The following is a 72,089-nucleotide window of genomic DNA, read 5'->3' on the forward strand; positions in this document are numbered from 1 at the left end:
TTGTCTTTCTCACCGCGCGTCGCGGCGCAACGTTACACGCATCCTTCAGCCGACGTTTTTATTCTCCTTTTTTTATTCAAGAATATTTTATTCTACATCGAGGGAAAATTACACGACACTTCGATTCGGGTATTTCCACGTCAACACGAATCGTGTAACATTATAAGTATTTTTAATAAATAATAATAATAAGGCTTGAAAACAGGCACTCCGGGAGAAACGGTTATACATTCAAAGGACAGGATATAAAGATGTGACGGAAAGTTACATCGGTCTTTTCGAGATTAGCGCCGGCGGATCGTAAATAACGATATTCTATCCGTCGTTATTAATCGGTCGAATTGCGAATATCGACTTCGTGTTCCATAAATCTTCCATGCTGACTTTGACAGGAAAGTTTTTCCGCTCGCGAACTCGGGGGAGTTCACGGTGAACGATGCCGATACAACACGTTCAGCGTTACGTATCGGCCGAGACACGCGCGTCTCATTGGCGTTCACGGTAATAGCGCGGTGTAATACGGAATATAATGTGTTGCAACGCATAAATGTCACAAGCGGCTTACTTTACACGGCGTTTCCTGCATTTAGAACGCGCCTTGGAAAGTACGTGGCCGCGTCGCGCACACAGCAGTTTCAATAGACCGGCGAAAGGGATCGGGCACCGTGTAGATTGATAAAGCGCAAATGTGTAAATATAGGACGTATGTAATTTCCAATCGCGATAACATCACCAGTAATATCGCTCGAGACGCGGAAATTCTCGCGTATAACGGCACGCATCTCGTCAGAAATTCACAGTATGCGCGCGCGCGTGTGTGTGTGTGTGTGTGTGATATGTGTCATGTGCGAGCGTGGGTATGCGCGCTCGTGTGCGATTTAAATATACGTATCGTCGAAAAACAAAAACGATACGAAAAAAAAGACTTAACAATTTATTCGCGAAATATAAGGTTTATTTAAATGCGGTAAAATAAAATCTTATTACTAGGAAATAAATTAATTAATAAGAAAACTTGGATGTATTTCACAAAAATATATATTCCGTCGTCACAGTGAAACTTTTGTCTAACCAATCAATATTGAAGAAGTGTCACGAAAAGCATCGACCTTGCAAGATTTAAATTTCTTTTTCTTAGCGCACTGAGAGAGGAAAAAATGTCTGAAAAATAAAAAAAAATATTCGGTGGATATCTATAATATTCTTGCTTACATCGATATTCATGGTGAAAAATAATTTGCCGGCACAGCAGATTTTATGCTGTCGCGACAAAATCTCAGTCAGTTACTATAGGGACTCTGGATTATTTCGCTGAGTCGAACACGTTATTTTGCTGTAAGAAGATATTCGTAAATGTAGGAAAACACTATTCTGTTCTAATAGCGAATTATCCTGAGGACAGATTCACTCGGTAGAATATTTCCTATCCTGGCAACAAAAGCCGTTTTCGCTCCGATTACGAATAATCCGCTAATTTTGTCACGCTGACTAAATTTTATTGCTGTCGCAATGGATATGCAGCAGCAACGACGGTTCCGCAGCAGCGGTAAAAGTTAGTTTTCTCCGTGCATATTTTTTATACTGAGAAATATTTTCTTCTCATATGAAAAGAATACACATTTTCTTAAATTTGTAGCTTTCTATGGCGGCAATTCTGTTTAAATAAAATTCCATTATATTCGGATGAAAGAATTCAGATGAACGTGTTATTAGCACCTATCGAGAAAATATGTTCTATTTTTGGGCAATATTTATCAGTGTGCACTCTTATAAAATATGTCTTAACGAAGGATATATCGTTTCAAAGAGAGTATCGTTGAATGGAACTTCAGAGGGAGTTGTCTCACTCGAAATCGCGCGGATCCGCGCGGAAAGTCCTCGCGTTCTACGAGATCCCAAGCGATTCGCGCGACGACACCGCGACTCGTCCCGCTATTTTTCATTCCGAGAAACCCGACAACGAAGTATCCCGCGATTTCTTGCGGCTCGCTCGTTAGGTACAGAGCAATTAACAAACACTATGTCTCCTCGGTGAACGTAATCGTGTTTATTTTCGATCGTTCGAGCGAGACACTCGAGACTGGTTTGTGTTCCCTCCTATCGTTGCGCCGTTTAGATCTCAACTCGAGAGGAACGGGAGCGACTTCTTGCGCCGCGCCGTCATGAAATCGGTCTATGATGAGGAAATCTCTGTTCGCGCTCCGATGGAAAACAACCCGAAGCGGAAGGAACGCCCGGAACTTCCTTCCGTCATGTCCCGTTCTTTCTTTACATTAAACAGCCCATTAATTCCCGGCGGGGGAAATTCTTCGAATTAAATCAAAACGCGACGTAAATAAAAGTATCTAAACGAAATCCATGCAGGATGAAGCAATGTTTGAAATATGAAGGTGAAGGAAAAATGCATCCGACAGAAAAATTGCATCGATATCGATGATCGTCGCTTGAAAAACTTCCTGCGAATTTAAACTTTTTTCCAGACACGTGAAATCTGGGAAGAATTAGCCACGCGTGAAGTAACGTGTGAGCGAGGGAAATTGTGCGGCGATACCGTTTGGAACGATTGTTCGCGACCGAAAGCGAAACAGTCGTGCGTATTTTTCGCTGGTGCGCGCAAACAAGTGGTGGAAAAAGAAATGCCGGTGTAAAGGTCCGAGATGGGAACATGGGATTTTATGAGCGAACAAGGAGGGAATAAGCGGGAAGAAGAAGAGAGGCGCGAGGTCGAGGACTACAATTCTACAAACGTAATACACGCCACAACGGTGCAGGCCGATCTTCTTTTTTTTTTCTTCTCTCTCCCTCCTCCCCCCCCCTGCCTTTCCATCATCTTTTTCTACTCCCTCGCCGACCGCAGACTCCGCACAGTTCTGCACAGAGCGAGGTCTGCGGCTTTGTTATGAAATAGGCTTGAAAGCGAAATGCTCTTTCTCTCCCCGTTTCTGTCCCTCGCTCGCGGCTCTCTCTTTCTCTCTCTCTCTCTCTCTTGCGAACGCCTTCTTTTTACCTTTCAACTCGTCAACTCGCGCGTACCGTTCAGCGCTCCGTTCAGCTTAGCCTTGCCCGGCCTCGCTTTGCTTTCGAGAGTCAGCCGATCGCGTGTCACCCCAGACGGTCGTTACAGGCGGACGTGTCGGCGCGAGCCTTGTGCTGTCTGATATTTCTGCTTGAAAGAGAAATTATACGATTGTTCCTTCGTCGTACACCGTCGCGTACGTAGTGACTTTGCGCGCGCCGAGCTTAACCCGCAGACATCTATAATAGACTAGACCGCGAACCTCGTCATTTATTCCCTAGATAAAATGTAGCCAAAAACGATTCGCTTAAAGGAAGGCGGAGGGACTTGGTAATCGATTCAGGTTGTTGCACTCCTACGCCTATGAGACACTAAGAGAAACACAGACGTGTTGCCAGTGTGTAAAAGTAACGTGAAGTGTCAGCTAAATGTAAGTTGTATAACTTTTTTTTTTATGACGTGACAACCTTTTCGCACAAAGTGGCTTTGACTGCGTTCACTTGGTATTGCAAAATTATAATTTGTCCTGTGAATAAAATGAATTGTGCGTGCTAACAGCAGTTATCTGAACACGACTTTGAATTTATTACCTGTTTAACTAAGATACTCGAGAGAGATCTGTAGAATAATTGTAATAAGTCTCCGCCGGAAACATTAAATAACAGTAATATTACGTAAATATTATGATTTCCCATTTAATTCTGTAACTCTCATTAGTGACTTCTACGTATTGCATTGTGTTACGTTGTAAACTGGCATGTAAAAATTATAACGTTGGTATGTTACTGTTATTTAATATTTATTTGGAGAATAATACTTTCACTTCATTCGATTTTGATTCGTGTGTAACAATATAACCTCGTAACATTGAGCGGACGACAAATTCCAACCGGTTATTATGTCATGTGTAAGTGTACATTACATACCGGTACGTTTAGAGAGCCCAGGTTCACAATCTAGTATATTATAGATGTCTGTAGCTTGACCTTTGAGTTAAGCCATGATGAACTCTCTCTCTCTCTCTCTCTCTGTCTCGTGTGACCACGAAGGGCGTGTCAGGGTTGACGTCGAAGTCGAATCCCGGGGAGAAGGGAATAATTATGAAACAATCGGGAGAAAATGTACAATCTTGTCGGCAAATACATTCCATTCCATCTCCAAGGTAGAATCGGGCGATACGGTAGAATCGGGCGATACAATATCGATACTGTATCGTCCAGCTCTACGATAAAGTAACGATACACGTGGAAACAAGAATTCCTCCCGGAGAAACAGGGTTTCCCCCCGCAACGAGTGGAGGAGAACCTTACTTTTCCGGGGGGGAAACCCTATGTATCGATACTATATCGATACTGTATCTCCAAGTTCTATTTCAAAGATGACGAAACACGCAAAGTCTGCTGGAAACTATTTCCTCTCCCCGCGTTCTCCGACGGGATCGAAACTCTCACTTCCACACGCGGCCTCGTTCTTCTTCTTCACACGCAAATAGTGCCGCTAATTTACATATGGAAGTGCCCGAGAGAAAGAGAGAGAGAGAGAGAGAGAGAGAGAGGCACGGGAGGAGTTGAGGCGCGACAACGAATCGGCAAGATCGCGCGATAGATTTCCGCGCGCGCGATGATTCGCGAGAGTCAATCGTTAATCGCGCGCGTGCGCGAGCGCGAAACGTAAATCGTCGTTCGAGATCGCGGCCCGATATCGAGGATTCGCGATTAAAACAACGATAGTTCCACGCTGGTGCCCTACAAATACCAACGAGAAGGAACTCGCTATCCTCCGCATTCCGGACACACCGCGGGAGCAGCGACTAATACAGCGGCCGATAACACACGCGTATTACACTGTATTCCGCGGCTGCTTTCAGAATCGTTCCTGGACAATTACGATAATGAATTAATACGTGTCCTTAAGGAGGAGCCCCGCTTGCACACACACACACACACACGCATGGATCGGCGGTCGGGGTGATTAAATCCTCCGTGTTCCCGCCGGCGGGTACCCACCCTTGGCTTTCGCGATGCCATAACTCAATGAACCGTACGCGATATCTTTCCCCGTGAGCAAGTGTTCTCTCTCTCTCTCCCTCTCTCGTCGTCGTGCTCTCCCGTTGGTGCACGCACAATGCGCCCATACCATTAATAAATTTCAGGATCAAGGTGAACCGGTGTTCTCGTTTAAGCCGCGCGCGCGATTAATCCCGGGAAACGCGCGCGTAATTATTTACGGTGGCGCGCTCGCGGGAAAAAGATGGCCCGTGGGCGATTTACGCACTTGCGTGCCATCGCACGCTCGTTGTGTAATAAGCACCACGGCGATACACCATAAATCTCGCGCGCGCCGCGAATGAATACGCGCGCGCGCGATTCTGCTACATAATTACGGTAGCCGGTATTCCTGTATCGCCTCTCTCGTATTAGGCGATAGCGTAATGAGCTTATTAAGCGCTAATTAATCAGTCGATCCGGGGAGCGTTGTCAGCGAGCTCGCCGGCTGCGTAATCGCGGCGGATCTCGAGCGGAGACGCGCGCTTGCCGTCCGATGGTGGCGCGAAGCGGGACGGACGGGAATGGAAAATGTTGGAAACGATGTGAATTTTAACAGCGCGAAAAACAAGTTGCTGCGAGTGGATTCTTTCTTACCCGGGAGACGGACGAAAATCCCGGTTGGAGAAGCGGAATGATTCCTGCTGGAGGTTCCTCCGCTCGGTTTCAGCTGCGAGTGCACATGATGAATCCGCGTGTACTTCGACGATATTGATACTTTGTAACTTCTCCATCGAACCTTTCATTCTACCGACTGAATTCCGATGCTACCCTTCATCGTCCTATTTTCAACGCTAAAACAGCGAAGACGGAAACTTCAGACATCATCGGGGTCAAAGCAGGAGTTATATTATATTATTAGAATTGAAATGGAATCTATTTTACTATCTTCACTCCTACTGTGTTGTAGAATTAAAGGTCTAACACAGGGTGAAAATTTGGACGTTTCCTCTGCGCGATGCCGTCGGCTGATAATCGCGTTCTTCCGCGTGTGACCGCCCGGCAACCACGAGACGGGAGAGACACACACGGCCGATGCGTTCTCTCTTAACGTTCCAGCTTAACGCGTAAACGTGCCTAACGAACGCACGGCATGGCAGTGTTAATGTATATTGCATAAAATATGACGAGACGAGCGGTTGCAGCGGGTTCATCTATCGCGAATAGCGGCTGCAGCGCGCGCGAGCGAGCGAGGCTGTGCGTTGCCCCTCAGTAAACACTGTCATTATAATTCAATTTAATATTAATTTGTACTCGTCCCTGCAAGCGGTGCTCATTCGGCGAAAGCGGCCCGGGAGGAGACAGACGTGAAAAGATTGCACGATCATCGCCGCCCCGATGAAGACGTCGCAACGCAGCAAAGGGCAAGGCGGCGAGAGAGACGCGAAATGTATACGGGTTCAACGGGTAATACGGGAGATACGGATGTGATCCGGTCATGAATGTGGTTTAATGTCGGTTCCGAGCGGCAGATTTTCATTCGTGCAAGCGAGGGAGAGAGAGGGGGGAAGTCTTGTTTTTGTGAGTCCGGGAGATTTATTTTTTTTGTTTCAGTATTTATTTACTATTATTTTTATTGTTTTTTTTTTTATTTGTTGTTTATTCATTTATTTATCATTTATTATTTTTATTATTTTATCATTTTTATTAGTTTGTTTATTTATTTATTTATTTTTTTTATTATTTATTTTTCTCCATTTTAGAAATCGACTACGGGAGAGTTTTTACTGAGCAAATAAGTGAGGTCGCGCATTGTCGCGTCAGTTAGTCGTCCAATTAGAAGGAACGATAATGCCATGAGTTTTTCATTTTTTTTTTTTTTCATGAAAATTATCGTCTAAGTAAACGCTCTTGTCGTTTTCAGTGCTCGAAATGACTGAGAAAGGAAGAAGTACACGCATTTAAAAGAGATTCGTAGGCAAGTCGTTCGCGGGGAGGGAAGAAATAAGGAGAGAAAGAGGGAAGTTCGAGGTCCCGTGTTACAACCCGCCGGCTGACAAGTTGATCCGAGATGGACGACGTGCGACCAGTTTTTAAAGACGGTTCACCCTCCAATTAGCAATTATTGAGACGTTGAGAGCGATCGCGGCGGAATTTTAAGGAAGTTACTTCGAATGGCGAGAGGCGAGAGAGACGGTCCCTCGCACGAAAGTATTTGGACGGTGATTCATTCAAGATCCCGTCATCTTCATCTTGATATTCTTATGTCGCGGGCATAGTCCGATAAGAGAAGTCGATACTCGATGATTTCACGAGACTGAATCTTACGCGTTCACATGTTATCGTAGAGAAATTGCACGCCCTATATTTCGTCGTTAAATCGCGAAAATTGGAAAGTGAGTTTGGTCGGATCTTTATCTGACAATTCGCTCGAAGGAAGCGGGAATTTCTGATTATCGAAACCAGGAATTCGAACCGAACGAAAAGATCAGTTCGATTTCGGTTTTCTGGACAATGAAAGTGCCGGTAAACCGTGAAATTACGGTTTCCTTCGACTGCAGTCCGGGTCTCTGATCGAAATCAAATTTGGTTGTTAAAAACCAGAAAATTCGTTTCCTTCCGTCGAAGCGTGTCGGGTCGTCCATTGTCGGGCAGATTCTTCGACTGGATTCATTTTTTGCCGTATCTACGGACGATGAGCCCTCGTTGATAGGATTTCGAAGCAAGAAGCGCAAGAATCTCCCGCAAGAAACTCTTTATTAGGTCAGGAAATCAAAGATGTTATCGAAGGTTGAGAACCGTGGGATGATGGATGGTGGCGTTCTTGCTCGTTCATGAGGAAGTTATTATGGTTTGCAGAAGGTGGCTGCCGCCGAGAGGGCGAGTCAAGGGTCGAGCGAGGAAAAAGAGCGAAGAATGTCGCGCGGGCTCGATGGCACGCGGTCCTCGCAAGCCCTCGAAAAGCGCCCTTCGATCAAGTGGATCGGAGTAATTGGTTAATGACCGGCCAGCAATCTTCGATAGCCGGTCTTCGCGCCAGAACTTCTTTCTTCTGCCCGAATCGTTCGAGCTGTACATCTTTATCGCTCTCTTCCTCTCTCTCTCTCTCTCTCTCTTTCATCCGCGATTGCTTTCGAACAATTTTATATCAGACACAATTGGATGTATAGATGAGAAAAACTGGTTCCTGTAATTGGAGAAGGACTAGATGGAAAGTCGGTCGAGACGACTGAGAACAATTAACTAAGAGCAATTGAACGAGAGGAACCTCTTACAGAAATCTTTCTGTTCTTACAACTGAGTGTCTGTTTGATATCTAGTTACATGTGTCTAATTAGAGTATCTAGATACTTTCGTAGATTCACTTGGTGCGAGGGAAATTTCACGCGAGTTCGACCGGCATGAAATCGAAAAGGAACGAGCCGAGAAGGAGGAGGGGGAAGTCTGTCGAAAATAGGGGGAAAATCGCGATACCGGATGCGCGGATTGAGCCACTTATCGGCGATCTTAATGACGATGTGTCGCCCACCGACAGATAGGCGAACCGTGTCGCAACGTTCCCTCTCGCTCTCTTTCGCTGATTTATCGGCGTGCCCTCGAATTATATGCTGCTGCTCGCGCGGCTTTCACCGACGACGAGGACGTCGTGCTCCTTTTGTCTCCTCAAAGGGAGGTTTCGACACCGGCCGATTGTCTTCGCTTCTAATCGCGAGTATCGCGTGTACATATCGATATGCGTAACGACGGCGTGCCTGCGCGCGCGCGCTCCCTCGTGTCCGTTTTATCGCGGTCGTAACTACTTCGCCGGGGAATGCGTGCCGTCTATAAAAATCGTCCCGCAATCCGATCGGCGACACGACGACGTCGACCAACGCGATCGGCTTCTCGTTGAGATTCGTTTGAGATCCGTCGGCCCGTCCGATCGGCCTGTTTTAACACTCGTTACACGTGAAACATATCTCACGTGCCATACTCGGGTCTGAATTTCACATTAGAATTCTTGAATTTCTTAGTTGAAAGAGAGAGAGAGAGAGAGTCGTTTGATATACTTGATTTATTTGTAATCGCAGTTCAATTATAATAAAAGTAACAATATAATAAAAATAATTCTAATGAAGAAATAATGAAAATAGTTTCACGTCCAACTTAAAATTCAAATCTAAATATTTGATTTGGGACAGGTTGAAATAAGTAACGGCTACTTTCAAGTAAATTTCACGTAACACCTTGAATGCCTTGACAGTCACCAGTTATATAGACAAAGGAACAGAAATGAAACTCGCTTCTTATTGCAATAGAATTTAAATAAATAATATTTTTTTAATATACTTTTATATAGTCTATGCAGATGCACAATTTCAATTCAGTATTCGGTTATTACATCAGAAGTAACGGGTAAAATATTATCGACTTTTCACGAATTCATCAATCTTTTAAAATAATAAAAAGAGGGAGAAAGAAAAGTTGGTGAAGATTAATAAAATAGCAACAGGTAAACAAAAACACCACGGAAGTGTTTTTTATCGCAACAGAATTCGATATATTTACCTTCCCCTCTCTTTAATAAAACGACGTGAAAACTATTTAATACGGACCCTACGAATATAGATATTTTACATAAAAGATACAAGACACGTACATGTTTTGGGAATTATATTTATTCCCCATATATTTGACAATTCAATCATCGGTTGAGTCAGTGGAAATGAACGTGGCGACATGCCGATGCGGAGATCGAAATTTCGATTTGTCAGGGATCGAGAAGGAATCACGATGAAGAGTGGAGGAAGCTGGACAATGAATTCCCAGGATCCACGGTTAAGCACCGCTTCGGACAGCTTCGCGCGTTGTCGCCGTAAATTCTCGATTTCGCGCCGAGTTCCCAGGCGTTCCGTTTTCTCCACAGTTTCCGTCCACCGCTCGGCGGTTTCTCTCCTCCTCGAAACCGGCCGGTCGCGATTAGCGCTCGCAATTTACGCGCGGAAGCCGCGCGACGCGCGCTCCAAATGATTTATACGCGCTCCGTCTCGGCGTACGTGACGCGTCGTTTACCACCCGCTCCGCGGCGAAGATTAATTAACCCCGTGGCGTTTCGGGGAGAAACGCGCTCCGCCTCGGGCGCCTCGGCGGGGGCGGTTTCTTAATCCAATTTCGTGCTGCATTAATCTAATTACGCTTAGGCATATGCACGTGACGTGCAAGTATGCCGGCCGGACCGCTTTCGCAATGCCGCTCGGCGCCGGGACGTCGCGGAGGAGCCGGCGAGAAACTCGTCTACAGGGTGTCCCGGAAATCACCGGCCGATACACCGGGAATCTTTCAGCCGGAGCTCTTCTTGTACGTTTCTTACGCGTTTGAAATGAAACGAAAACCGGCGAAAAGCGCGTGAAAATAGCGAAATGTGTCATTTTTCAACGTTTACGCGTGTATAAATACCGCGCTTGGTCCGCAAGTAAATCGAACGAAAGCTCAATGGCGAGGAACGTTTCGGAACTTTCGCTCTGGCTCGGTAGCGCAGCGCCAAGTTTCACATTAATTACATCATCGATTCGCGCGCAGTCTCATAATAGGGACCGTGCTCGCGTCCAGATGTAACCGCGGAAGTTCACGCGCGCGCTCGCTCGCCCGCGCGAAGAAAGTAGTATCGGAGGGACCGGGGCTAGAGAGGGAGGAGGAGAGAGCGAGTGAGGAAGAAAGAAAGAGAGAGAAGTGAGGGTTGAACGAAGGAGTATGTCGAATAACTTCCTAGAGGCGCGCCTGTCACGAAGCCCCGGGTCATTGGTCACCTCGTTCTTATCTCCCTGTGTCTGCGGCCCATCTTGAAGGAAGCTTATGCGCAGAGAGCCGTAGCACGGCTTCACCGTAAGCGGAATTAATCCATCCTACCACCTTCGGGACTCTAGAAGCCGGTTTCTTCGGGAAAATTCCGGGATTTTCGGCCGACGGGAAAGGACGATCGCGAAGACTCGCGTGCGAGAAAAAAGAAAGAACGGTTGAATCGGAAGAGCGCGCTTGGTAAACCCGATTGAGCCGGCGTGCATCGGGTCAGCTGACTTCAGCATAACGCGGTAATCGGAGTTTACGGCAGGCGGGTAAATTTAACGGCGAGATGAGTTTACGCCTCGGGGGAAGCACGGAGCCTCGAGGTGTTCTCCTCATCCTCCGGCTGCTTCCAGACGGCACGTTGAAATTTCCGCGTCGATGTCGGCGTGTACGGCTGTGTATGGAAGCGATTGGCCCGTGGAATCGTTTAATCCGGGCCGAGAGGAGCAACGCTCGCCGGCCACGAGTCACGATCGTTTACTTTCCTCCGGGACGAGAGAGATTCCCTTTGGAGAGAAATCCGAAACAATCGTCCGGGCACGCCCATCCACGTACACCTCTACGTACGCTTTGTTGCGCGCGCTTCTCGTTAGGTAACCGGTAACAATGTTTCGTCGGGCGCATATAGATAGATATCGTCTTAATGCAACGTAATAACCGCGAGGTATCTCAGTTATACGCGAGAGTTACCCCGAGAGCCTCGTCAAAGTCCCGGCCGGTGTTCGCCGGTATCTAGATAAAATTATCTCAATCATTATCCAGATGAATATATGGACCATCTCAATCTAGATGGGAGAAATGCAAAATACATTCGTCTTCGTCTTAGGAGAAAAGGAAACATTTTATTACGAAAAGTTACGTCACATCATTATTCTTCCTTTTTTCCGCTCGTTTCCGCGCGTGTACTTCATTCCGTTTCCCTTCTCGATTTCCCAGCAGCTCCCGGTCGCGAGTAACGATCTGGAAAGCAACGACGACGCACACCGGTACCCACCGGTACTGATTACCTGCCATTCGTAGTTTCGAGTGGTGACTACCCTCGCCGCGGAAATTATGAAACCGGTCCGTAATTGGAACTTGACTAATGACGAGTCGGGTCATTGCGTATATTATAGCCACGGATCGACATTAGATCTCTCTCTCTCTTGCGGACGCATCACGGAATCGCTTCTCTCGTCTTCTGCTCTCCACGTGGGAACGGATGCATTCAAAGTGCATCAAACGGAAGCGGCGGTGCCGAAAGGCGCAAGTACGTTCGTCTGTCGAAATTAACACGGTAAAGGCGGACACTTGCGGTGCGTTTTCGCAACGGAGATTAGTCGCAGCTGCCAGCGGCGGAGCCCCGAGTGCAAAATTATTATTATCGTATGTCGCTATATACGAGGAGGTGCGAGAGCGGGGCGTGCGAATAGATACTTTACAGCTTATAGAATAATCCGCAGTGCGAGATGATTAGAACCGATGTCTTTGGGTGTCGCTGAAATTCATTCGATACCTCACAGACTTTTTGCGTTACGTCGTACAAGCGATTTCGGCGTTTTTCCGGATCGCAAAATGAATCCATCGAGGTTTATAGTTATTTAACAAACACTTTTAGTCGAAGCTCTCTGTTTATTTCCTAAATATTTATTAGTGATTTATTATTTATCAGTGATTTGATTCAATAAGGAAGAAGCCCTCCACCAAATTGGACGCTGATAGGTTAATGAAGAAACGCCGGCGTTTGGAATAGATAATGATCGGATTACAACACACACGGAGAAAAATTTCAATTCCTACATTAAGAGGAGAAATATGAAAAAAAAAATAAAAAAAAACTTTCTTCGGTGGATACCTAATAACATATTTTTATTCATACTAATATACATGTTATTCTACTGAGAAAAAAATGTTTAATAAAAAAAATATAATTTTTTAAACTTGTAGCACGAAATCGATAGTTTATCCTATTTAAATAAAAGAATATATTTATTGCACGATGAAGTAAGTTAGCAGCCCGCCTTATTTTAGTTAGCTTTTAAGAAATTCGTTGGGTTAAAGGAAGAGGACGAAAGAGAATCAAGATAAGAATATCAGCGAAATTTGCATAATTAGTAAAAAATTGAGTCAACGAAAAATTGTGTGAAAAATATCGTCCTCGAGAAAGGAAGCGAATCCTTCTGACGAAGCGTTCTTCTCCGCAGATGGGGCATAGAGGAGCGACGCGCGGCCAGCAGCAGTAGCGCCGATCCATCGTCGGTGGGCTCGTCGGGCCGCGCGGGGGGACGCGGCGGCGATGGCCGCGACGGACGGGCAGATCGTCGTTGCGGCGGCGCGCTGGGCCGAGGAGGCGAGCTACCTGCGCGAGTTCGTCTCCAAGTACCGTCTGCCGGCGGTCATCAAGATCACCAAGGGCCAATATGGCGGGCTGGGCGTGCCGACGCTGCCGGCCCCGAGTCTGCAGAGCACGGCGCTCCTGGTGTCCGCCGGCCGTCGGCGGAAGATCGTCGCCCAGGCGGTGAAGATCAAGGAGGGCCGGAGGGTCGTCGGCGTCGGGCCGAGGCTCGCGATACCGGACTCCTACACCGGCTACTTCGAGATCCTCAGCGAGGAGGGGAGGGCGGTGCGCGGCATCGAGTCGGTGAGCGAGCTGTCGCGACGCTGCCCGGAGGAGGGCGCGCTGGTGCGCGAGACGCTGCGCGGGATCGGGTGTCGGGTGGACGACGGGATCGTCGTGCCGGAGGGCACGAGGACCCTGCCGGCCGGCGAGACGATCGTCACCGCCGGTGAGGTCGCCCTGCCCGGCCGGGGCCGTTTCCTCCGGTGCGTCGACTGCCGGGGCGACAGCGTGCTCCTGGGGATGGAGCAGCGCGGCCGGTTCAGCGCGTTGGCGCGCGAGGACAACATCAGCGGCGTGCACACCGCCCGGGCGCTCCTCAGCAAACGTCTGCCGCTGACGGTGCGGCTGGTGCACGGCCAGCCGCCGCGGGGTCTCAAGTCCTCCTCCCAGTTCGTCCCCGAGCTCAGGCTGCTCTCCACCTTCGAGGAGGAGCACGTGTTCGCGCTGCCGTTACAGCGCGAGGGCGCGGCGGTCGCGCTGCCGCTCGCGGCCCCCCTCAAGCTGGTGAAGGCGCGCAACGAGGAGGTCCTGCGGGCCATGCAGGAGTTCACCAGGCTGGTGGAGCGCGCCTCCCGGCTGGTCGCCGACGTCGCGGATCGCGCCCACGTGCTGGACGGCCGTCTGGGCGAGAGCAAACCCCCCCGACGGAGCGGCTCCGGCGGCTTCCTCAGGCGGCCCTCGACCAACTCGGAGCACGCGCCGCCGGCCGTCGCTCATCACAGGAACGCCGCCGGGCATCATCATCATCATCATCACTATCACAGCAACGGCCACCAGAGCGGCCACATAGCGGGTTACCGGGACGAGAACCGGGTGCCGCCGTCCGCCTGCACCGAGGACTACGACGAGATCGATCAGATCTACGACTACGTGCGCGGCTTCGCGCCGCTGCCGAAGAGCGTGAGGTCGCCGTACGAGAGCCCGTTGCCCGGCGGACAGACGCCGCCGCCGCTCACGCCGGTCACGGTGACGATCGCGCCGCTCCTGGACGACCGGCCGGAGCCGCCGCCGATCGAGACGATACCGACGAAGAAGATCCAGGCGGAGAAGCGGACGAGGCGCGCGGTCAAGGAGGCGCCCCAGCAGCCGGCCTCGAGGGTCGAGAAGCCGCCGTTGGCGAAGCTCTACGTGAAGAACAGCGGCACGCAGCGCGGACGGCCGCTAATGAGGCAGAAGAGCGCGTCGCCGCTGAAGGAGACGCCGCCGGGTTACAAGGGCGGCTCGCCGCTCTTCAACATCAGATACAAGAGCCTCACGAATCTCCAGCAGGCGATGGAGCTCGACGGCACGCTCGACTCCAGCCACTCCGGCGGCAGGACGTCCGGGGACTCCGGCGCGGGCGCTAAGCTGCCGGAAAAGAGGTCAGTTTCCTTCTCTCGAAATACCTTCGGTGATAACGGTTTCTCCATTCAAACTGATAGACGAATTCCGGACATTCAGCCAGTTTCTGACCAACCACTGATCATCATTTCTGCTAACCAGCTGCTTTTTAGCTAGTTTTCTTGCCTGGAAACTTACGGGTTTCGGGTATGACTTCGTCAGAAACTGGACAGGTTCTGAACTGAAACTATCGAGAAACTAGCCGAATTAAATAGTACACGTAATAATATATATTTATTCATTTAAAATTTATTATATTTGCTCGTAATCATATTTATTCGTTAATTTGAAATACATTAACGTGAACTTTATTAATTTCTTTCATACAAGTTGAGATAATTCATCAATTTCACAAAATTATCTTACGGGCCGCTTGTGTCGAATTACCCCGGAGGAGTGATTTCAATCTCCGAAGAAAGACACGCGCGGGAACGGCGAAGAAACACTCATACTCTCAGATGTTCCGCAATATATCCGAAACTCCTCGGAATCGGTTGCGTTTTCCCTATCAGTCGCAAAAATCAAAGAAATCGCACCATTCTCGCGTATCCGTTGCCAACGATCGCACGGAGATGGAACGATGATTGATCGTCTCTTACCGATGTCGTTTGCGGATATCTAGATCGAGACGTTTAAGCAGGCCGCGATCGCTGACGAATTTAGTCTGGGAGCTTCGAGGTGGAAGCGGCCTCGGCTGCACGAGACCGGAAACTCCGCCGCCCGCCACGACAGCACCACTGCCACCGACTAAATGCGGGCCACGTCTGGCTGTCACTGTCGTGGCACCCCGACGTGTCGGCACGCTCTACCTCTAACTCGTGAGTACCATATTTTCTGTCTCCTCTTTCCGGCAGTTCTACAGGTAAACGCGCCGTTCGACGTTTTTTTTTACATTAACCTTCCCAACGAAATTACGTCAAGATTTTTCACATTTTATACTTTCAAATAAAAAGATACATCTGCAAAACGACATTTGATCAGCACACTTGTATAATCGAACGAGCACCACTCCCCTTTTACTCGAATCGATCAATCAGCGGTCGGAAAATTCACTCGACGCGGACACTTTCTTTCCCAGCTTCTTTTCTCGTAATTTTGTCAATGTCAATCCTACGACTGCTTATTGATCGTTCGAGTGAGAGAAAAGTGCTCGTCCAATTTTCCATCGCAAATCTCGCGGATGCGTTTTTTTTTTCTTTGAAAGTATCGCGCAAAGAAGTTTCGCGTAAACAAGTCACAGCGACCGCTCCATAATGCGGAATGGAAATTTCGACTTGGTCGCGCGAGAACGAAACACGCCGGTTGTTTCCCGAGCGCATCCTTCGCCGGTCCTCTTCTTCGTTTCCCCTATTTCACAGCCGCCACAGGATGATACTTGCCGTCGAGCGAGTGGCAGGACTATTTGTCGAACGGGCGGACACGCACGTCGCAATTAACTATGTTGAGGAAATACCGGTTACGACGTAGTTACGGCGTACTTTGTCCGGGAAGGAGGACGGAATCGTTAAATTCGCCGGATCGGCCCACAGGATAGGCGGGATGATCTTTTAACGGAGCACTTTACTGGCGCGTTATAAAAGACGCGTCAGCTGTGTATGCGTGTGCGCTCCTTCCCTATTGCCATAAGTCCTTATTCATTTAATCGTCCTGTTCCCTCTCTCCATAATCCTCCTCCTCCCCTCCGCCCGATGCTCGTAATGATGTCGAGGAAATGCACCTGTCTCGGATTCACGATTCAGGAAGTCCCGCGATTACCGCCAATTACGATCCGTGAAGAAATCCATTCTTATACGGCGTAATCGATTCGCATGCCGGACCCATGTAAGGTGCATTCGAGTTGCGCACGGAGGAAACAATGTATTTTCGCCGGAACAGCAAATGTTTGTCGATATAGTGACGGCGAAAAAAACATTTTTTGCTGTCTAAACAAATTGTTTTTTACTCTCACCATATTGACGAGCATTTGCTGTTTTAGCAAGATCTGTTTTCTCCGTGCGAAAAGACACGTTACGAGCTGCGGGACAATCTCGAGTCGAAATTCGGATGCTACTTTGACGCTTTCAGGAACAGTTTGCGTCTATTCAGACGATAGTCCAGTGGAAAGCAACATTTGTTGATTTACTTTCTAAATCTTTAATTCCGCACGGAGAACAAAAGTAATTTAGGGGGACCGCAAATAATACGCCGTCGTAGCGCTAAAAAATAAATGAATATACAGGGTTTCTTAAACACTATCCGACGTTTTGAGAATTAATTTCTGAGGTCTTTTTATGAAGAAAAATTCGCACGAACATACGACTGGTTTCATCATAAAACGAGCTCCAATAACAACTTCTGAGATATTGGACAGTACTTAAGGAACATCCTGTATTTATTACTTTTCTCCGTGTATACAGATTTAACTTTAACGCTATTTAGAGGCTGTAAATACCGTCGACATTTCGATTATGAAATTCATCTGAGTGTTCAAGATTGCCTCGCCGAAAAACTTGAATACTTCGTCGAAATACGAGTCAGAATGGGAGTAAGTAATTAAGTGATTCGAATTAAATCCATTTCGCCGTCTCAGCTACCACTGTGTCGTGGAATCAAAGATTTAACGTAGAGTCAAATCTTCTGTCTCGAACGAGAATCGTCGTCATCGACCTCCCTCCCTCTCGGGGGATGAGAAATCCGCGAAACCTGCCGCGTCGTCCTCGAGGTCACGACGACATCCTCGCGACACTTCGACGACGTCCGGCTCGCCGATATCGGGCCGTCGGAGACGAGGAACGCGGCGATCTCCCGCGGATCGTCCCGCTCTCCGTCCGCCGATGAAAATCGACAGCGACGAGAGATTGAAAGCGTTCCCTCGTCACGGGGGCTCTGCGGGCGACGAGGCGTTTACCGGAGGAAGTCGGGAATCACAAAGCTTCCTGCTGCGTACATCCGCAATCCAGCTGAGATACCGGTTGCTATTCCCAAGCCGTGGAAATTAGCGAGGTCCGCGTAGGTTAATCTGCCGTGGCCTAACTCTTCTCCCTCCCCTCCCCCCCCTCTTTCTCTCTTTCCCTCTCTTTCTCTCTCTCTCTCGCTCTCTTTCTGCGGGTGCTGTTTAGCGGGAGACTCAGCGGTTCGCCTCGCGAGAGGAGGACGGCTTGGAAGTTGAAGGCGAAGGAGAGAGAGAGAGAGTGAGAGAGAGAGAGAAGGAGAGAACGAGGAGATAGTTGAACGGCGGTGGACAGCCTCGGGGTATATAACGTCATCCTCGCTCGCTCGCGGTGCAACGCTATAATAGCCCTGGTTCGCCGCGGAGCGTCGCTCGTCGTGAGCGGAATTAAACGAGACCAGGTTCAACGGCTGGACAAACCGTGGCTTCCGGTCGTCGATGCCTTCCCTCCTCTCACCTCCTCACCGTTCCGCTCTCATCCTCCGCGTCCACCTACTCGATCGCGCATCACGGAGATTACGATTGTGCGTGCCGCGATTTCATCGTCGCCCGGCGCGAAGAAAGCGAACGGCTTCCGATTACGCGAATCGGACGACGATCGAACGTCCGCGCCGGTGCGAACCTGCAGGCAGGCCACGAAGATCGGCGTAATCTCCGCTGACATTTCCGAGCCGAAATTTCGACGCCAATTTCGGAAGATACTTCGCGCCTGCTTCGGACGGTCTGTTGATTAGTTGGAATCTACGCGGACGGCGCTACGCACGGCCAACTTCTCTCTTGAACTCCTGTAATATTTCGATGGATTCTACGAAATCTACGAATTTAATTTCAATGCTAAAATCCTACGGTAAACAAGCTGTCTCGACGCTGAAACCAAAATACGAGAACGGAAATTTCAGACACCATTCTAATCAAATTGGGAGCAAGTTGAAATTGAACCCATTTTGTTACTTTAGTTTCTAACGCGTCATGTGATTAAAGATTTAACAAAGGGTGAGGTTTAAGGTGGAACTTTGGACCCGGGTCGATCCCCGCGCGAAGCATCCGCGCGATTAGTTTTCCATTAGTCATCCGTGATTAACGTGAGAAACGAGTCGGCCGAGTGATCGATCGATCGATCGGAGAAACCGGACCGCGAAGGGACGGAGAGTCGCACGAGTGGGAAACGCGACAGTTTCGCGACGCGGGAAGCTCAAACCGGTCGCGACGACATATCTTAAGCGGGATCTACAATGAAAATTTCAGCTCTGAGCCTGAAAAAATTGACCGATCGGTTATTCTCCTCGTATTCGACTGACGTGATCGGTCAATTTCTTAAGGCTCGGAGCTCAAAGCACCTCGCGCGAATCCCCGCGGCTTCCGCTAATTTCGACCTCGTCATCTTCGCCGAAACGGAACTTGCCGTCGCTTCGGCCTCTTCTAAATCACTCCGCCGTCCGCTTGTCACTTGCGGCTACCCGCAGCTCGCGCCCATTTCCACGTACATTTTAATGCCGAAGCGCTCTAAACGCCGCGCGCTGAAAATTACCGGCTGTCTCCCCGAGAAACGAGGGTGCGCTCCGTCGTCGTAACCGTCTCCCTCGGCTGCGTTAATTAATTAACGCGGATCGAAAACACGGTCTTCTCCCTTCTCCCCCCTCCTCCCATCCCGTCCTTCTCAACCCTCTAGGAGGCGTCGGGATTCCAGGGGAATAAATGGCGCACGTTTACGTACGCTGCGTTAACCTTCCGTAGCCGGTTTTTGGGGTCGCCGATTACGAATCCAAGGTCCAAGATTGAAAATTTTTCTTAATTTGAGTTGGCGGAGGACCGAAATTGCAGCCGAATCACTTGGAATTTGGTCTAAATATGATTTTGTCTCATGCAGATTGTATCATTTCAATCCCTCTAATTCGTTTTCGCGATATCGCGTTTCATAATTTGCACTCGGGAGCTTTGGAAGCTACAAACACTGAGTTCGATCCACTATTGTGTACTCGACATTTCGAATTTGATCATTTTTCCATCTCGAGCCCAGATTCGTAATCAGCGACTCGAAAATCCCCCTGGGGTGTGATTTGAAGAGAATCGCTTCATTTGTTGCTATTTCGATCCGCCATATTGAACTGCCATCTTCGATTCTGCTAATCGTCTAATTCCGACATCAGACGTTGAAAGACCTCGTTAAACAAGTTTCAACACCGAAATTTTGGAAAAATCGCCGGGAAGTGTATTTTCTCCGGTAAGAAGACAGGCAATTTTCTTAATTTCGTTATTTACAACGCTTTTGCATCCAAGAAAATGTATATTTCCACGATCTTTAGCATTCACCCATCCGCGAGATACTAGAAAAATGAAAGAAGAACGGTCGGAGTGCGATGAAAATTTCATCGAGGAAAATCTGCGAGTAAAAAGGTGAGAAGCAAACATCCCAGCGTGCGTCTAAGGGTTAAGTCGCGGCCGATAATTAGAAACTAATCGGCGCCAAGTGGCGTTTTCACGTGGGGCTCGTCGGCAGTCCCGCCGGATAGAGAGAGCTAGCGAAGCGGCGGAGGGGGGGGGAGACTATTATCTCGAAAATTGCTGGGTGCGCGTCGCCCGCGGTACCCCCCTGGGTGCGCGTCCCTCGCGACGACGACGTTGATTAATATCAACAAATTCCTCCGCGCATTCGTGTATGATTACGCTCGTGGCGATACGCCGCGCGGCGATGTTGGTTAACGCTCGCGATCGGCCGGTGACGCGGCGAACCTGGTATTTACGGGGCGAGGATCCGCGCGCGGCGTCGTCGATATCACAAGCGGGCGTTTCATAATATTAAGGCCGATCCACATTCGAGGCGCGCTCCCGCTTCCGTCTCGGCTGCCTTCCTCGTTGCTGCCGGTGACTTTTTCGCGGGAATCCGCGACTCGAGCGCGATCATCTTCAAAATTGCTAGGCGGCGTTGTTCGCTTGTTAGGCCGCCGCGAGAGCGCACGATCTCGCGGATCTCTCGCCCTTTCAACGAGGGCGTTGTAATAAGAGCTTTCGACGCTGCCGGCTTGATTTATCGCTGCGCGCCGATACGCTACGACGCCGGCCGCGTAATTTAATTCCGCGCGGCACTGCGGAGGAGGAAAAGAAATTGTTCCGCGTGTCGGATTAACGCAGATCCGCGAGGTTCCGCGATTTCATTCAACTTCCCTTCGCGACGCTATTGACTCCTTCGCCGCGTCGAATTCCCACGCGAATAGGAGGGAAGTTCGAGGGGAGAAATGCAGGGGGGAATCCCTCGGGATTTGCGTTGGAAACTTGAGATTTTCCGGATCACCAGTTTCGGGGAACAATCATTTCGGAAGCGACATCATTCATACGCGTAGCCCGCCGATGAATTCGCTGAACGAACGTTGCAGAGTTCCGTTTTTCACTGCGTTTTCTCGCTCTCCTCTAACCGAAATCATGCATATTTATCGTAGCCCGCTGACCCACCGGTTTCACATTGCATGCAAATTGCGGACGACGTTCGGCCCCGACGAGGCTCCTTGTTACTCCGTCCCATTGTCTGCCTACATCCTCTCTTCCCGGTGAAAAAAATGCCGCGCAGTTGACGCGCGTCGCGCTTGTGGGCCCGTCCTGAGTCATCCGACGAACTTTTTCACCTATTTACCATCTAAAACCATCTACGTACTTGAGTGGTGCGCAAGCGAGCGAAGAAACCGACGACAGACAATGGCGAGGCGAAGAGGAGCTCGTAAAAAGAACAGTGGAAGGAGGACTCACGTGTCTCGAAAGCTCCGTCTCTCACCTGAAACTCATCGCCCACGTGGGTGACGCGACGCGTGGTTGCGGGGTGTCTCAAGTTCCCTTCGAGTTGTTGCGTCTGCGAACTCTCCGACCAATTCGTAGAAGAGATTCTTTCTTAACACATTGTTGATCGATCACGAGGAGATCCGTGCCTCTCACGCCGGTCGTCTCGAGTACTCTCCGCCGGGTCAACTCGCGTTTCACTAATGATTATTCATCGTAAAAACGACAAAGGAAAAGGAAAGGAACAAAAAGAGGAATCTGAACATATTCGGTCCGACGATATGTAAATTTATGTTGATTCATACGAAATAGCCAGAGAAAGGTGGCAGCCTTAGTTGAGCTTTAAGTAGCCGGTCAACATCGGGAGAATCTCCCGGAGATTATAATTACACTTTCGTACGTGTTGAAAAAAATTTTCAGTAAAAACGGTCCACGGGAATTTTCGTGTTATTTCAACAAGGTGAATACATTAATTCGACATATATTTATATACTTTTTATCGCATTTCCCTTCGCTCAAGTGACAAAATAAATAAATAATAAGAGATTCCCGGTGGACCGTTTTTAACACTAAATTTTCTACTATATAAGTACGAACTAATATATAGGATATCCCAGTTTTCGCGGTATTAATTTTACCAAGAGATTTTCCGAGCAATTTAAAGTTAACTGTTCCCCGATGGAAATGTCGAGACATCAACAGTTTCCGAGATACAAATAATTGAAGAAGCGGATCTTCTCGCGAACTGAACTTTCGGCATTCGAATAGACAATAAAAAATTATTTTCTGAAATTATTCTCTCCGATGAATTTCAAACGAACTTTAACAGAATCTTAATTCGATACTTAGCTACACACATACATACACACACACAAATATATTATGTCGAACGTTGAAAAGTTGCCGTAATTAACGGTAACTTTCTTCGATATTTCCGCCGGAGGAAAATTAGCTTTGAATTACTCAGGTAACCTCTCAGTGAAATTAACTCTGAAATTACTCAGATAATCTCTCGGTAAAATTGAAGTCGCGAAAACCGGGACGCGTCCGGTGGAAGGATGAATCTTGCTGAAACAATAAGAATAAAAGCGCACGTGGTCCACCGCGCGAGCGGTGCTTTCCCGAGATCTGTTCGCGGACCTGAAGTCAATCGAAGGATGCGTGTGTTGAAAGTATTAATTGGCCACCAATGCGGTCATTAACGAGACCCGGATCTCCGGAGGCTGACAGCACGCCGATAAATAGAATTAATACTCGCGGTCGCTTTCGCGTTCACGAGTTTCTCCTAAACTCCTCTGCGTTATAATAATTCCTGATTTTTCCCGCACGGGAAACGCTCACGAGACGTCGCTCGATGCACGGTGAACGCTTTCTCGTCTCGTGCAACATGCATATATTTTTATGCAAAGGACGAGGGGGACGGATTTGCCCGTTTCCCCTCGCCATATTCAAACACTCGTCATTTCGCGTGATGGAATAATTAAATGGATTATTCAAGGATCGTCTACATTGGAAGTAAGTAAAGGGCGAGTAGAAAATGGGAACGATTCATTTCACCGATGCCTAATGATTTACTTTATTCCATCAAAAACAAATCTTTTATTCCATACTCCGCAGTCTTACTGTCTCAAATATAGACGGCCCTTAAAAAGTCGCGATCGTTCGAAAATCCGCTCTTGACTCGAGTCGAAATTTTAATACTTCACGCTCTTAAGGATAATTTACGTCTAATTAGGTGTCCTATTTAGAACTAGAAAACATTTATTTCGACGATATTGACACTTGTTAACTTTCCTCTTCAACTTTCAATTCTGCACGGAGAAAAAATATTCAAAAAATAAAAAATAATTATTCTATGAACATTAATAACATATTTACTTAAATTTCTCAGCTCTTTTATTTAAGTAAAATAAACAATATTTCTATAAATAGTTACAGATTTGAGAAAATGTATATTTTATTTTCGAAAGGAGTTTCTCAGTGTAAAAATATGTATTGGTATAAATAAATATATATATATANTTGAAACGACTCTATTTTTCTTCTACATCATAGGTATGTACTTGGAACTAATAGCCTCTATGCATTACTAGGCTGGAGTGCAAAGGGTTAAATATTTTTCTTCTCAATGCACGGATTTAATTTTAATGCTACGGTAGAACAACCGATTTTATTAAATTTACATTGATAATATTTTAATTTGACGCTCAAACAGCGAAACGGGAAATTTAAGGCATTATCAGGATCAATAAGCAGTTAATTATATGATTAAAATATTTGAATTTCTTAAATATATTTCGCCATCTTAGCTCTCGTACTGTTGTAAAATGAAAGATTTCACATGGCATCAGAGTTTCGAGCGGGCCTCGTCGCATCGTACGTATAAAACACTGCGAACTAACCGGGAATCGCAGAGGTCGTACTTAAAGTGTAACGAGCGTGAAGGTATCGCGCGACATTCGCGTGTACATAAGTATCGAGTACGTAAGTAACGTCGCGAGGAAAGCGTTATAATGTACCGTGCTTTAAATCGTAGAGTTTACCGCGACGGACACGCTCGCCTACGGAGAGACGAAGAGAGATAGAAAACGCAGAAAAGAAAGAAAGACTCTCCCGGCGTGGATTGCGCAAGAGGCCCGTCAACACTCTGTTCTCTGCGATTTTCTCCGCGAAAGCGAAGCAAATCGACGGCGTAGACGGCGTGCCTCGCGCCCACGTGTGTCCCTCTGCGTGCGTACAACGTCGAGCGGCTTCGAAAGAACACCTTCCGCGTCTACATGTATGCGCTCGATTCATAATTAGTTATTACCGCGGTAGCCGCGACGGCAATGAATCAGGAACCGAATGAAAATATCGATCCGGTTCCGGTAAAATATTGAATAAAGGTTCCGGTCTCGGTTCTCCGGACAACGAAAATACCGGTAAACCGTTTAAATCAAACCGGTTTCTTTCGGTTCCGGTTCTTTAAATTTGTTTACTTACTGAAATTTTTATCGACTTAAATTTTACACATATGTGTAACGTGTACAATAATATATTATAAGAAATAATTATATCACTTTCTTGGTGTAGATGGCATTTCTTCACTATTTCCATCTTCTGCCCTTAACTTTTTTGGATATACAATATTGTCCTTGTTATTTGTAACCTTTTCCTAACGGAACATGGAAATTATGTAGATTCAGAGACTATTCGGAGAATGTCTCGATATTCCCCGAGCTTTTTCAGAATATACATGTGCCGTTCGAGTGATTTGTACAATTCAGGATGATTGTCTTTCTATTTATCTCAAAATTGTAATATATTACTTTTCCTATTAATTCTCTTCTATATTACTTTTTCTATTAATTCTCTTCTGTTCAATATTGTATGCTTGAAATTAATCTTCCATTTGTCGCGATAACTAATCAATGTTCTGCTTTTTCGTGAGAACTAGGATTTTATTATGAAATGAGAAAGATATGATTATTTAAAATCACAGAATAAGAACCGAAAAGAGCAGCAAACCGAGAAAAAGTGTAACGGTTCCGATTTCAGTTCCGGTTTTGTAGACTTTATAAAATTTCGGTACGGTTTACGGTCCCGGTCCGACAAAAATACCGGTTTCCATACGGTTTTCGCTTTCGGTTCCGGTCCGGGTCCCTGCAATGAATCCACGAAAGGTCGTGAGAGAACAGAAAAATCCGCGGAAATATCACGATGGCAACTTGAGTGGAGATTTCAACGCGCGTGCGACAAGGTTGCGGGGAAAAATGCGCCAAGTAGAAACATCACTGCTCGGTCGGACATGGTCCGATCGTATTGTATTGTATCTACTGGATGTAAGCTCGCCGTCCCTCGCAACATTTTTTCCACTCACTCGCAGATATGTTCGCATGGCGAATACATCTGGCATTAAATCATATTTTGCCGAAAAATATAAAACAATATGAAAATAGAAATTACTATTTTCTTTTTTATTTGACTTGGGTTTGTTTAATATAAATAACATAATTTAACATCAAATGTTATTTTGTTTGAATGAAAATGTTATTTCACTAGAGGAAACCATATTGTTTGACAAAAACGTAATGTTATTAAGAGGAAGTAATATTTGTTTTCAATAAAAAGATTTATCCTATCATACATTAAATATTATTTCACTGGAACAGAAACAGAAATTTTTCGTTATTTTTTATAGTGTGATTTCAAATAATTTATTACTTATGACAATCACTATAATGTTTGGATAAAAATACAAAAGAAAAATTTGTTTGACGTAAAGATATTTATTGTTTAAGTGACTAAACAGTTCTGTTTATTGAATTTAACATTCGTTTGTTTGCTCCGTTTCGAAAGGCTAATTTGTTTCGATCAAGCAAATTTTATTAAATCCAGAGAGATCTATTTTCTGTAAACTGTCAAACATTGATGGCCACCCGTAATTGTGCGCGGATTTAAATCAAATAATCTCTACTTTCCCACTGTTTTATATTTCACGGCAAAATTTGATAACGACCAACGATTTGGATAAAAAATCAAGCGATTTGAGGATCGCGAACAAGATCGTTAACGGGATTTCGTCGTGTCGATTCATCCCGCTAATGGCAACGTCGATCCCCGATGATGATCTCGCCGCGATCTCGTGATCATTCGCGATCCCACCGCTCGCGATTCCCTCACTCGGCACCCGCAACCCTCGGGTGGAAACAAAACTTTCTCCCTCTCTTTTTCTTTCCGCCGGAGGAACGAAGTTAGTAGTAGCCGAGTGTCCACGATATCGTATCTACGTGTATGTAAAACCACACAGATGAGTCCATCGGCAACATGAGATCTCTCTCTCTCTCTCTCTTCTCAGCCGGAGAAACGTAGCTAAGTAGCCGAGTGTCCACGATATCGTATCTACGCGTATGTAAAACCCCACGGATGAGCCCGTCGGCAATACGAGACCTCTCTCTCTCTCTTTCGCGCAACCGACGTTCGCGCTCGCGCTTTGTGTTCGACGTGCGCGTCTCGCGCGTACGTACGTACGTACGCATGTACACGTGCGTGCACGTGCATGGGAAACGCGTTTGTGCGTGGGCGGAGACCGGTAGCCGGCTCGCCGCACGGCCGGTTGATCGGCCTGTTGGACCGTGACGTGCCAACCACCACTACTTTATTATTACTACTGCACTCCCGCGTGGTGCGCTTTGCGTTCGGCTCTTCGTACGCTCGAGAGATCCACCAGAGAGCCTTCCCCCTCCCCTCTCTCTTTCCTCGTTTTGCCGGGCGACTCACCGTGAGTAGCGTACCGCGTCCAGATAACACAAGCGCGCGCGCGTGCACGTGTGCGTGTCGCTACGGCGTGCGCGAGCGCGCAAGATTGCCCGGGGTTTATTACACTTGCACCGATGAAATTGTGCATGCGCCGTTCGTTACGCATCTACCTCGGCGAGGTACGATCGCCCGGCAGGAAAGTATCCCGGCACTACGCGCTGGAGAAACTGGCGCAGACGAAGCGGAAAGCACGACGGAAGAGGGGATGAGGAGGGGGGGGNGGGGGGGGGGGAGAGGAGGATCATTGAATAGCGCCCGGAATGTCGGAAAAAGTAGATCTTTATTTCGGTACGCGGAGAGTCTCTCTTTCTCGCTCGCGAGCTATCTCACGCGTATTTTCCGCGCGACCGCGGCTGGAGACGCTGCGGAACACATCCACCTCGATGTTGCGATCCCGATAGCCACGTGAGTTTCAGTATCACTCGGGATTATCCGGATTGAGAAATACGCGATATCTCGGTGCGTAGAGAAAATCATCTCAGTGGCGGTGTGATGGAATAAAGGTCGTAGAGAGAGGGAGAGAGAGAGAGAGAGAGCTTAGAGTGGATCCTTGAATTGAACTAGAAATTTGTTCAATAAGCGTCGAGACGTCTCGATAGAGAATTTCCCGGCCACAGATGCTCGTAAGACGGCAGACTTGACTTCGGGAACATATAATATGGAGATGAGAAAGGAGAAGATTGTCCTCCTCGAGGCGCACACAGCCTCCGTTAAGTTTATTTCTAACGAATTCGACTAGATGCGCGGGATAAATGTTGTCGAGTCGATCGATTTTCAATGGTACGTTTCCAACAATTCTCACACAGAGAATTGTTCTCGAAGACACGAACATTTATGAACTATAAAACATTCCGTAGCGGTCTCCTCCGGCTAGGGTGTGCTCGCGACAGAATTTCACGGCAATACGGAAGATTTAGCGAGCAATATGGGAAAGCGGCGCAAATGACACGATTATAATTGATTAAAAATCAAGTCTGAACTGTTGGTAATACAAAACGGTTCACCGTGCGCGTCCGAAAGATGAGAAATCACGTATCCCATCGACGACGCGTGTTTCCCGTTGAAATCCCGGAATTTCTCTCCCATAATCGACGGCGTTCGTCGCACCGGAGGCCGAAGTGTGAACGCGAGCGGCGACTAATAACGTCCTGGGAATCCCGAAAGATCCCACGTTGCGTGCCGTTACGTTGAAAAACGGCTGTCCCCGATATCGCGAGCACCCGCGAAGGTCGAGGCGAGCTGAATTCCAACCGGTGTCAATTGCGGTCTGGACCAGTCTCGGCAACGCGCTCGCGAGATCCGCTTGCTTTCTCAGTGCGCGCTTGACGGCTCCGTCGGCGTTTTCGCTCTGTCCGCCGGCTGCTCGCTCGTGTATATACAAATTCGCCGTCGTCTTATTACACCGCCGGCTGGAAAACGTCGCGCGTTCCGTTAGGCGTCTACCTTGTAAACCACCGGCCGGACAGTCGGGACTTGCCGAGCTGATCGCGCGGAGGAGAGGAGGGCCGCTGTCGCCGGGGAGGAAAAATTATTTCCAACGCGCCACGAGAGAGAAAGAGAGAGAGAGAGAGCTGGTACTAATTTATAATCCCGCAAACGAGACTTGATAGGAATCCATTTGCTCCGAGAGTGGAGTAACGCACCGTGTATGAACGTACCTCGCGCTGAACGAGCTGTGTGTGCGTGCGAAATATCGCTTTCGATGCGAGATGCAAAAACTGGTATCGCGCTCGGCACGTCGCTGCGAACGTCGTCGTATCTGCGGACTGTGAAATTATTTCGAGGACTCGCGCGCGGGATATTAATAATTCGAGATTACGCGAGCAAACAAGCGACGCGCGCTTCGTCGCTCATTAGAGCGGAGACGCGAGGCCGCGAAAAGAAGGGAAGGGAAAAAATCATCCCTGTAATCGTTTTTCGCGAAAGGGAAAATCTGCGCGGAGGAAACGAGGTGAGGACCTTAAAGCCGGACCTTGGATTTTTCATTTCATTTTTCTCGTATGAACGTTCAACGGGGCCTGCAATTCGAGGTGTAAGGTTTAAGAAATCGGCCAATCATAATCGATTTTTCTTCTATAATTCGACCGGGACTTAGTTATGAGTAATCTTCTGATTATTGTTTCAGCCGGGGAGTCAGAAAGACGCGTTTAGCGTTTGCTATGGGTTTAGAATACGGCCTTAAGTTCCATTCTGGATACGAACGCTAAATACGCCTTTCTACTTTCACGTGCCTTTTTTTCTTACATAAGCGTCACGTGTAACGTCACTTTAACCGAAAAATCAAAAGGAAGGCACGTTTAGTTCGTTATACGTCCAGAAAGGCCCCCCAGAGGCTTTATTCCGGGCGCATAGCGAACGCTGAATGTACCTTTCTAATTCCGCGTTCCTGTTTTCTTACGTGAAAGTCACGTTTAACGTCACGTTGGCCGAAAAATCGAGAGGAAGGTATTCGACATTCGCCGCGAGTCCAGAAGGGCCCACGGGCCCTATTTTGAACGCATAGCAAACGATAAATGTCTTTTAACCTCAAGCCGCACTTTTCTCACACGAACGTTACGTGGTAACGCTTTAACTGAAAAATCAAAAGAAAGGTGCATTTATCAATCACCCAGAAGGGCCTGAAGAGCCTCATTCTGCAAACCTAGCAAATGCTGAATACGCCTTTCCAATTCCATATTTGGATTTTCTTACACAAGCGTGTCACGTGTAACGTTTGTTTCGCCGGAAAATCAAGAGGAAGGTATATTCAATTCTCGTCGTACGTCCAGAAAGACCCTATCTGGGACGAAGAGTGAACGATACACTCTGAAAAAAAAAAATGATTCCGCAGTCGTAGGAAAATTTATCTAGATGGGAGAAATTAACTAAGATGGATAAATGTCTGGCGAACACTTCAATGTCACACGTGTGTTGCATCTAATCAATACAGGCGACAGACATACAATTTTTATCCGAACTATTTGTCTAATTTATATAACGTTGCTCCGGTCGGAAAATCGAAAGTAGGGCAAGTTTAGCTCTCGCTAGAGTCCGGAAGGGTTCCTATTCTGGACGCGTGACGAGCGACAAAGGTGCCTTTTCATTTCGTGATCCGTTTTTCTCACACGAGAGTCGTCACGCACGGACGTTGTTTCAGCTTGACAATCCGACAGGCACAATTAGCGTTCCGCCCAGAACGGTAATAAAATTCCAGCCGTACGAAAGGTCCGAAATCCGCCTGCATCTCGTCCGGATTTTTGCCACTCTCGCTTCTTTGCGTAATCGGCCGTAGCCGTAGGATGCAACGTGCATCTTGAATCCAGCATCCCGATCGAACGCTGATGCGGAACGACTCTCGCCCGCTTCATCTCGTTCGCTCTCGAGAGAGAAAGATCTCTCTCTCTCTCTCTCTCTCTTACACACACATACACACAGCAGACGCACCGTTCGCTTTACGATCTAATCTCTTCTTCTACTCTCACCTTCGATCGCGTTCGCTCGTTTACGGGACCGAGAGAGGCAATTCGCCCGTGGTCTTTCGATATACACACCTCGGCAGCGAGGAGCGCGATCCCCGTCGACCGGTTTTTCGTCGAGAAGAGGAGATGCGACCGCCGTATAAAATCGAGAGAGGAAAAGGAAGGTCGCGCGGTCCGCCGATGATCCAGAAGCAGCTGCTGCAACCGGGGGAGAACACTGGGCTTTTCGTTTCGCCGTCTGCGTACGCTCGACGAATCGGCCGCCTCGGTGTTTTACGACCGCCCGTGAAATCAAACCGCCGGCGGTATTTGCGATGCGGCCGCGCGCGTTTTTTTCCCCTCCCCCGGCTCGTTCGGCTCGCGTGGCTGCGAAAATGCTGCCGATCAGGGGAGGAAATCCCCTGAATCGCCCAGGACCTCGTCCTCGAGGATCGTTTCCGTGGAGTCGCACGAATGTCACCGAGTCGAATTTATTCGAATATATCTGACATTTTACCGGCCCAGCCTCGAAATGTCGCAGGCAAGATGTGCCGCTATTCTTATGCATCTGCTGGAAATCTGCTTTGCATCCGCTCAGGTCCTGTCCGCTAATTTTTCACGCGCAAATCGTCGAGTTATTCATTCAGGAAGCCTCTACCGCTCGAAATTTGGCGCGTGTCATCTGATTAGTTCGGGACACCCTGTATAATCCGCTATTGTCGGCGGATACTTTCTTACAAGGCAGGAACCGGCGAGTAAAATCACGCATACGTAATACGGCGGTCGTGAAACCGTTAAGAACTCGTCGGGAGTATTCGAGCGTGATCGATCGAGGACACGTCGTCCGATTCGCAGGCTAATCCGTCGAATACGCTGCCGATGATTGATCGGGTATCGGATGAAAAATGAGACCGGCGCTGTCGAAACCGGAGAATCGCTCGGAGAAAAAGCGGCGGTGGAATGTATAATTTTGCCGCGCTATCGATCGATCAGAGCGTAACAGCCGTTTAGTCACTCTTCCTGAGATACAACAGAGAGGTACTTAGCTTCCCGATGAAACATTATGACTTCATAACGTTTCTTCTTGCGGGCGAGCGAGCTTGGAAAGAAATTATCGACGGCGTCGCGTTATCCCCGCGGGGAGGGATCGTACATCTGCATTCCTACCGTCGTTTCGTTCGCCGCCGATATAAATCAACCCGGCCGTAGATCAAACGCGGATCCAGATTTCACGACTTTTTGCGAAAACGCGCGATCCCCCTCGCTGCTCGTTCGCAGCTGCTCCGCGGTTTTTCCCCGCGAAGGGAGAGGAGAGAATCACGTCTTTCGTGCTCTCCCGTAAAGAGCGCGCCGGATGACGCGCGCTCGATAGATCCACGTCGCGATTAATATCGCGCCGGGAAGTAACAAAGTGACTAATCGTTTCGTACGTAAACGATCGAACTGTCACGAGCGCGGCCGCAATCAAGATAGCCAGCCATTAACTATCTTATGACAAAGGTAATGACGCTAATAATTCTTTGCTGCGAGCTTATACCGCGATACCGATCTCACTTCTGTACGGCGGCCCTCGCGAGCCAATGAGAGAACGCCGAAGGGCGTCGCGGGTAGCACGTATACCCAGCTAGAATTCGAAATGTCGCATCGTGATTTTGTCTATCCGCTGGAAAAGTCGCCTCTGTATAATTTAGCAGCAGCAGCGATCCAGCGACGCGTGCGGGAAAATGTCTCTTGCGAATTTTTCACGAGAATCGCGAAACCGGACGACCTCCCCAGAGAGAGATCTCGCTAAATTGGACGAATAGTTCGGGCAGAAATTCCAAATCGATCGTATGTATCGATCAGACACGACGCATAGGTGACGAGTGAGTTTTCACATCGTCTCGAACTCGCCAACGGCTTCTCCCCGTCTGCACACACGCACACACACGCACACACACACGTACACGAGGTGTGGCTCGCGAAACGCCGATAACGTCCCGGCGATATTAATCGATATTCTAATCGGCCAATCGACGCTCCCGGCCATCCTTGCACGTAATATCCTCCCGTAACGGGACACCGGGTACTTCTGTTCCTCGATAGCTGACGATCAGCGTCGATAAATCGCGCGGCGTCGACGGAGTCACGAGAGGCCGCCCGGCTCGGGGAGATGCGCGATGAACGGCGCGCAACTTCGCTGAACAAATATTGATTCTGCCGTGTATATCCGATAGAACGTAACGATACACGTTAATACGGCTACAATCGCGAACAATGGAGCGAACGGTCGTCGTGGCTTACAAATCTGTTGCGCGTCGATCCTGAAATCGAGCTCCGAAATTGGCGGGGGGTCGATTCTCATTCTGCTGAAGCCTTCGATATTAATCGAATCGGAAGGGTTCGATGTATCGGAGATCGACATCTTACTTGCACGAATTCCGGTAGTCGCTCCACTTGCGTCCTTTGCGTTCCCTTTGCGGGAAAATCACCTTAGTAAACGCTAGCCGATTATTGTCTGTAATTGGAGTATTCGTTCGGATCTTCCGTTGATCCAGGAGAATGTGCCAATTAGATACGACGATTACAAAGCGCGATTACTAAGCCGCCTTTTTCGCCGAACGCGAGCACATTCAGCAGGAATACGACGTTCATTTCCAAACTGTTGAAAACTCGTTTCCTGAACTGAGCTTAGGTTATCGTTTTATCTACTATTCGTAATTGTAATAAAACTGCACGCAGTAAAGGAATTATAATCGGAACGATTTTTCTATAGTATGTGTTATTACAGCGTCAGCTGTAAATCGCGATCGTCCTCGGCCGATTTTCCAAAGTTGCAGCCGCGTTCTCCACAGTCCTCGAGAGCGATATACTTATACGCCATTCAATTTGAATTCCATCCGAACCCTCCTCCCCCCCCCCCCCCNGCGCTTTAGCGGCCGCGAAGTTCACTTACGCCCATTCGTTTCCCCGTCGCTCGCCTTCCTTCGGCGGGAAGGACAGAGAGAGAGAGACTCTTATCATGAATAATTCACGCCGCGCAGCCGTCTGGCCGGCGTCGTTCTCGCAAATTCGTATTATTACGTAAGTAAAGCGCGCGGGAAGCGTCGCCGAGGATTTTCCGGGACGCGACCGCCGTCCCGGAAAGCCGCGCACTTTGCTCGTAGCCGCAGGTGCGCGCGATTTACTCGTAAAACGGCAACGAGGACTTAAACGCGAGCGATCGGCGATCCGAGTATCGCCGGTATCGCTCAGGGTGCGCGTAGACGATGGACCGAGAGATCGATTCCTCCGAAGAAATGCCGTCCGGAGTCGGCGAGTCGCTTCGAAGCGCGCTTCCTGGATTCGAGACGCGTGCGTTACGCGCCGAGCTTTTACGCGGGAAACTCAGCCGCAGGCGCTCACGGAAGGAAATCTTAGTTCCTGGTGAACGGACGATGGGGACTCGGCGACGAGAAATATGATCTCTGTTATTCGTGCGGGGGAGGACAAGATCGGCCGTATTATAATTAAAATTTATTTATTTTTTATTTTTTATATTTTTATAACACGACGAGCCGCGTTTCGCTCGGAGAAAAACAGAATTTCGGATTTTTTTATCGAACTACGCTCGACACCTGGAACCGGAAATCGAACCTGAATTTCCCGTCAGATCCCGAAAAGTTCCCTGCGCGCTTCGAATTGAATCGTCCGGTCGCGCGAGAGCTCTGAAAGCGAGTCCGAAGTCTGATGAAGTCCGATGTGATGATCTCGTCATGGTTCAGCCGAAAGCATCGATCGTCTCGAAATGAGCGTCGACAACGCGGCCAGATAATCAATTGCCGCCTGTCAATCAGTTTTCACGACGCTCCGCGTAATTAGCATATAGATTACACGAGTTTGCTGGCGCGCATCGAAGACGGAACGGCGAATTTCCGCGATCCACGCGCCGGATTCGCGGGAAAATCCTGAGAGATTTCCACGCGGGGAGAACATCGAGTGACCGATCGTCGCCCTTTTCCACCTCCCTTCCACTCCACCCCCCCCCCCCNCCCCCTTCCTTGTGTCCGCTTTTACAGCTTTCACGCCGCGCCGTCGCACGTCAACACCGCGTATCTCTCGCGTTAACCATTAACGACCCGATATCGAGCGTTACCGGACGCGTATCTGCTTTATTATCCCCCCTCCCCCCCCCGGCGCGAATTATCGCGGCAGTCGTAAACACTGAGATTTTCGTCCGGAAAAATGCCGTTTAACGCGCCGGGAAGGAGTCCCGTTATCCCGCGGGGATTCCGATTCCTTTTATCGGCTTTCCGTATAATATCGTTTGCCGAACGGCGGCGAATTGAGCGCGGACACTTAAATTCCGAAGGGAAAACAATAACGCGACGCGCGTAGGTGGGTGTTCGCGCGGTTTATCCCCGGCGGGAGGACGTGTTATTTCGGCGAGAAATCGCGAGCGGACGGCTCGCGTGCGCTTGCGTTTCTCTCGATTCAGTATTTAATCGCAAATTATCCGGTAATTATTCCGACTCGCGCATCGTCCCCCCCCCCCCCCNCGCCTCGTCCCGCGCCTCTCGCGTTAAACCATTACCGGCCCCGATATCGAGTATTACCGTATCGCACCGCACACTTTATCGCCACGCCTGATAGAACTCGCGCGAATTACCGCGCGCCATAAACATCGCGAGGCCGAACGAAAGAATATTTAACGTCCCGGGGGCCCCGAGTTTATGAGATCTCGCCTTTTTCCCCTTTTTTCGCGCCGAGTTTCTACAAACACATAAATCTCGTTTGCCGAAGCGGCCGATTTAAATGCGGGGTCGTCGACCCATGCCGACGGGTGAAACGGCTGCGTATGCGTGCGTACGTTTATCCCGCTTCGGAGGAGTGAATCCCCCCTCCCGTGCATTCCCGAGCCGAAGAATCTCTTCGCTTGGATTTCGTCCGAATCGTGAATCGCTCGTTTCTGTGATTTAGTACAGAAGGAGCGCCGAAACCGACATAGGTAAAACGACATATTCGTGTCTCTCGGTTGCGGAGTATCGAACTCTGTCGAGCGGTACGTGAACTTCGTCTATCGTGTACGATAGTTCGAATTCTTGCAAAAGAAATACGTTCCTCGACGGTATTTCAGATCAAAGGTATTTAACTGTCTGAGAAATTCAACGATCCGATTTGTTGAATCCAACATTCGTTTGTTTACTCCGAACGGCGAGTTGGTTTCAATTAAAGAAACTTCGCTAAATCCGGAGAAATCTCTTTTCTCCGTGGGAGTCAGTTCCTGGAAGCGTTGATTCGTAAGCACGGTGAAAAATAATTATTCGCAAATACGTAATAACGTCCGCAGAATGATCGCGCATTTTAGCAGATCGCGCCGCTAATTTGCCCGCGTACATGCGAATTTTAATAGTGCGCCATCGAATCTGAAAACTTGAAATCGGTACGTCAGCCGGCGCGTGTCAGCCTGCAAGATTGGCCGAAAGGGACGTCGAGTTTTTCTCATTCCGAAAAGTTGATCGCGCAGGAGCGAGAGTGAAGGGCGTCACGGCAAAAGTCACGGTCGATTCGCCCACGCTGATCGATCTTGCTGAGACGCACGAGGAAGAATTCGAGTGCGGATGATGCCGTTACTTGGCGGAATGCGTACGCGCCGAGAGGGACTCGTGCATGCATCGCTGGAATACCTCCGTGCTCCGTGTAGCGATTCGTCGTCGCTGGCGATGCAACCGGTAGCCCTTCGGACCTTGAAGCATTTCGTAATAACTGAAACTGTACACGCGCTTTCCCGAGAGACGGAAGTCGCGCGGCTCCCCCGTACAGTTATAACGATTCCGATGTAGACGCATGTTACACGTCGCGGACGAAGTCAGCTGCGAAGTCCGACGGGCTACGATCGCTCCTTTCGTCGGAATTCGAACTTTCCGTCTTATCGATACAGGCTGTCGCAAACTAATCTCGCCTTCCCGTGATGCGCTAGTAGGAGCAGCGAAACTGAGCGGAAAAGCTTTGCGAATAACGCGCGAAATTTCAAGTTACCGATGATTGAAAGTGGTCCTTACTTCTCAAATATCTTCTACGAATGCCGACTTTTTCACCTTCTTCCAGTCGTCAATAAAATATTTTTATTTTTCTAATATATCATATATTAAGTACAAGTGTGTTATTAGTGTTAAAATAAACCGAACGAATCTGTTTTTATCTTTTAGATACTTCTTCTCTCAGCACATTTATCGCCTTATCCCGTATAATCCCGTCGAGATTTAAGCCGTGTCGCGTTTTACATTCGGGACGAAATCTCAGACATTTCCGAACTGTTTGAGACTTTCATCCTTTAGCCGAATATCCAACAATATTCACAACAATATTCACAGGGCCGTAATAGATCGGCATGTTTCATCCTTCGACGATTGGTTTCCGCTGCGTTTCTATGGGGAAATTCCCGGGCTAATAAAGGCCAGCAAGTTCCTCCCAATCGCAGATATTCATAGACGGTGATTCTCGACGGGCTTATCGATCATGCGACTCATATATCGCGTGTACTTGTCGCTTCGCAAAAACCGTCGCAGAAGGAGGACCCATTGACGCGCTTAAGTACAGGGAGGAACATGTAAAATGCACGGGTTATTGTCGCCGAGCCTCTCACCGACAGCTGCTCGTTAGTTGTTGGCGCGGAGGTGAACCAGTCGAACCTACATACGTTCACACACGCATGCGAACGCACGCATGCAGCTCGACCGTCTGCTCGCGCACACACACGCGAATTGCATCTTCACCACGTCTACAGGGTGTATTGCAAACGCAAGTCTCGTTATGGGACGCGTTCCGAGTCGAAATTTTCATCAGTCATTTTGACCCGCTTTTAACCCGTAAACGAGCACGTTTCTTGAGAATTAAAGCAAGGATCGTTATTTTATATTCTGAGATTCCCGTTATTGACGCTGCTTTGCTGAATTCAAGAATGAAATTGAAATGGCGCAGGTTGAAAATGATTGAAAGTGCGCGGATGAAAACGAAATGGAAAAACATTCGTTCGTTCACACGTCCGGGTGTTACTTCGATCCTCACTCGTCTATTTATGGATTAAGGACAATTTGCATCTATTTAAGTGGCCTATGCAGACGAAAATTAATATCCATTTAAGACTCTATCCTCGTGTATATTCTCATGTATAAAAGCACAAATATATAATCTTGTGTGAATACAAACATGCTACATTTTGAGACATTTTATATGATTCTATATTTATTCTACTGAAAACATCATATTCTTGTTATTGCAAACTCAAAATCGTGCCGGTTTAAAGATATCGTTCTTTCTATCCGATATTTTTTTCTTAATTTGTAAAAATTATTTTTTAATAACAAGATTATGATGTTTTTGATAGATACGAATAGAATTTCTTCATGTAAGAGCAAATTTAGTCGTCATATAAGATTGTATTCTCGCTTATATATGAAAATGTGAGTCTTGAATTGATGCTAATTTTTTCCGTGTAGAGATCAGTGAAAACTGACGATACTGTACTTACTAACTTTCCTCTTGAACCATCAAATTTGTAGATTTCATTTTAATATTACTTGAAACTATAAATAGACATGATATTTCAATTATTCAATTCACATGATATATTCAAAAGCCACCTATTTTGAGGCTGAGAGCAACGAGAACGGAAATTTATCGTTAATTAAATTATTTAATACCATTCCTCGTCACCGAGTTTCGATCTGACCTCTATTCAGTCGCAGAAACTGAGTTTCTTCCCGTGCGTGTCTCGAATGTCCAAGAACTTTGTATAAATCCAGCTGGGCCGTCGGCGAAACTTCAAATTCGTGGCGCGCGGAAATGAAAGAGAATGAGAAGTCAAGAGAAATCCCGGGATGCGTGGCTCCTCGCGAAACGTCTTACTTTTCGCCGAACTGTTTGTCCTCTTTACTCGGCCGAGGGTTAAAGATACACCCTGTATGCGCAGACGTGCGTCTCCACACAGGTAACGGTGGCGTGAGTGCGTGCGTGCGTGCGCGCAGGTACGCATACACGCTCTTTGTCGGGCCAGCATGGGTTCTCTTTCACTATATCTCTTTCTGTGAAGAGAGAGAAGAGGGAGAAGAACAGAAAAAGAGAGAGAGAGAGAGAGAGAGAGATAGAGGGAGGGAGACAGAGAGCAGGTACGAGTCAAGAAAGGCAAGCAAAGGCAAAGTAAAGGGACAAACCACGCCTCGCACCGCTTTGGCAGAGGAGAGAATTCGCCTTCGCTTCTTCGTCTCACTTCTCGCCCGCGGCATAACTAATATATCGACGGCTGGCTATTCTTCTCCCTTCGAGGCCCTCTCCCTCCCTCGCTCGCTCGTCGATTCGCGTGATCTCCCGTCGATGATGTCCGCGAACTATCGATGCCAGATGCGCCTCGCGTGTTTCCGCTCGCGAGCACAGGAAGTACCGATGATACGCCGTTCCAGCTGTTCCGAAAGTAACACACGATCGTGCGGAAAAAGTGACAATGCAGCAACTCGAGAGCCCGTCCGGAAATATTCCCGCCGCCCTCGTTCGTATCCGAGGGTCTTTCGTGAATGCGGAAGCGGCGATAAAAAATTCAAAATAGGAAGTGAAAATTTCGAACGGACATTTAATTACCGAACGTTCAACGTGGAAGTTTGATTATTCTTGAAAGTGCGATGCAAGTATCTCAAATATAGATACAACGTCCGATCGTCGCGATTATGACGGTTGGGAGACTTGAACGACTGTATAAGACAGTGCGGTGGGATTCGGACGCGAACGCGCGACTACGCGGCTATCGAGAAATCCACGCTCACGAGTTACGACGATAATTCGTTAAAGGTCTCGAGCAAAGTGTCAGTGGGTTACTGGAGAATTTTCCAGGCGAGCAAGCAGGCCGAGCGCGAAGCGTTACTTCCCTATTACTACTTTACGACGTATCGCCGGCGTAAAATTAGTTTCGTTCACGAGCGGTGTTCGCTTTCTTCCGCGCGCGCTCTTATTAACGACATGGCTCACGTGCGTCTCGCGCCTTTATCGCTTTATCACTCTTTATGAATTCGAGGAGATCGCTCGCTCGATCGTCATTTAATCTCGCCGACTCGGTCAGTTTAATCCTGTCGATGATTAACGATGACCGCGTATACACAGCGTTTGCCGGTATCCGGATAAAATTATCGAAATAATCATCCAGATGAATAAACAGATCGTCCTTTATGTAGATGGAAGAAATACTTTCATCTTCATCTTAGATGAAAGGAAAACATGTTGTATCATCTAAAAATGAGGGAAAGTCGCGGCTACCGCATTGCGCTACGCATATTAATCGTAATCGCAATAAATCTTCGGTACACGTTGACGGAAGAAGGAAGCGAAGAATGCGGTTATCGATCAGTTATTATCGGACGATGTCCGAAAAGATTTTCACCGCGCAGCCCCGCAATTCTGATCGGATTCTTCCTGCCGGTCAGAGAAGAGAGAATGTCACTAGGTTATTAGAAAGTTTTCCGGACGAGTAAGCGTAGTAGTAAGCGTTATTGCTTCGTGCCGTCGCCTGTGAGAGCGAATCGGCCGTTTGCATCGCGTAATGTTTTACTAGTTTTACTTTTCCCGCCGCGATGCACCGCCTACTGCAGATTTCATGATGAAACGCGCCTGGAAACTCCGTCGTTCGAACGCTCTCACATTCGGTCTTAAATCTTTTGTGAGTTATCACTCGGCCCGGTTGATCTATACCGAAGAGAAAAGCCGTTGGATCGATTTCACCCTCGTTCGAAAAAATATTGCGTTCACTGAGCAAGTCACGCATTGGCGCAATAACGCGTGGCGTCGACGCGGTTGCCGACCAAATCGCAATTTTGGAATCAATCGATCACTCATTGCAGCAAACATATTTTCTGAGACTGAGAGGAAGTGTTCAAGTAATATTTACTTGATCCAAGTAAAATCCCGAACAACACATATGTCTAAAAGACGTTTCAAAAACCTCTTATGTTATTAGACTTTACGATGTCTCGGGACGTTTTAATGTTATATGAGTCCTTGGCAAATATTTCCTAGAATTAGAAATATAATTGATTATATATAATATGACATTTCTTTTATAAAAGTGGACATTTACTTATGTGTTAGAACAATTGTGACAAGCATTAAATTCATAATATTGAGAGTATCGGAATTTATTTTTAAAAAGATATATTAGATAGAAAAATATAAATTTAAAAAATCTCTAAATTTTTTTCATATAAAAGAAATATTGCATAATTCGAATAAATATTCTCTTAAATTTAGAACCATTTTACGCTTACATTCGGTAATTCATTTCTAAAGGTATTACTGCGTTCGAGTAAGTATTTATCACGAGCTACAGTTTTGAAAAAACACCGCCTTTTCAATGTTTCCGCTAAACGAAATCAAAAGATCCGTGGGAAAATGACTCGCGATTTTTCGACATAAAAATTTCGAGAAAGGAATCGGAAAATATCTGTCACGTCATCGAACGTTCAAGTTATCGAGAACACGGAAATTATCGCCAATCAGGAGAGGAGTACTTCTTTTTCTCTTCGTATACTCCCGCTGGAAATGAAGTCGCTTGAGTCGCTTGGGAAGTCTATGGGTATCATCTTCTGCATCGTCATATCCGGTGGATCGAGCGAGCACGAAAGATAGAAAATTCTTCGCTTCGGCGTAACGCGATGCTACAGTTACACGTGTGGTAGGCGAGCGGAAAGCACATCGACAGAGCGGTGAGAGAGGAAGAGTGAAGAGAGAAAAAACAAAAGGAGACGCACAGACCGTTAGCAGCGGGCGTTTCTTTAGCAGCGAAAGAAAAAGGAAACAGCTCGATCGTCCGGCTCGACGAATCCGCACGCTTTTGCGCCGAACGACGTTTAGATACTCTCTTGCGTGTACTCGCGCTACTTACTTTCGCGGTTCACCCTTTTTCCCGTTAATGGACGTTCACGAGAACAGTTTGGACAAGTGTGACGAGATGTTTTCTTTTTCTTATTAATAACTCTATTTATATATATGCATTAATCGATCTGATAAAGATGCACAGATAATAAAAAGAGATACATAAGTGTTAAAATGTGTACATCTGTACGTATATGTGTGTGTATTTCAAATATTACTATAAATTATGAACTTTTCATTGGTATGTTTTTCAAACAAAATGATCAATAATTTTCTAATTTGTATATAATGCCTTTATATTAATTTTTAATATCATAGTAGTTTCTCGTCAGAGTCTGATTTTTAGTTTAGAAGATATTAAAAGTAGAGATAAAAAATAGCATGTTAATTTTTCAAGGAACACGTCGAAAAAGTGTCAGCTTAGTTGTAAATATCTCAGCTCCCGGACGGTCAGTCTTTTTCTAATTGCGCCAATTAGGTAATATTTCGACGTGTATACACGTAACGCAACGTTTCATTGGATTCTTATCATTTCGCTTGACGACCTCCCCAAAACAACGGTAACAGACGAGGATAACAGAAGCGCGCGAATGCTTGAACTCGCTCGACGGCGTTTTCGGCACGATCGCGGCCGACTCGCGGTGATTTTGCATCGTCGATCTCATTCAGCGATCGGCGCTCCACGATCTGCCCGAACGTGAGAGAGGATTACGATAACGGGACGTGCACGCCTGGGAAAACTCGTCCGTCCGTCCGTCTTGTTCCGTGAGACGTGTAAGAACGAGAGCTCGTTTCTCGTTCGATGCATCGCGGCGCAAAGTCCGACGGGTCTCGCGCGTTATTCAAAGCCCGCGGGCTCTCTTCCAGAGAAAAAGGAAGGAAGAAACCGCGCGACATTATTTATTTCCGCGAGTTATTTTCGCGCCGATTAAACCGCGAATTTCAGTCCCTTGCAAGGGGCCCCGTGCGAATAACTTGGCCGTCTCGCCGAGAGGGAAAGAGAACGAGAGAGAAGGACAGAGGGTGGGAGGTTGGCGAGGAAGAGCGGGCGGGGGAGAGCGAAATACCTCGCAGCGAAGTAATCGCGATACCGGTCCGGCCGATCGTTACTTTCTGCACACTCGTCGTGGCAATTAACTGCGGCAATAACGATTTTTGTCCGGCCCCGACGTAATGCCCGAGTGCGGACAACGCCATTATAGGCGCTGCGTTGCGCCGGAGTGTTGCCGGCGCGACAAAAATCGTAATGGAGCGTCTCGCATGTAATTATGATTTGTTACGAAGTCCCGAATGGCTCTATAACGTTTGCCGGGACCGTCCGTAGCGGAAAGGAAGAGGGGGGGATGCATCAAGTGGCCGGAAGTGGTGGTCTTCGTCGTTTTCTCCGAGCGTGTGTCCGCCGTGTACACCGGTAGCCGTCGAGGAGATCCGCGTTTTTTTCTTTTTTTTTTTTTTACCATCGCGCGCGAAAGCGTTCGCCGAGTATTACGTGTCTTTAAAGGAACGTATCAGCGGAAACTCGACTGCGAGATCGGTCGATCGCGCCGACATTGCGCCCTCTCCTTCTTCGCTCGGCTGCTGACCTTCGAAGTCGATAGGCTCGGTCGTTAAGGTAAAGAACAGACGTCGCGGAGCGCAGATATTGCGGCGAGATATACGTAAGGAAAAAGGCGCGAGGTAGACTTATTTAAAGGTTATTACCGCGAAGCGCATCCTTACGCACGATTTTATCGAAGGAAATGGCTTCGACTTCCCTCCCCTCTGCCCTTCTCTCTTTCTCTCTGTTTCTCTCTGTTTTTCTCTTGATGACTTCGCAAGAGAACGTCGGGAGGGCGACGTGAGAATGAGACTCTCGTGTATATTCAAATCTCACGGTTTGTATCGAGGAAAGGAAGCGATTGGATTGACGGAGTCATCCTCGTTAAAAAAAAAGAAATATCGCGTCCGCCGAACAAATTATGTTCGCGCGACGAATGCGCGTCGCGTCGATACAGTCGCTGACCACATCGCGATCGTTAAATCAATTGATGGGGGAAAAGCACCGAAGTAAAACATCGACGTTTTCCGGCCCTATTGAGGGCGCGTGAAAGGAAAATTTATGCCCGTGGATACAGCGATGATCTTGCGAAAATTATTACAGATTTTCTTGCAGATCCACTATTTTCGAAGGTGTTTGAGAATCGACGCTTCGGAAAAACTTGGAATGCCATTGCATCAATATAAATAACTGGCATCCGCTGTCGGCGTTGGACTTTTATTTATGCTCGTCGCATTTACATTTCTCATTTCACCGGATCGTGTACGTATCGATACAGTATCGATACATAAGGATTTCCCCCCAGAAGAATAAGGTTTTCCCCCGCAATTTGCCCCCCGAATCGACGCGGTATCGATACTGTATCGCCGAAGTCGAGAGATCCACGGCGTGTCCGCGACGTTACAGCGGCTCGTAACGACGAAAAGCCTCTTTTACACACACGCGCGCACACGCGGACTTTTCTTTCCGTTCTCGGCGTAGCAAAACTCGTAGGACAGAAACGAGCGCAGCGCGGCGGTCAGCCGGAGGCGACGGCGCGATGAGCGATGGATCGGAACGATTCGGGAACAGTACAATCCGAGCCGGCGAATAATCCCCGCGCGGAACCGAGAGGGTTCGGTTAATCAGCCGATCGGTTAATTGGCGGTTCGCGATCGCGGCCGCGGAAAGTAGCGATCGATCAAAACAATCGATTAATCGTGCACGTCCGATAAGGGCGGATAAGGCGCCTATTGTTCCGTTGGGGAACAATTAATGATACGGCCGCGGATCGCGATAATCGGGCGTGCCGCGAGCTCAGCGAGATATCGAGCTGCTCGAGCTTTCGGCCTGACGTTTTTCCGCAGCAGTAACGTTCCGGCCGGCCGGCGTTTCCGCGAAAACTCGGCAGGATGCGAGAGCGGCTTCGATCCGGCTTCAGCTATTTCCCGCGGTTGTACGTTCGTATTAACAGGCCGTCACTCGAAACTCGTTTCACGCGAGACGCTCGGATCTGAATTCAGAGTTGTTGGGTTTGAGTTTTTTCTCGGAATCCTGTGATATACGCGCGACATCGCGCTTGTAATCCAAGCTGAGAAGCTTCAATCTATCTCTGAATTCTAATTTGTACGTTTCGCTCGAGGCAAGTTCCAAGTAGAGACTGTTAATTAAAACGGGCCTCGGAGACAAACGCGGGGCAGGATTCCAAATGGTGAGGTGAACTCGGGAACCGATTTCTCGTCGTGCCGATTTCAGGCCTTCGAGCTGTCACGATAAATTATTAAGACGTTCAATGCCGTATAAATTATTCAGCCGTTGAATGTTGCGTATTAATATGTGCACTTTTTATATCACTATACGGATAGCTGAAATAGACGTAAAATGATTTGTGTTTGACTTAACCTATTAGAAATCGGTGAGAAGAAATCTTTAGCTTAAACATAATTAAACATAAAATAAATAATACAATTTTCATATTTTACGGTGCTACGGAAATAAAATAATAAAATTTTTATATTTTACGATGCTACGAAAAATCAATAGTGGATTTGACAAAAACTTGATTTCGCATAATATAATTGATGAAAAAGGAAAATAAGTACTATGCATATTGTGTTTATAGAATAATCATGAACTAAGAAATTAAGCAAGTGCCTTTTCCCGTTTAAAAACCCACGAATGATTTCAAATAATAAAATTTATGTGTTACTTGCATGTATATATATAACGATTTTTCAATTTTTTATATTAAATGTCTTCATAATTATTACCAAGATCGAATGCTGGAACTATTTTATATTTTAAACTGACTTAGACTATAATAACACTGATTTACAAGATCTCTGTTTCTCAACACTTGAATGATGATTCTTGTGTGATTTTTTCCTGTTAAACACGAATCCGTTGCCCAAATTTAGCTGTCACGTCACAATTTTGAGAAAAATGACATCGAAATGGCCAAAAACGACGATTACTTCTTCATTTAATATGATCCGATTATATTATAGAAATAAAATAATATTTATTTTCCACATAATGCAGTATTCAGATAGAATAAAATGACTTTTCCATATATTATATAGAAATAGGGGCTATTTTCAAATTGTTGTATCAGCAAAGTAAAATACATTTTAAATCTAAAAGCGATACTTTCACGTGGTATTGACGAAATTTGGAAAAAAATTTGCTACCGGTGTCGCAACGTCATGAAAACCTTCCAAATCGACCACTTTGACGCGGCTTTTCTCCAAATTGTGACGTAATAGCGAAATTTGGCGAACAAACTCGCGTTTAGCAAGCAAGCATAGACAGGAAATGACTATTCGCACTCAAAAAGCAAAAAAAGACAAATTTTTGTCGAACAGTTTAATTTATCTCTTCTCTTTGCAGTGTGTTATATAATTCGCGACATTTCCCACGGTTTACATTGTCTGCGGGAAAAAGGGTCCGTGGAAACGTTACGTAGACGATGCGTAAATTATCCAGACGTAAAATCTCAAGATCCACGGCGCAACTGATCGAATCCGCTCAGATCGAGATCAAGGCCGGTCCGTTTTCGGTTTCAGTTAAACATCGCGAGGCATCGGCGCGTTCTCGAGGCTTTCGCTGACTACGTTCGACGGCCGAGACGGGAACACGCTTCTTCCTTATATTAATCTAAGCTTGTTGAGCTCGCTTCTTATCCATAACGGATTTTTCCGCCGTCGTTTTTGCCCCGCTCGCAACACACAAGCGCATTATCCCTAACGTGCTTCCCCGCCGCGATTATCCTCCCAACGGCAAACGGTAAATCCCTTTCCGATGGACGGACGATGGGCGGCCGTCCAGATGTCGACGTTGAAAACGACGCTCTCGTCTATACGCACCGCGGGATAATCTTATCGTTAGCCGTATCGATACGCGCGCGGTATCGGTCTTATTGCGAGAGGTAACTCTCCGCGATGCACGACGGCATAATAGTCTCTCTCCCGATCCTTTACGCGCCTCATCCTTCGCGAGCGGCGTCCCCCTCGCAAAAAGACCCGCGACGAGCGGCGCCTGATCGAATTAATCCGCACTTCTAATTTCGCCTGTGTTCCCGCGAGAAGTGAACAATGCCCGCAGCTTCACCCGCGAAACGTATCGAGGTAATTTTCCTTTTACTCTCCTCTTACTTTCCGAGGAAATGTTCCTTTTTCTTGATAAATCAATAGCTGTAAAATTAACGTGACGTCGTGAGAAAAGACAGACTAGGAGTGAAAGTTGCGTATTTCGTTTCAATTTTACGGCTTATTGATTATCAGGGCGGGAGGAACGTTTTCGGAATATTGCACAAATTTATTTCAACGCATTTGACAAAAACTTTGGACGCGCGTTTCCTCGCTTCTGATGTCAAAGCAGACGAGTAGAACCAGGAGCTTTAAGATGTCGATGGCAAACTTGATAATCGTCGATAACGTAAAGGTGAAATTACACAATACTGACATAATCACGCTACTTTTGTTGTATCCCTCGCACAAGGTGTTACATGAATACACGGCTCGTTACGACGGGTTGCACGCAGCAGGGGCGAGAAAGTGAGAGCGCGCAACTCGAGTCCTCGCGAGGCGTTCTTTTACGCGCGCCTGTGGACGGGCAACCAGTGACGCGTATTTCAAGGAGTGTCCCATCACTTAACACGTTCATTGCCAAGCTGAAAATTGGAATTTCGTATTTTTTTATTTTTTTATTTAGTTTTTATTGTGCTCAAAATAAGTTAATATATTATTTATATGCTTTTATTATTATTTACATAGGATTTGTGTATTCTAAATATCTATTACGCGATAACGCGTGATCGGCCGTTTGGTGAGAACTCGCTTCACGCGATATCGCGTGATTGGCAATTAACGTGTTAACCAACGTCGGTACGAACACATGGGACATATTTTTTTCTTCTAAACACCCGGGGAAATATTTCCCTGGTCCAGCCAGAATTTTAAGTGTCACAGGTAAAAGGTATCGCTGTTTTTTGCATATGCTAGAAAATTGTAAACGTATAATTCGCAGTAGCAGCATTCTAGCAACATACGCGAGAAAATTTCGGTCCCGTTACTGATTTTTTTAATAGAAAATGTGACTGGCTTTGACACGACTTTACAGAGAGATTTTCTTGCTGAATTAGACAAACAGTTCAGATAAAAATTCTATCTCTGTCACTTGGATCGATTAGACACAGCACACGAGTGACACTGAAGTGTTTGCCTGTATTTGCGAATTTTCTTTCTTAAATCTAAGAAATATTTATCTAGATAAAAAAAAATATATTTCTAAATTTTAAGAATTATTTTCTCCGACGCAGTTATTATCAAACTCGAGAAATTACGTGAAAGTTTCGCGCTCAAAGCAAAAAGCTGAAGGTTCGTTCGACCGACGTAAACTTTGGAGGAAGAAGCCCATGTTTCGCCGGCGAACTTTTCGAGCATGCGGTCTCCTTAAGGTCGCCCGCTTCATTTTTGACGGGAGAGACGCGAGCGCGTGTCACTTCGCGGCCTCGTCTCGCTACTCTATTATCTCTCTAAAGTCGGATTCCAAGTGCGTGCGTGTATTCGTCCGTTCGTTCTCGTTGCGTATTCGCGTGCGCTCACTCGATCGGGCTTGAGAAAACGAGCGCAACGAGTTCACTGGGTTTCCAAGCTCTCTCGCAAGTCGAGCGTGGCAGAGCGCACGCTCCTACGAGCTTTCGACCGTACGAAACGGAAATGGTAGGCTGCAATTATTGCAGCCGTTGGCGTCTGCGGCCGCATAACCGCTGGTCGATTAACCGCTCGACCTTCGCCGCAACGTTCATGCAAATATAGACGCAGCCCGCGACGGGGATCGTGCGCGCCTTCCCTTCTCGGATTTTCATGCGAGACCCGCTTCTCCTTCGCCCGGGGAATGAGACTCGACGTTTTCGGGACGATGAGCACTTTTGAAGCCTTTCGAATTAACGTAACTTCGAGAAATGACAATTAATTAGCTCAAATGAGAAATTTATTTAAATTGAACGACGAAAATTAATATCATATCAAACTAAATGCCAGGAATTTTTATTTTTTCTCTATCTATCTATCTATCGATAGTTTGAAAAGATTTGTTAAGAGTATTAATTGCTATTTGCTGGATATATGAACAGCAAAATGATTTGGCCGCGCCAAGAAAATTTTATTGTTGTCGCAACGACGTTTTGCCGCAAAACGACTTCTGCCGTGTAACAGATTTGTTTGCCGTCGCTATATTAACAAACAATTTGCTGTTCCGGCAAAACTCGTTTTCTCCGTGCAACCGTAGGAGATTCGCGCTCGGGAAGATCGACGAACGAAAGTACCACGTGGCAGCGGCCAGGAGTACGTACCGCTTGCATCATCGCTTGCAATTACACGATCCCGCGAAGGATTTTAGCGCGGGCTAATTATTATCGAAGCGTATCGATCGATATTAATTACCCGCGCGCTTTCACCGGATGACCTTTGTAATCGGCCGGTAATGGACGTTTCAACGTAATTAATCATTGTCATCCGGAAAAAATGTAATTGCAACCGCCACAAGCCGCGCGATAATTGGTTTCTCCGCTCCGATCTCCTCTCTAATTCCCTCCCTCGCGGGAGGAATTTCTGGAGCACGTTGGAGCGAGCGTGTTCGCCGCGTATCACGCCGGGGATATTTCGCGTGCTTGCTCGGCTGACGGTTGTTAAATTTTATATTGATGCGGGCCGATGTGTGCGAGAGGCGAAAACACGTATCGAAACATTTTCATGCATAATCATAACGTGCCTTTCTAAGGTGTAAGGACGACGATAGAGATCTCGCGTGTGTCCCGTAATAGGATTTTAGACCCGATTTTATGCGCGATCCATCACGCTCGCCGGATCTCGGTACACCCGAGTCGAAGTTTAATTAAGAGCCTTAAGCTTAACCTTTAATTCTTAGACATAATAGGAGCTGATATAGTCAAATGGGATTGCACACACACAATTTCAGTTCTAATAATTCATTCTTGGACAGAGAAAGATTCTAACAAAAGCAATTACTCGTTTTACTTTCTTTCTTTTAAGCGATCATTTTCTTCAACAGAGAACTCTTACCTTTTTCTTGATAAAAGGCTGAAAATTTACTCATCAGAAACTTGACGAAAGCTCGTTATCACGTATTCAAAAGATGAACTTATTCCCTTTCCAAGAAAATTATGAAATTTTATCGGAGAGAAAAGTTATATTCAGTTGATTTTAATAACACACAAACCAAAGTTTATTTTACTTTAATATTTTTCATTGAAATATTAAACTTATACTGAGGATTCAGGATATATTTTGAATAAATTTGATGTTTGTGATGAATTTATGATACATTTGCGGATATAGAAACTTATGAAATACTCGAAACAAGTAACATATTTACTTGAATGCAGTATTATATTTCTCTGTGATTTAGCGTCGAAATAGATAGTTTAAAGCGTTAAAACCAAATTCGTATTTCTCTGAAGAGAAAAGTTAATAAATGCCAACATATCGTCCAAGTAGGCCTCTATTAATTCATAGGCCTTATAAGTAGGCAAACTATCTTTAAAAGCGCCAAAGTAACGTCCAAATCCCGACTATCTCTCGGCTCGGGGGAGAAGAGAGAATCAACTTTCGATTAGATCCGCTTGCAGCGGCACGTCGAAAGCGTGTCACCGGAGTTCCCACCGATAAAGAAGAAGAGACCGAGACGAAGACGATTCTTATCGGGTTTGCGCGAGAATCGCGAACACGTACGCAACACGTGCCCTTCGTCGCGCAAAAATTCACGAAACGCCGTTGTGAGCAAACAAAGGCATGCTTGTTCGCTCGCTCGTAGATGAGGAAAAAGGAAAGATGAAAGGAAGAAAAGAGGGAGAGACGGGTAGTTGCGCGGTCAATTATAAATTACCTCGAATTAAATCGATGACCACCACCGGAGCGCGTCGGCGGCGGAGGATCCGACGGCAGACCTTGGCGAAAACTTCCCGCTTTTTATGATCGTGTATGCGTGAAATCTTTTACGGCGACGCGCGCGTAATTGCAATGCGGCGAGGGTGGCGATAAACAACGTTCATGGAAGAGCGTTGTACTGTTGCACAGGTTCGGATTCTGCATTGTAGACAGGGCGGGCTCTTCTCTCTCTCTCTCTCTCTCGTCTTGCTTTTTAACTGCTCGCGCGCGCTGGATTTATCGGCATGCTTAATTGCCGCCCGGGACGAAACTCAGCCTCGAAACGCGCGCCTCTTTCGTCGTGCTTTTTCCGCACGATATGGCACGTCCGTACCCCCCGCATCGTGATCCCCCGCTTTAGCCCGGCTCCCCGAAACTCCCTCATTAAACTGTAAACGCACCGAGTAACCCAACCTGTAATTATTCAATTAATACGTTGACACCGCCGCAGTAATTCCCAGTTCATTGCGCGACAGGGCGTCGCCGATAATTGAATTTACCGTACATACCATCAATCAATGTGATTCGCGTACGTCTTTTATCCTCCTTCCCTCGACTCTCCATTGATTGTAGAGTCGACTTTTTAAATTAATTACTTCTACTTTGTACACAAATTCAGTGAGATGCGATATCATATACATCAGTATTCAACCAACTTTGACCACTTTTCTAATAAGTGTTATTATTTTTGCTATTATTTATATGTTGCTATTACTATTTTTGTAGTTAAAATCATAAAATACCATAAAGAGTATAATTCAGGCCGAAAATATCTGCAATTAATGTATTAAAATGAGAGAGAGAGAGAGAGAGAGAGAGAGAGACGTAGAATCAAAAGTTTAAGAGAGAAGTTAACAAATATCGTTAAAGTAGGTTCTATCATCAGTCTGCAAACCACCTAATTGAGCGCGAACTGCTCTTCAGAACGTCAAAATGGCGTCGAAATTTCGACCCGGGTGGATATTTCCTACGAAGAAAAAAATTGAGGAATATGTGCTAAACAATTCTTAATTTTTTTTCTACGCTTTCTTCTCCTTTCCTCCTCCACGCTCGCGATCGCAATTCCCGAATCGACGCGCGAATCCAGGGGGATTCTATGACAGAGGCCGGTTAATAAGGTAACATGCGTGTTTCAAGCGTGACACGTTTCGATATATTTCCGTCATTTCGGTCTCCTTTTACATCTCGACGCCCTTCGAACGTCGCCGGCCCTGGTCCCTTCCGCTCGTCCTAGTCTCTCTCTCTCTCTCTCTCTTTCCTTCTCATTCTCTCCGGCGTTTACCGTCTGCGCGCGCTCGGTCGGAGAATTACGAGCCTTCAGACTGATTATTAAGTCCCGAAGATTTAAGGCGGTGCTTTAAATACTCGAGGCAGTAACATTGAGCGAAATTCATTCTGTAATGAAAGAGCGTGCCGATATCGTCGTCCCGCTGTTTAACGTTCGCCCATTCGGGCCCGAGGATGTTAACCCACTAACTGGCGGATTCTTTCTCTCTCTCTCTCTCTCTCTCTCTTCTCTCCTTTTTTTCTTCTTCACCCGTGACTTCTTTAGCCGGCCGTAGTCTATAGACGTGATCATCGCGGCTAAATATAACGTTAATTAACCCGTAAGTGGACACTGGGGGTCAAACTGACTGACCCAGACGCGTGAAATGAATGTCTCTCCATTTTGTTTTTGTCTGCGACACCGACACTTTCAGTACCTCTTCTCTCGACCATTTACTCTCGAATTTACCGAAGTAGCGTCAATAACAGCCGAGGATCTCAGCTACAAATAACAGTTATTTTATTCCTTTTATCAAATAATAATATAGTCACTGTGAATAAAAATATGTTACGGCTTTGCTTGAAATGAAAAAAACTGTAATTTCTTAGGTGTTTCCCAAACGCGTTTGATTCACACGAATAAGGAAATAAATGATGAAGAATAAAAATAATCATCGCGTTGTTGATATTTTTTTTCTGAATTATTCTTGACAATCTGCTATAAAACAGATCAACGTGCAAGGAGACGAATATGTGTTTATAATAAACTGACGTCACTAGCGTAACGTGAATTTTACAACTATCGCCAGTTTCAACCGATCACATTATTTAAGTGACATTCGTATTCCGCGCGTTTATACTTCAAGTTGAAGTGCAAGAATGATAGGAATTTATCAGATCACTTATCAGGTCGCGTGCAAAGAACAGATGTCGGAAGATCGATGTCCGGGTCCGCCGATACCGCGGGTTCGGAATCATCACGAGTACAAAGGGTCGAGCGATCCTTGAGAAGAAATTCACGGTTTCGAACGGCCCTTTCACTCTCGCCCTTTGTCCTCGAAGCGGTCGGTTTCGCCGGGCTTGATCGCGGATTCGATCGTTCGTCGGGGGAGGGGAGCGGTAACATAATGAGCCTAATAAATTACAGGTGTAGAAATATAACGATCGCCGGGCTTAATGTCGATGCACACTGTGTTCCCTGAACCGGTATGTGCGCGATGCGTCGGCCGAGTGCGTGCGGGTGGGGCGGATAAGAAGGGGGGGATCCGCATTCTGCGCGGCCAATTTGCATGACCGATGATCGGCCGCTACTATACGGCTACTATACCGCCGGTGACTGGGTGCATCATCATTACGCACTACCGAGATACGATCAAACTGTCGGTAATAACAGTCGCACGAGCCCGGCGTGCACGTACACACCGCGGCGGGGAGAGAGAGCGGGCTCGCGTTTATTAAATTACGTCAAATTATTGGTACGCGTATCCGGCCTAAACATAGAACCGGCCGGCCGCCGGTTGTTGTTTAACAGTGAGCGATCACGCTACTTTCCCAATTAGGGCCGCTAATTTCAGCGGGGAGCGTGTAATTGCCGCGCGGGACCGAATTCCCCGTAATGCGTCCGAGACGCGCGCTCCATCCCCCACGGAGGAGCTTAATCAGCCCTTAATCATCGGTCAACGGTTAATGCGTAGCCAGCGCGATGTGGAATTAAGCTACGATAATTAAGTTACCCCCGGTATGTGTGCGTGTCTCAATTCGAAAAATCCCCCCGCGCGCTTTTCCCGAGCCGATCTCGCGCGCGCCTCTCGACTCTCGAGAGTTCAAGGTGTCCGAGTTATCGGCGACACGTCCAATTAATGGTGTCGTAAAACGCCGGAATATAATTTCCATTTATTCCGCGCGTTTATTGCGTTTCATTAGCGGCGCGATAACTGTTCATTAGTCGATCGGGAAACCGGCCGGCCCGTAAAGTGTCGCGCGGAATTCCCGCAACGACGTTGTCATTCGCGCCGAACCTCCGTGCGGACGCGCGGAGGAGAAGAAAGGAAAAGGAAAACCGCGCTTCCCGCGGCTCGACAGGGAGCAGAAAGTCAATGGCGGAGATCTGAGTCGGAAACTAGTAACTGGTAACAAGCTGGATTATATTTCCCAGCTCGTCGCTAATTCCCTGCTCGCATCAAGTGTGCTGAAATTAAGGTCGAACAGCTCGAAGCTGGCAGGAAGGAGATTCGAACTGTTTGAAGAATCAAATACTGAGAACTATTGCGAACGCTCCCTGGTATCCGCGATAATTAGTGAGGCATCAATGAATCCGCTAAAGCTGACGAGCCCACGGGAGATTAAGATATACTTCACTTTTCTCTCGGACGCGTCGATTTTTTTCAGTCGACGCTCGTCCCCGTCCGTTCGCCGAGACACACGCTTAACACCTTCGACTCTGTTCGCAGATTCGACCGACGAAGGGCTGAAGAAGGCAAAGAGCGGTCCGGATGAGGAGCTGTGGATCTCCGACGTCGTTCGACTAATCAAAATCCGCAACGAGAGCTCAAGAAAGGACAGACGGATGGGAGGGAGGATATTTCCGCCGCGGCGGAACCGACTCCGCCATTCAATCGCGCAGCGTTCATTCAATCGCGCCCGTGAAAGCCATTCAAACTCGTCGTCCGACGCACACATACGCCCGCATGTGTGTCCATGCTCTGTATACTCGTAAACACACACGTACACAAACATATACAAACACATTCATACATACATATATATATACAGAATGTACCGGGAGCCCTGAATATTTCGAGAGACGGACTTTTGCCTGGAACATTTTTTCCCTGAAATGTTTTATTTCTGAGGACTTTCGCTACGTTTCCCGTATCCTGTACACACACACACACACACACACACACTACGTACACGGCACGCATGAAGAATCCAAAAGCATCGCGCCAGATCAACGCCGCGTACTTCCTGTGATCGTCGATTAACGATAAGCGGAATAATCAAAAAGCGACGCAGCGGAAGAGAATTACGTTCAGAGGTCAGGGGTTACGAAACAGAGACGGGAATTATTATAATATTCTTGCGAGGGGGAAGGGAAGCGACGCCGTGTCCCGAGGAGTATCGCGCAACTGGTCGGTGGTAGACGTGACGAAGCAGCGGCGGCCGGTGTGTATTCTCGTCGAGAGGTACAAAAGCGATTACAACGATCGAGCTCTCTTATACGCGCGTCAATGAATTCATACACACACACGTGTGATGAATTTCGCGAGTCCTCGACGTGTAAACGTTCGCCCGCGCGAGGAAACCGCGTTCTTTCCGCTCGGGAAAACGGCCGTTGCGAAACTCGGCTACGGGGAAGGTCGTTTCGTCCACGTTGCTGCTTCGTTCTCGTTCACGAAGGAAAGAAGGAAGGCCCTCTGCGACTTCCGCCCTGTGCACGTTCTTCGACGCGCATCGGAAAGAGACGGGGAAGTATCGACAGCGACCGCCATTGTATCTCTGCGTATTATGATTTTTTTTTTCTCATCTTCGCGACGAAGCCGATCCTCTTGACGTTCGCGTTAAACGCGAGAAAACCGACGCCTCGAGAGCGAAGTGGAGGAGATTTCCGGTCGAAAAGAAACGTTCGCTATCTCGACGAGTTACATTAAGGCACCCACACATGTATCGAGGTGGTTCTATCGATACTTTTCGGTATCTGTAAGGCGCATCCACCATGAAGGATACATCGTAAATCGTGACGGAGCCACGCTTCGTTCCTTTATCCTTCCTGTTTTCCGACGTCGGCCGGGGATGGGAACCGGAGGAGGGTTGCGAAGGATAAGGAAGAGGGGGAAGGTAGGGGAGAGAGAGACGGGTCGGATTTACACACAGTGTAATCGTGCATTTGTCTCGAGAGCAGCTACACGTGTCGCGTAAATCACGCATACACGAGTAGATTTTTCCCTCTCCTTTTCTTTCCCCCGTTCTTTTCTTTTCCAACAAAGAGAGACGGCGGCAGCGTTGTCGGCCGGCCGGCCGCGCGCAGCTAAGGATACGAATGCCATAATAATGACCAAGTTTTGTGGTTGTACTTAAGTCATACTTTATATCCTACTTTATTTTGTTAGGTTGCTAAGGTTGATAAGTTACTTCATTACTCCATTATCGAAGTGTCCCTATCAGTTATCGCTACGTCCTATTATTTTCGAGCCATCCTGCATCGACGGCCGAACCGTCGTTTCGCGCCGATCATCGAGAATTGGCGCAGGCTACGAGACGGAGAGAGAGAGAGAGAGAGAGAGAGAGAGAGAGAGAGAGAGAGAACACTGCCTACCTGCACTTGTGATCGCGTATGCAACTCGAACTTAACAGAATAAGCTGAGCGCCCTACAGTCGCAATCAGGTATCCACAGGGTGAATTCAACGAGTGGACGTTGCACTCTCGCGTATCGCCGAGGCGATAAAAAGAGAAATTAAGAACGATCTCGATTTAACGAAAAGGAGAAAGATAAGGAACGTGTGTTTCTATCATCGCTAACACTACAGTTGATTGAGTAATTCGTAAGGTAAAATTAATAATCGGTCCTTCTTTTCTCGTTCATCTTATAATGAAATCACGATTGCGGGGAAAAATAATTTAGAGGTACGGCGATTTTAAATGTCACAGCGAATAAATAAATATGCAGGATGTTCCTTAAAAATTGCTTATTAGTTTAGAAGTTGATTTTTTAGGTCATTTTGTAAAGAATATTTCGCATGAACGTATATACGTTTCTTCATAAAATATGAGCACAAGTTATAAAAGAACCACAAATTTATCATAAATATCACATTTACTCAAAATATATTCTAAATTCTAATAAGTTTGACGCTTCAATCAAAAATATTGAAACAAAAGTCATTTACTTAAATTAACCGAATTTCACTTTTCTCCGCGATAAAGTTTTATAATTCTCCAGGAAAGAAGCAAAATTTCCGTTTTGAGTACATGATGAAGACTTTTTCTAAAATTCGTGACGAACATATTTGAAAACTATTACATCAAGGAAAAAATACGCTTCGGTGAGAATAATCATTACAAAAAAGAAGTAAACTGAATAATTGCTTTTTTTAACGGAAAAACTTTTCTGTGTGCACGGCAGCGTTAAATTTGCCATCCCTTCGAGTTATTTTTCTTCGTGAGCATCCCGTAAGGAAAACTTGAGAAAACACAGTGGGACAGTTGAACAATTTCTATAATCGAGCGTTCCAATCGTTTCCCAAGTATATCGGATTGTCGAGTGTATCAATTCTCGAACTCACGCCGGCACTGTGCTCGCGCGCGAGGTCATTTCGGACACGAAATCGCCCCTACGCGTGAAATCCACCGCATTTCCACACATTGTACAATCCGAACGTTGAGGAATCGCCGTCGACGTAGCATGCGTCGCCCATGGCGGTCGCACGAACAACGAAAGCACAACATGAACGAACGAACGAACTCTCATCGAAAGTCAGGCTGCGAGAGACCGCCTTTCGGTCGATGCTCCCGACCAAAGGACGCGTTTGGACCTTGGTCTCATTTTTGTGATTATTATTTAAATACACAGTTAAGCAAACAATAGTATGTTAGAATAGGCTCGTTGTAATCGAATACGAGTACACCATTGCACTGTTGTAGTACTTGCGGAGACACGACGATCGTTCTCCGGCGCACACGATTTCGGCGGAAGCGCGAAAACAAAACGTACCGAAAGACTTCTCATACCACGAAATTGTGTGATTACATTCATACACGAATCATCGAATCATTTGTCCGAAAGCCAGTATTGTCCGGCAAGAATATGCGAAATATGTTCGAGAGAGAGAGAGAGAGAGAGAGAGAGAAATCGAAATCTCCACAAGTGGCCTTCTTCTTCGAAGAGCTCGAGGGGACGAGATCTGTCTGTGAAATCGCGCAGATCCTTTTCTCCTCCCCAACCCCTTTTTTCTATCGCGAGCTTATCTTCCGCGAAATTCCCTTAACTGCGAGCCGAAACGCGGGAGGACGTTATTAGTAATCAGAGAGAGAGAGAGAAAGAGAGAGGGAGAGAGAGAGAGAGAGAGAGAGAATACGTTCGTTACGATGGAAGAAAAAACTAGCTATTACGAGTGTACAATAAGTTTTTTTTTTTAGACCTACAATACGAAGTATAGATTCTATCATCATGAATATTATATATCGCGTAATGAATCAGCAGAAGACACTCGGTCCCCTTTACGACGGAACTCGGTGTGTTATAAGCGCGCGCCGTACGCGCGCTTATTTCGCACGTTGACGTTCTCGGCGAGTGAAATTTTGCTATGACGACGAAGCGCCGAGGAGGAATGAAAGTGTCTCTCACTTTGCGAGACCAGAGACCACAGCGACGTCGTGCACGTCGGTGCGAGCGCTTTTCATTAGCGCACGGATTAGAATTCGGATTCTGATCCTTTCGGGGGCATTGGGACGCGAGCGAGCGATCGATCGATCGATCGATCTCCGTGCGAGCGATCAGCCGCGAGAAATAATCCAAGAAGTCTGTGAGGCAACTAGACTCCTCTGTTCGCACAAACGGCAAAATGGACACCTGAAATTGCGCATGGCATTAGAGAAAATCAAATATCCTCGCTTATGCAAACACATACGATGGATACTAATTCCAACGTCGAATCAGATGAAATAATTACGTTAAGATAAAATATATTTGCGCTCAGATTGCAACAGCTGTTTCTTTAAAACATGCTATTAATGATCGCCATTTAAAACACGATCAAACATTGTAATCATCTTGTAATCATCTTGTAAACTTTGAAGATTAGAACGTAAAGCTTTAAGTGCAAGTTCGCGCGTTACTGCGCATTGAGTTGTGCTCTGTGACTTATGCAAAAGTCTGTGCCTTCAGTCGTCGGCAGTCTAGTTGTTTTACAGATGTCGGTGGAAATAAAGCAGAATCCGCTCGTTTCGTCTATTCGTGCGCTTCGCGCCACGGAAAACGCGGCTGAAACGGATCTGCCTCGGTAGAGAGCGGCTGTGAACTCGGCTGGTCGATATATATCGCCAGGACCATCGTCGGCCACGTCCTCGCGGCGAAATACTCAGTGCGTAAGGGTCGAGGACCGTTGTGCCTTCGTATGTATGCACGTTAATACGTCTAATGAACGTAAGAAAGATAAGACATCCACTTTGTGATTCCATAAGCAGTTGTTCAGTTTTTTTTTTATACCTTCCTTAATGCTTATCATAGGATAGTTTTTTTGTGTACCCTAAAGAGTGTTTCAATAAAAATCACAATGGAATAAACCCCCTTCCCCGCCCCCTCATCGCGTTGCGATCCAATTCCTGTTGTTCGTTGCGAAGAGTCCTCCTCTGTTGCAGGCTACGTAGCTGTAGCAGGCTTAAGAATATCTTTTACTAACTTGTGGTTTATTCATATGTCAGAAATTATATGTTGGTAAGAGATATTGATTGTACTACCGTCGTTTATTATGCGAATCTCCATGTCAGAAATTCGCATTCTCACGCCCGAACGGAGGAGTTTCTAAGCAATCAGAAGATACGAGGGAAAAAGTGGTCAAAAGAAACCATGTTGGTAAAGTTTTACAAGGAAACGTTTGCTAGTATCAGTCACCGATTTTAATCGGCTTTGAATATATCGTGAAACGGCTAAAAATAAGAAATACGTGCCTTTTGATATGCGCTTCCTTGCACATTCCGTGGTCGAAATAAATTCTGGAACACAATTCGATAATATCCATTGATTGGGAGTGAATTTTCTTCAAAATCGTGAGATATATCAGAGAATGTAGTATAAAATTATAACGCAAAAAGGTGTTTTTTTATTTTAACTTCTTTATAACATTCAAGACCCGCTGAAGTCTGTGAGAAACATTCGCAAACGTATTCTTCTTACTAGCGATATAAATTTTAATATTCATTGGAGAGCCAATTTATATTATTAGTTTCATCGTTATTATTTCTCTTGTTCTCATTAATCACCGTCATAAACACGGCCACCATTGTCATTCTTATTACCATTGTAATATGTAACTCTATACTCAATAAAGACTTTTCTATTATTCAAAAACAGAATCATGTGTTTTATTATTATGCTACTCCAAATAATATCCTCTCTTTTTTCAAATTATATTTCCGTTTATATGCACAATCCTTGTGAAATGATATTCTCCTGATAAAAATCCATGTCTTTCGTTTCATTTAAACCCTTTTTGCTTCAAAAGCATTTTCATAACGCCTCATATAATCTCTATTGTTGTACATAGTTGTTGCCACTTGTACATGTATCTTTAACCCCTCAGGTTACTTGTGATCATACATCTAAATTTATCCATTGTTATGCGATTTACCAGCATATTACGGTTTGTTCGAGTAAAAAGAAAAGCGTACGGACAATTTTACAAGTGCACCGAATCAATCACAAGTGTCATTTGGTGAGCATATCTTTTTATTTGAACGTATGACGCAAGAATTCTAAATATATACGTTGATATATATGTTTTCCTGCTTCTGAGGTCATCAAGCAAGGACAGTTGCAACGATTACACAGGAGCCTTAAGGAAGTATTTTCCGACACGTATTAATCGGGAGTTTTCTATTCAGAATTAAATTTCCTACAAGATCTCGAAGTCTGCCTGGAATGTTCGGAGCCACGCGTATATCGAATGATATATCACGTCCTTGTTTGGCGGATGAACATCCCGCCGCGTATTCCGCATCGGTATATAAAAATCTCGCGCTTCTTTATGCACTCACGACCTAGACTCGTATCAATTGTGACGTATTCACGAGAACGTGTGATTTATTGAAATGTGACGATACATAAACTCAGAATGTTCGATAAAGTTCCGACTGATAATAAACAAATACGTACAATGTATAAAAATAAAGCCGACTTCTGGAGAAAAAAAACAGGTATGTGATATATCATTCGAAGAAGGCCGGTTTATTATACGTAACGCATTTATCTATGTTGTGCTATTCCTTCGGCTTCCTTATTGTCAGAAATAAACGAGTCGTTCCGAAAGCGTAAGTTGTAACCGTGTTTTTGCAAACAACGTGTGTGACCATACGGCATATCAACGTGAACTTCCGCAAATTATCTATATTTGTTTTAAATAGTTTATACAGCCGTTAGCGAAAGGCTATAAGATGACGCCTTCATGAACCTCGCGTATAAAAGTGAAGCTTGATAATATCGCAAGACGATTCAAACGCTGACCATTGTGATCGCGTTAATATTCGCTTTTGTGCACAATGAAGTTCATCACCGCAATTCTCGTAATTTTTTGCGTGTATTTACTATCTACCGCAGGTAAAAAGCGATTGTTTTACATTATTACCAAAAAAAGAAAAAAAACGTATTAACACATTTGCTACGGTTTATCATTGGCGAGCATTTTCCACATTGTTTTTAGTGTAATCCAGATCGTAATGGAAACGCTAAGGTTTAAAGAAATTTTCAACATATTATAAATAAATAAGTCAACTTGGTTCTACACCAAAATATTCTTTGAACTATCCACTGTAAGAAAAGCACGAGTTTTATAGCGAAAAATTAGTTTAAAAGGACGAAATTATGATTTCACTGAAAGCGTGTATCAACCTCATTATGCTTATGCGAGGCGTAATGGGATACTTCGCAAAACTTGTTCATTCTCTTAACATCAACGTTTAAAACTTCTTAAAAGTGATTTGGAACACGTAATGTATAATATAAAGTGGCCTTAATAATATAAAGTTCAGTAGAAATCAGGCGAAAAGCCTTCGCTCCAGGTTAACCTCATATTTACAGAGCTTTTTGTTTTTCTGTAAACACTACTTTAAAAGTGTTTATATTTGCAACTTTTGACTATTTTGTCGCGACAGTTGATCTTCGTTTTTTTAACGTTTTAAAATCATTTTAAGGATCCCAAGTAATTAAAATTTTACGAAAGCCTATTTTTCCGTTACGTGCCGAAATGTATAAATTTACTTAAAGTAACATTACACGGATAATCGATATTTGCAGAGATTCTTTGCTAAAATGATAACAAAAGATCGTTTAATAATATAAATGTACTTAGAGTAGTAAAAAATTACGTGGCGCCAACTTGGAAGCTACATCGAATATATTCCATTATGCTTCTAATCTCGTTGTATTCTAGCTTCCTCTAATTATGCAAAACGCGTTTAATTCGATTATGTACAGAGAGAGAAATAATCGCTTTGATGTATATGTGGCGTTGACAGCGAACGAATTAAGTAGAATTGGAAATGTTGAGTGATAATAAGCTTAAATTGAGAGATCGGTATGTCGCACACATACGTGATATTGATAACGAATGTGCCAAAAAAAACATGAGGAAGGAATAAGAAAAATGAAGGGAAAAGTTTAAAGATCAATTATCAATTTGTTTGTTTCTGCTTATTTAAATTATCCGTTTATTTTAATCTTAATTTTCTACAAATTTAAAGTAATTAATTAATATGAATGAATGAATTAAATTGATTAACTGAAATTAATAAAGATTCGCTGAAAGACGAGGTTATATAGCGTGCTAATTTTACAATTATTTATTAACCGTTAGAGCAAAAGGCAAAGAATACTTCACAAATATCTCAACCGATCGCAAATGTCATTTAATGGATATATCCTTTTGTTTCAATGTATTTCGCCAAAATTTTAAACACACACGAGCTTCCTCACTTCTAACGTCATCAAATAAGAACACTGCAGCGAGGAACTAGGAATTTTAAGAAAGATACGTGAGAGATAGTCGAAAGATCGTGTCGGCATTGACGCGAATCGCACGATCCCTCTTCATCCCTCGAATTTATTTCATTAAATCATAGTGACCAATTACACCAATTAAAAGAGAAGGAAAAATTGAAGAAATTTGTTCCAGGTGACAGCAAGATATTACCTTTGAAGAAATTACCTTCAAAGATATTCGGACACTTGAAGTCGCATGTCGACAACACTGTTAAGAAACCTTTGAAGGTTTTCGGACACTTGAAATCGCATGTCGAGAACTCTGTGGGGCCCTTACGTATAAACAAATTAACCCCCAATTGCATTTTCGGTGTGAAATCGATGTCGATGGTTTTGTTCACTAAGTAATTTTTGTTTCGCAAACTCTATGTTCGCAAAGGCATAAGTATTCTCTTACCCAGGAGAAATATACATTTTACGTACATGTGATAAAAATGATCGAATAACTTGTATTTGTGCGTCGATTGACAATTCAACTGTTTCTTTCAGGAACATTCCAGATGGCAAGTATATCAGTTTAGACAACGACTTAGGCAGAGACTTAGACCTAACAAAGACAATTTATTTCACCGCACACGGTTTCATCAGCAATGTTAATCATTCTCTTAGTAACAGGCTGTCGAGGGCGTTGGTCGAGGTAAATATCGCGCTTGTATGCATGATTAGAAGCGAAAGGTAGAAGGAAAGGGAACCATCTTGCAACCCATATTATATTTAGCACACACTAACTGATAACGTTATATCAATATTATAATTTTCGCCTTGCAATAATATAACGTAACATATGTTGTGTAATTACATCGTTAAAAACACGGAAAAAAAGTTCAGTTTCTCTCAGTTACCACAACTAGTCACGTAAATATTCAGCTGCATTAAAATTCTGTTGGGACAACTGAGAGCGATCTTTCTTTTCTCACAATCGAATTTTCGTCTGATCTTCGGATCGGAAAATTCCGTTACATTAACACGAAATTGTTTTTCTCCGTGTGAGAAATTATACACGAAAAAATTGATGTTATGTTTCTGTCAGTTTGTGTTCAATGGTTTGCATTTATTTTGAAGTGTGTAAGGTGTTATTGGTATTAAGTAGTACCGAGTGAATATTCGATAAAGTATCTTATACTTCGGAGGAAACAGGTTGAATATCTTTCGCTTTTACAGAAAGATTATACGGTGTTTTCCCTGGATTGGTCCGACGCGGCGTGCACGACTGGTGGGCTTCCACTTGTGAAACTCCTAGGATACCCAAGCGCAGTGCAAAACACTCGAGAAATAGGCAATCTCATGGCTGAGTACAATTATTTTTCATATATATAAGGTGTTCTGCAAAGAAACGAACAAATTTTCCGAATATGCTTTAGAATAATTCTAATAAATAAGTTCAGATAAATTGTAGGCCAATCCGACTCAATTATCAGAATATTGACAATTTCATTAATATTGTACCAAATGAAAAATATCATTTATTATACATGATATCCGATAATTATCTCGGGACCTGTGGTGTGCAGATAGAACGGAATAAATTGAACAGGTCTTACAAATTGTTAAAATTTCGTTCAGATCTGCGTGTTAATTCATGAAGTCTCCTTATAAGTTTAACGCGAATACTCTCTGTGGCTCCTGTTATTCTGTCAATTAATAATTAACGGGTTCCCGGTTTACCTCCATTATATATACACAAGACTTCAAACGTTCCCACAATAAAAAATTCAGAGCAAGACAGCTATTGTCATTAAGAAATGTACATTATCGACAAGAATTACATTTTTCATATCTCGATAACTGAGCCGGATTGACCTATAGAGTATCAATAATGTTTTGCTTAGAACGACGTATAAAATGAATTCCAAAATTTTATTGGTGTCCTGAGGCAAAAAGTATCCTGTTTATACTTTATATTAAAAGATAATATAAGTAATATAAGTAAAGATAATATAAGATAATATAAAAATAACATGAGAGACAATAAGTAGATAAATCTAAATATGAAACATTAAGTATGCGAAAGTTGCGATCTAATTTTGAGACTTCTACAGCTCTAAAAGCTGAAGACAATAAACTTTGCTTATTCGAAAATATTCGTATTAAACTTACTTTATAGCTACGTCATGTCGTTGATTGATCACGGCGCTTCGTTGAGAAACATGGCATTCATCGGTCACAGTCTAGGCTCGCACGTGTGTGGATTCGCCTCGAAGAAGATTTACGAGTCAGGTTACGGGAAGGTCCCGCTTTTATTTGCCGCCGATCCTGCGCAACCACTGTTTCAATCGAAGCAATGTCCCGATAGGCTTTGTGATACAGATGCAAAATTGGTGATCACACTTCATACATCGCAGATTGGGCTAGGGTATCCCATTGGCGGTCTCGATCTATATTTCAACGGTGGATTTGTGCAGCCAAAATGTAAGCAAATGCATTTCTTTCAACATATACAGAGAAATAATGTCACGATTATGTTATTTGAATAGCGCGAACGTATTCTGCCGGTAAAATTTTCAAATATGGCATACCTTTAATGTCATTCTTGTTTCTTTAATTTACTGTTTCGTTTATGTATCTTACGTAGCAAAAGTGTCGCAGTATCACAATTATACTGCTGTATTACTATTCTATTTTTTAATTAAAATATATACATCTTGAAGTTAATAATATATAATTATTTAAGAAATATATTAATTGCTCAAAGATATTAATATATTAATAATATAATAACTTCAAGATGTATATATTTTAATTAAAAAATGGAATTGTAACAGAGCAGTATAATTGTGAAACTGCGACACTTTTGCTACGTAAGATATATATTAAAGGTTTTAAAACGTATGTTCTTCTAATGTTCCCACTTTGTTTGAATATAACTAAACCAAATGAACGTTCCTCGAACGTTTACGCGCTGCTTGGGTGTGAAGGGTAACTCGGAAGCCAAATCAAGTAACACCGCGGAAGTCTAAAAGATCAGTTAAAGATGTAGATTTTGAAATTGCTGTGCAGCCAATATGACGTATAAACTTTGTAGAAAAATGTCAGTATTTTGCCTGTAAAGTGTTCAAATATGGCACCACTTAGAGAAAAAAATGCGCCAAAATAAATTTATATTTCAGGCCATTTGGACATAATATGTGCACATATCAGGTCTGTTCTCTACTTGATCAATATGGTGGAAAAGAAGTGTTCGTTCCCCGGTATTCCTGCAACGTAAGTTTAATCCATTATTTGACACAATGATCGCCATTTTGATTTCTACTCATTATTTCAATGCTTAACTAAAGTTTGAGTCATCGACGAGTAACCCCTTGATTAGCGAAAACGCAACACTGGGTTTTGATATTTCTGATAGTTCGATATTTCTAAAATTGGATATTCTAAGGATATTCAAAGGATTTTGATAACAACGGCTAATATTTTTATTAAAATTTTATGCCATCTCATTGTTATTAATAATTAAAAATTGCTATAATGTCACACGAACTTTTACAAGTACCTAACATATTGTCAAATAAATACCAGAAATTGTTCAATAAAACACAAAATATTGGTTTAATCATTCAAATTTATTTTATCGCCTTCAAAATAGCAGTAGTAAACAAACTGATTGACAGATGGCGCCAAAACTCTACGTGACAATTTAGCTACATTGGTATTAACTTACAGCAAAAAATTTGTTTTCACACTTTTTACGCGGGCATTTGAAGTGAACAATTCCCGGTATTTATTTGACAGAATATATATGCATTTTATAAACATATATAGCATGTTAAACATATAATGTTCATCGGCACATTAAATATATTATATATTAAAGTTATAACTGTGCCCATATATTATATCCAACTTCTTTTTTTCCAGGTATAAACAAATCTTAAATCCATTCAGGTATAAGCGTGTAGTTTTTAAATGTCATTTATACATTTTTTCCTTTATTAGATTATTGCTTTATTGCGATCGTAATTTAAATTAATTTTTCATTTATTACTTATATTTATTAAATTATTTATTGCTTACCTTATACTTATTAATCATCGTTTATTTATTAACTAAATATTCTCTTGTAGCAAATTTCCTTACCCAAATTCCAAAACAACTGATTGTTTCGTTATGGATGATTCGATATTTAATCCAAGGAGAAAGTCACTACAAAATTTGGCGGGTGGAATATATTACATGTTTGTCGATCCGGATACATTTTGCACACGGAAGAACTTTAATTGCCAACGCTAGTGATGACAGCAGCAACAATTACGAAACGTTAATTTTATGAGTAAGTAAGTTTATGTCAGTTAATAATAATCTGCTTTATTTTGCTATATCTGTTGACGCGATTCTTTTATTAATAGTAGTATCTCCGTAGATACTATATGTTATAGGTCATTCCATAGGCACTATGGATGCGTTATTTTATTCGCAACAAATGCATTTCGTGGATGCATCAAGATTTCACTTTTCGAAGTTACTAGCTAGGGACAATGATGTTCCTAAAAAATACACTCTCCTATTGGTTACCGAATCATAGTATCGTTCGAAATTGGACCTTACAATAATAAAGAAATATTAATAGTGGGGTCCAGTTTCAAACAGACGACGATAACCAATAGGAGAACATGTTTTCTAGGAACATTATTATTCTTAGCTAGTAACTTTAAAAAGTGAAATGTTGGGATGCGTTCTTTTAATCGCAAAAGCCTGTTGCATCCAATGCATAGTTTAGTTGTTCTTTATATTTAGTCGCGCACAGCAACTGCGGGCCGCGTTAATCTTGACCGTTTTTTAATTTAAATTGCAAGCAGAACTGTTCAATTTGTTTACATCTTTCAGCATCCCAATCTAAATGGCTACCGGCAGATTGAAGCCTGATTGAATATAGAAGCCTCAAATACGAATACGACTCCTTCGGTGTGCAGAAATTAGCGCATTTTATGCAGCTTGAGGTTGCTGATGACCTTTAGAATGTCTAATTATAATTAATCGATAATAATAATTAATCGATGTACTATTTTCAATAAATGTAATTAAATGTGTATCAATAATATCTAGATATTATAATAGATGCTGTAAAAACTAATTCGATAAATTAATATATTAATCAAGTTGTAAATGGATGCGGGAAATGCGGGAGCAATAAGAGGTGTTTTGTAATAATTATAGATGCTCGAGTTGCTTGCATTTTGGACTTTCTCTCTCGTTATTTACTTGGTTTTCTGTCTCATGTGATTTTTTCGTCTAACCATGAGATAGAACTGCGCTGAGTAAAATATATATCGTCAATATAAAACATTCACAGCGACTGTGATAGTGCTCTAATACGTAAGGTGGGCGACTCAAGAGCCAGAGGTCTCAGGTTCTCAAGTTCAGGGAAAAACGAAATTTTTCCATATAATTCGATATTAACGTGTAAGCAAGTAGAATTTCAAGAACCAAACTACATTGGAGATCACCTCTCTTCGAGAGAGAAAGGAAATAAATTAAAACTCTGATTAAAGAAATCCAACCATCAGGAAAGAAATCCCTGATACAGAAATAATCTAAGAACGCTGTCTAGGGATTTAGGTATTCCTGATATAGAGGAAAAGTGATAGAGAAATCAACGAAAAGAAAAATAAATCTTTTCATTTTATTATATCTAACTACTAGCTTGTTATGTGACCGGATGTCACTGACTAAGTAGAAAGGTCGACGTTAAACCGTCCAAGCCCCGCCGAACATTTAGAAGTTAATTTCCCCCAGGATTCCGCTGCCCATCCACGGTCCGCAGTGCGTTTTCAGAGATTCGCCCAAACTCTGGGCCTGGAAAGCTGGACAGGCCAAGTCTCCCCAGATGCGCCTTTACTGTTAGGGGTTATATAGAGGGATTCCCTCCCTGATAGATTCGATCACCGGACGCTCGCCTCAGACACTGGGTATGGGGATAGGGAAACGCGAAAGAATGAACACGTACCCCGTGAGAGCAAATAAGATGATATCTATTTTGTAAAAATGAAGCAATAATAAAAAGATACAGATCTATAAATCCTATAAGAGCAAAACGAACTTAATGAACAAAAACAGAATCGTACGAAAAGTTTGATAATATTTAACGCACTTGTTGGACACGGAATGAGTATGTACAAGTGAGCGATGAATATAATACAATGCGACTAATGATAAAAAAAAATATGATGAACGAATCTCATATGACTAATCTCCCAATATCACGCGGTCTAAGCCATAAAAAAACATATATATGTAAGACGTAATTATTCCACAAACCGATACGCCAATAAAATAAAACAATTATCTCCACGCGTCGTAGTTCGAGGATATTTTATTTTTTATAGATCTATCCCGACGCAGGACTATCGTCGCGAACACGTCGAGACACGATCGGGCGCGCACTGCGGGATGATGCAGTATGCGTCGCTTATCGTACCGGGCAGCTCTTTGATCCCGCCGACGACGGGATTCTTTCTCTTTTAAACTTAGTTTTTCGTTTCCGTTCACCGGTACCGCGTTCCGCTTCCCGAACTTCCCACCGGATGCCTCGGTTCTCCGACGAGGAGTCTCAATTTTTCCAGAAAGTTACGAGGAACTGTGGCGATTTTATAGTCCACTTACCGTCGCCAGGCGATCGGTCGTTTCCCCACATCTCCCTGGGCCTCCACCAGGAGATTTGCACCAGAACGTCTCCACCGGCTTTCCCCTCCGTCAGCAACTTCCCCAGAGTCCCTCGTCCCTTTCGTTTCTGCGTAGTTTTCCGCTTCTCTCGATCGACGTCTTCTCACATCCCGCGTCAGCTTGCAACTGCCTGCTTTGCTTTTTTCTCAATTTCAAGCGTTATCTACCTTTCGCGACGCTTCCTGATTCGCTGTCAGCCCCGGCCAATCGCAGTCGCGCCTCGCTTTTGTATCAGCCTGAGTCTGTGGTGCCACCTACCGGAGGTCTTCTTTACTTTTCTTCCGGTCAGCCGCGCTCCCTTACGCGGGCTGAACCTCCGGTTACATGGCTACCTGAGATTTTTCATCTCATGACTGTGTACTATTTTTTGTCTAGTTAACTAATTTTTCTAGTACCAGCCATTAAAAGAAGTGAGCGTTACATTCCGAGCGAATGGACAGCTAGTAAGCGATGTAAAATCCACCTTTCTTCGTCACGACTGGACAACCGTTAGATTCAATTTCTGCTCAGGTCCTGAGCGATCGACTCACGGGACACCCTGTATATCTACGACGAGCATGCTAATCTAGACGAGCGTTCGCATCGGCCTCAGTTGGCAGGCCTGTTTCGCAGCCCGCTTTCGGTCCCCTCGATTGCCTGTTCCGGCGAGGAGGATGAAAATAGGGGGGCTGAGCGAACGGCCTACCGCCGAATGTTTTGCCCTATTGTTCAGAATGTCGCGGAAAATGAGGGATTTGCAGTGAGATTTCAATCGGATGAAAAGCGGGCTCTCCGGCGGCGATGCGCTCTATGCTTATCGGGATGGGCCTTTGCCAGGAGCGCAGACTGCGGTAATACCGGTGGAAAACGTCGAGGGAACCAACGGACGGCTCTTTGTCATGGACATGCAAGCCTCGAATGGTAACGCATTCTGTTTCCACACGGCGGCGTATTCCGGCCGAGCGTCTGCACGCGGCCGGATTCTCTCTCCCGCGCTCGTCCGTCAACGCGCGACGACGATTCGACGCGCGCGAGAGAGAGAACAGGTTAAATCGTACCACTCCGGCGTCACTTTTCGATGTAAACGACACCGTTGATGTTTATGTGATTCAGCGCGACGATAACGCATCCGATGCCAACTCCGTACAACCCGCGTCTGTCTCGCGGTTATTTATCGCACGATTATTACGTGAAGTCTAATTATAATTTGTGCTTCGAATGTTCATTACAGCAAGCTGGTCGGGATCACGAACGATCCCGAGGCTCGCACGGACGAAATGTGTTCTAGCTGTATAAGAGAAAAAAAAAGTCAGATCTTTGCTCTGACCGATTGGATTTAAGAGTTAACGGCGGGCTAATTGCGTGAATGTAGAAATGGATGTTTCTGTGAATGCAGTGTTTACTCCCATCCCTGGATATTCCGAGCTAGGGATGATATGGATGGGGGATGTGATGGTGCACAGGGAGGCCACTCATGAGCTCACCATGTTGGATCCCAGTCACACCGAAAACTCCTTTTACTCGCACAGTTCGCATCCCTACGAAGACATCGGAAGTCACATCACACCTACCACCATGGTACGCTATATACCCCAACAATTCTCAAACGAATGTCCCGAACCTGATGAAGCGATGGAGGCTGCGGATGCCGCTGAGATACAGCAAGTATGTCGAATTCTTTAAGCACAAGAAAGAACCTATGTTGTTATCTAATTTTCTCGACTTTTATCACACGTGTATTTATGTTATTGTTTTTATATACTAACACATGTATACACACGTCGTACGGTATATGTATGAATATTCTTCATTCAGGAATATGACTCACAAGCCGAAAGATCGGAAATGAGCGAATATTTGACACTGGAAGACTATATAGGCGACGAGGAGCGTGAGCAAATTGTGAACAATGCGGCGACTCAAACTACTCAAGACAATCGCAATCGGAAGATAAAGCCTATAAAGCATCCCGGACTCATATTGAAAACACCAATTGCTTACCAACCTCACACCGATTTGAATTTCATTCCTATTCGCAAAGATGGTATAGGTGAGCACAGTTTTGTAGAATATTCATTGTATCTGTCTCGAATTTCACGTTGACACGTATCGCACAGCTGTTTGTGAAAAATGCGGCGCTATTGGCGTCAAGCACGCATTTTACACAAAAGAGCGTAGATTTTGCAGCAGGGCTTGCGCGCGTTCCTCGGAACATACCGCTGATTCGACGTATCCGTCTTTGGTGGATCAGCTGGCGTCTGGCCGGTACCAAATGTCTCTTAAACAAAACGCCTCCGAAACAAAAGCACCAATGGATGTAAGACGGTGTTTCATATTCCATCCTGGGCGATAAATCTGTGAGAAAATGTCGCGACGATATACATTTTCAGGTGGTTGTAAAGGAAGAAGTGGATACCAAGGAACCTATTGAGCTGGAGAAAGACAAGGTGAAGTTAGAGCCGGTAATGCCTGAAGATTTACCAGTCAGAAGGAAGAGAACGGCTGACATGGCTGGCTCTTATGACTGGACGTCGCAGCTTACCGAGACTGGGTTTTGTGCGGCGCCAGTTTCTTGTTTTAAACATGTGAGTTCTCGCGAAGAGTTTTCACTTTTACATCACACGTATGTGTTTGAAACACTTGTTTACGTGAGAGTTCTTGAATATACTACAAGATTGCCTGCAAGTTTTTTGTCGTTTATGCGATTGTGTCGTGAATTTTAGGCTCCTATATCAGAAATATGGGACAATATTACAGTAGGTATGAAGGTAGAGGTAGAGAATACCGACTGTGATGAGGTGTGCGAGGCTTTCCCGGACTCTTTCTGGGTTGCAACTGTATTACGTATATGCGGATATCGAGCTCTGTTGAGGTACGAGGGTTTCGGGCACAATGCGGACAAAGATTTCTGGGTGTCTCTTTGCTCGAACGACATTCATCCTGTCGGTTGGTGTGCTACTATTGGGAAGCCTCTTATTCCACCCAACAGTACGTAAATCATCGAAATTATCTCCCTCAACGTGTGTCCAAGCGCGATTGTGAGAAAAAAAGAAGATCACAGAGTGTGGTGAGACGTGAGGTAAGTCTGACGTGGGAAATTTCTTGTGTCGCAGCAATCGCAGACAAGTACAAAGACTGGAAGGATTTCCTGATGAGGCGATTGACCGGGGCGAGAACGTTGCCGACGAATTTTTACAACAAGGTGAACGACAGCATGAAGTCCCGCTTCAGATGCGGCCTCCACTTGGAAGTAGTGGACAAGAATCGAATCTCGCAGGTGAAGGTGGCGACGATACAGAAGATCGTCGGCAAGCGTCTTCATGTACGATATTACGACTCGCCTCCGGAGGATAATGGATTTTGGTGCCACG

The 72,089-nt window shown here is 45.3% G+C and overlaps 3 protein-coding genes across 3 annotated transcripts in view; all 3 read left to right on the top strand.

Annotated features, from left to right (window-relative positions):
• Positions 1-13,099: 13,099 nt before the first annotated feature.
• Positions 13,100-56,116, top strand: LOC106745840. Its single transcript, XM_014621808.1, has 3 exons — positions 13,100-14,784; positions 15,426-15,621; positions 53,785-56,116. Exons 1-2 carry the CDS (start codon positions 13,100-13,102, stop codon positions 15,616-15,618), a joined length of 1,878 nt encoding a protein of 625 aa, XP_014477294.1. The 3' UTR covers positions 15,619-15,621; positions 53,785-56,116.
• Positions 56,117-62,118: 6,002 nt separating this feature from the next.
• Positions 62,119-64,662, top strand: LOC106745833 (phospholipase A1 2-like; the record flags this gene model as incomplete). The annotated part of the gene is made up of 4 exons (XM_014621796.1): positions 62,119-62,429; positions 62,575-62,753; positions 63,176-63,377; positions 64,190-64,662. Coding segments are annotated over 4 exons (1,062 nt in total), but the record flags the coding sequence as incomplete, so codon positions are not given.
• A 4,683-nt stretch (positions 64,663-69,345) lies between these two features.
• Positions 69,346-72,089, top strand: part of LOC106745880 (polycomb protein Sfmbt-like) — a 7,658-nt gene continuing 4,914 nt past the window's right edge. Inside the window, exons 1-7 of the mRNA XM_014621867.1 lie at positions 69,346-69,639; positions 70,115-70,383; positions 70,534-70,768; positions 70,836-71,035; positions 71,109-71,303; positions 71,442-71,706; positions 71,832-72,089. The exon at positions 71,832-72,089 is cut by the window's right edge and continues 479 nt beyond it. Of these exons, the coding sequence (XP_014477353.1) occupies positions 69,495-69,639; positions 70,115-70,383; positions 70,534-70,768; positions 70,836-71,035; positions 71,109-71,303; positions 71,442-71,706; positions 71,832-72,089 (1,567 nt within the window). The 5' untranslated portion in view covers positions 69,346-69,494. The remainder of the gene's footprint in view (positions 69,640-70,114; positions 70,384-70,533; positions 70,769-70,835; positions 71,036-71,108; positions 71,304-71,441; positions 71,707-71,831) is intronic.

Source organism: Dinoponera quadriceps, unplaced genomic scaffold (assembly GCF_001313825.1).
Source record: "Dinoponera quadriceps isolate SergipeBrazil2010 unplaced genomic scaffold, ASM131382v1 scaffold1692, whole genome shotgun sequence".
NCBI classification, from domain to species: Eukaryota; Metazoa; Arthropoda; class Insecta; order Hymenoptera; family Formicidae; genus Dinoponera; species Dinoponera quadriceps.

Coding starts and splice junctions, on each gene's coding strand:
- LOC106745840 (XM_014621808.1), top strand. CDS start 13,100: ATGGCCGCGACGGACGGGCAGATCGTCGTTGCGGCGGCGCGCTGGGCC. Junction 14,785..15,425: donor GCTAAGCTGCCGGAAAAGAG/GTCAGTTTCCTT, acceptor GCGGATATCTAG/ATCGAGACGTTTAAGCAGGC.